The sequence below is a fragment of the Bombina bombina genome, chromosome 6, assembly GCF_027579735.1.
Source record: "Bombina bombina isolate aBomBom1 chromosome 6, aBomBom1.pri, whole genome shotgun sequence".
NCBI lineage: Eukaryota > Metazoa > Chordata > Amphibia > Anura > Bombinatoridae > Bombina > Bombina bombina.
In genome coordinates this window covers 868,276,467-868,348,555 of record NC_069504.1, presented here as the reverse complement: position 1 = coordinate 868,348,555, position 72,089 = coordinate 868,276,467, and the positions used below count along the sequence as shown (strand labels likewise).

The window sequence follows — 72,089 nt, the reverse complement described above, 5'->3', positions numbered from 1 at the left end:
TAGAGCCGAACAAGGCCTCTCCCCTGATATATAGGATAAGTGCTCCCTTATACGGGTACCCACTTCTACCCACATAGCTTTTGGAGCATTGGGTGCATTCAACGAGGCAGATTACGAAAGTAGATTTGAAATTCACACAACCTCTAGTGTCAAATGTTTCTCCTGAATGGGAAGAGGGAAAGATCTTGCAACCTTCACAAAATCACAGGAGGAAGTACTTCTCCCACACTTAAAAGTTATGTTATGTTGCAACCATGAACTTCTTGAATCACCTTCTTTTAACATGCTAGCAGATAACATGTTACCTAGTGTGACATTCGTCTTGGCAACACACATACACCCTTTCTACAGTACCTCTCAGTTTCTTATCTCCCATAAGTATGGGTAGATTCTTATTAATAATTTTACAAATCTGATCGTATTGATTAGAAAATGATGTGACAAATTTAAGCTTTGCCTGTTGTATAGACTTCTTTGATCTCTTATTGTCAGGTGCATAGCTCAACAGGGATCTCCTCTCCATCCTAGTGACCTCCTGTAATGCTCTATCAACAGTGGTCTTGGGATAGCCCCTGTCCCTTAACCTTTTACTGAGATGTCTACTCTCCTCCAGAAACATGCTGTTCGAGGTGCAGTTGTGGCGCACCCTCATAAATTGCCCTTTAGCAATGCCTTTAAATACATGTCTAGGATGACTTCTACTAGCATGTAAAAGGCTATTACCAGCAATTGGTTTCCAGAAGAGAGCAGACACAACTCTATTATCTGATGGTTGACCTTCATACCCACGTCATTAGTATTTAGGTTACTCACAAACTGTTCAGCCGCAGTTAGGTCGGTAGACCATACCATGAGCAAATTGTCTATCTATCGAATATACTTGACTATATGGGTAGACAGAGGGGCGCCTCCATCTCCATAGATGACCTTTTTTTTAAATGTTGTAATAAAGTTTAGAATTTTTTAAAGCTCTAAAGATGAACTCTTTTTTTCTAATATAAATTATGTTTAAGAACAAACTCATCTTGCACAAACAGTAAACCAGACAGCCATAACATTGATTTGGACTGAAAAGGAGTGAGCTTTCAATATGGTTGCCACCTCAGCTACGTTAACCTGAACAGTTTTGAGTTACACATGGTGCATGGTGTGCATGGAGGAACATGCCTTTTGCCCTTGGACAACACAAAGTGCTGCTGGACAACTCTATTCATGTTCCTCCCTGCACACCCTGCACCATGTGTAACTCCTAACTTTCCAGGAAACCATGGCTGAGGTGGCAACCCTAGATTTCTACTTGGTTAGTTATAAATGTGACTGATTTCTTGCTGCAGAGTACAGACAGATTTAGCCACCAAGAACAGACCCATCACTGTGTAATGGATCGACTGCTGAGCATATAACCTGCTTGCTCTGTACACACAGAACAGCAATGCACAGTGTGGAATATGCACAAGCAATACAACAGTCAGACCTGCTCTTTGGGCAGGGCGAGAGGGGCTTGGCCCCAGGAATGAGGTTATTAGAAGGTGCAATGTACATCCTGTATTTAGATGTTGAAGAAGTGTATATGGTATCAGGTGTAATATTTAGTGTTATTCTTTATATTGGTAACAATGAATGTAGAGACAGCAGTGGGCAGGGCATGGGAGGGGAATGAGAGTGCCGGGCTGAGGCGGGCCCCACATATTTGTCTTACCCAGGGCTCCACTAATGCTAAGGGTGGCCCTGGGAGTGGGCTAAACAGGAGGCTAGGTACAGTCGCATGCAAAAGTTTAGGCACCCCTGACAATTTCCATGATTTTCATTTGTAAATTATTGGGTGTTTGGATCAGCAATTTTATTTTGATCTATCAAATAACTGAACTACACAGTAATATTTCACTATTTGGGCACCCCAACAGAAATATTGCATCAATATTTAGTAGAGCCCCCTTTATCAGAAATAACGGCCTCTAGACACTTCCTATAGCCTGTAATGAGTGTCTGAATTCTGGATGAAGGTATTTTGGACCACCCTACAGGTTTTCAATGATATTTAGGTCTGGGGACTGGGATGGCCATTCCAGAACATTGTACTTGTTCCTCTGCATAAATGCCAGAGTAGATTTTGAGCAGTGTTTTGGGTCGTTATCTTGTTGCAATATTCAGCCCCGGCATAACTTCAACTTTGTGACTGATTCCTCAACATTATTCTCAAGTATCTGCTGATATTGAGTGGAATCCATGCGCCCCTTAACATTAACAAGATTCCCAGTACCGGCACTGGCCCCACAGCCCCACAGCATGATGGAACATCCACCAAATTTTACTGTGGGTAGCAAGTGTTTGTCTTGGAACGCTGTGTTCTTTTGCCGCAATGCATAACGCCCCTTGTTATGACCAAATAACTCAATCTTTGTTTCATCAGTCCACAGTAACTTCATCCAAAATGAAGCTGCCTTGTCCAAATGTGCGTTTGCATACCTCAAGCAACTCTGTTTGTGGCGTGGCATCACTCTCCCATACAGCTTCTCCTTGTGCAAAGTGCGCTGAATTGTTAAACGATGCACAGTGACACCATCTGCAGCAAGATGATGTTGTAGGTCTTTGGAGGTGGTATGTGGGCTGTTTTCGACCGTTCTCACCATCTTTTGCCTTTGCCTCTCCGATATTTTACTTGGCCTGCCACTTCTGGCCTTAACAAAAACTTTGCTTGTGGTCTTTCATTTCCTCACTATGTTCCTCTCAGTGGACACTGACAGCTTAAATCTCTGCGATAGCTTTTTGTAGCCTTCTCCTAAACCATAATGTTGAACAATCTTTGTTTTCAGGTCATTTGAGAGTTGTTTTGAGGCCCCCATGTTGCCACTCTTCAAAGGAAAGTCAAAGAGAACAACAACTTGCAGTTGGCCACTTTAAATACCTTTTCTCATGATTGGATGCACCTGTCTATGAAGTTCAAGGCTTAATGGGCTCACCAAACCAGGCTCACCAAACCAATTGTGTGTTCCAATTAATCAGTGCTAGGTAGTTACAGGTATTCAAATCAACAGAATGACAAGGGTGCCCAAATTTATGCACCTGTCTAATTTCGTTTTGATGCATATTGCGCATTTTCTGTTAATCCAATAAACCTAATTTCACTACTGAAATATTACTGTGTCCTTCAGTTATTTGACAGATCAAAATTAAATTGCAGATTCAAACACCCAATTATTTATAAATGAAAATTATGGAAATTGTCAGAGGTGCCTAAACTTTTGCTTACGACTGTATACAGGGAAAATTAGAGACTTTGCTAATGGGCCTCACAAATTTGTCTTATCCAAGGCCCTGACAGCAGTGCAATGTGTGTGAGCAATAAACAGGGCCCTGCTGCTATAAAAATAATCATCACTTTCGGAGAACGGCCAGAATCTGTCACTTAATTCTGGGGGTTTTCCAAGAAATTGGGTCGAGAGGCCCCCCTCTACTCCACACATTTTATTTTACTTGAGGAGTCATTTTTATCCTTAATGTCATTGCTGAACAGAAACCCACATATTTTCTTTCATGATTCAGATGATGCATGTGATTTTAAACAACTTTCCAATGTACTTCTGTTATCTAAATTGTTTGTACTCTTGGTATCCTTTGTTGAAAATGATACCAAGGCTGCACACAGTGGCGGTTCTAGACAAATTTTACTGGGGGGGGCCAAGGTGGATCCAGTGTTTAATCAGAGGGGCACATTAAACAATGGACACAAATGATATTTAAACATGAAATACTTTAATTTTGCTTTAAATTAAAATCATACCCTAGCATCATATTGAGCCTTCAGAACATAGGAACAGCATGGAGGCAAGCACCTTAAATCAGCTCTTCAGTCTTTAGAATGTTTTATGGGCATAAAAAAATTGTCTGTGGGCTTAGCCATCCATGCAGCCTTCAGAATATTTTTTTCTGGGCATACAAGAGAGACCTGGAGGTAATTACGTTATACTAATCCACTTCAGGCTTCACAATAGTGGTATGAGGGTATAAAGGAATAACCTGTTGGAAATCATATTATAACCCTAAAATATCATAAGCATCCCAGGCTCAGTTAACTATTTGACTGCCATAGTGGATCCATGAATCGAATATCAAAGCGTATCAGTTCAGTTTGGTAGCCAAAGGGTTAAATTGGACATATGCACCCCATGCCATATATGACACAAACCCCATTAGAGGCTTTCAGGGGGTGAGAGCAGTAAACTTCAGAAGAGAGAATGAGAGATAATGCAAGTGAAAAAGATGAATGAATGGAGACAAAAGGTTTGGGAAATGATGCAGACATCATTCTATCCAAGAGGTGTTTACATCCCCCTCACCTCTCTTAGCTCTACCGATCTGCCCCAGTTTGGGGGGTCTCTTCTGCTGATTTCCTCCAAAAAAGGAACTGGTATCCTGCAGGCGGCAGCTGAATGATATTTGCCCAACCTCAGCATCAGAGTCGTAATGCCCCATCTTATATCCTCACTGTAGGGCAGAATTTCAGACTTTGCTGCGGTAATAGTATACGATCACTGAGAACCGCTGAATTCAGTGGTGGAACTACCGGGTGCAGCGGTTGCGACTGCGACCGGGCCCCTGGAGGTCCCTCTTATGGGGGGGCCAGCTTCAGCAAGAACAAAAAAAATGTTTACAAAAAATATATATATATATATATATATATATATATATATATATATATATATATATTCTACTTTTAGGCCTGCCTGACTGACAGTCCATCTTTAACAAATAACCGACTGTGCAAGGGGCTCCAGTAATTGCCCCTGGCGATTGACACGCATGCCTGGCCAGGCTGGCCCTAATCCCACTTCCCTCACTGGCTGCTGCGCGCCAGAACTTAATGTAGCTTGAAGGAAGTTTCTCCTGCGCAGCAGCCAGTGAGGGAAGCAGCGCCTGCAATCAGGTTTCTGGGGCAGTGGGAAAGCGCGGGACTCAGAGCCTATATTAGGTAAGGTGTGTGATAAACTCAACCAACACTGTTATGGGAGGAGACGAACTTCCTCAGCCCATCCTAACTACTGAGTAAGTGGGAGGATGATCCCTCAGCAACTTCACACTCAAGCTATTTCCCTAGCAACATATATATCATGTGGTTGCCTAGTAGAAACAGTAACAGCAGTCGCTAGAGCAGGTAAGGCTGCATTGCCTGTATTATATTATCTATAGTTTTGCAATATGTATATGATATGTGTGGTATATATAGGGTTGCCACCCGTCCCTTAAAATACAGAACACTTATAAGTTACAAATGCTGCAGGGTGTGCAGGGAGGAATATGAATAGTGCTGTCCAGAAACACAATACATGTTCCTCCCTGCACACCCTGCAGCATGTGTAACTCATAAGTGTCCAGGAAAACATGGCTGAGGTGGCAACCCTAGGTTTATACCCTAATACACAGTACACTGACTCTGTGGTGCATGTGATTATCATGTTCTACTGTCTCTGCCATTTATTGTGTGTGTTGTTACATACTATTTAGTAACGTGAGTGAACATTCTAAAGAGTTTTTGTCACTTAAGTAAGAGGAGCTCTCTGTAGCTCAGTGAGGCAGCTTCACAGGACCGTATGGGGACTGGGGATTTGTCTCACTCTCTGAAAAGTTGTTGTGAGTTCAGTTCACTTTATTTAGTTCACTTTATTATATTTTAATGGGAAACTGAGTAATTTTATGTTGTTAATATTAAGTACCTAACTTTATTGTACTCTTTATGAGTTGTTATATAGTGTGTATACATGTGTGTAGTGTGTGTGTCTATAGTGAGTAGTGTGTAGTGTGTGTGTGTGTGTGTAGTCTGTGTAGTATATGTGTGTAGTGTGTGTGTGTGTGTAGTGTGTGTGTGTGTGTAGTGTAGCTGTGGATCTGACGTGGGCCCGACAATCTAAAGCTTATCCAAATTATCCAAAAGCTCATAAGATAAAATATAATGCTCAAAAAGAGTGATTTGATTTTTTTCTCCATGCCACTAGTTTTTAATCAGGCACTATGTGTTTGCTACTCCAGTGGCTCATTTATAAATATAGTTGCTTTGAATACACAATTATTTCTAGCATTTATTTTCTCCTTTAAGAACATTATGGTATTGGATGAGGTAGTAATTGAAACGGTTAATATATACTGTATGTGTGTAAACAGCACAGTCAGGTATATATATATATATATATATATATATATAAATATATATATATGTGTGTGTGTGTATACAGCATAGTCAGAGATATATATATATATATATATAAATATATATATATATGTGTGTGTGTGTGTATACAGCACAGTCAGCTATATATATGTGTGTATACAGCACAGTCAGCTATATATATGTGTGTATATACAACAGTCAGCTATATATATATATATATATATATATATATATATATATAGATATAGATATATATATATATATATATATGTGTGTGTGTGTGTGTGTGTGTATATACAGCACAGTCAGCTATATAAATATGTGTGTATACAGCACACATAAAAATGTTTTGTTTTTTTTCCTGTGTTAAATGTTTGGGGGGAAAATTTATTAAATTCACTTTTTTTGGGGGGGGGGGGGCGAGGGGGCCCCCTGATTGGATTCTTGCACCTGGGCTCTGTGGTTTCTAGTTACGTCTCTGGCTGAATTGTGTGAGGAGATCCGCTGAAAGGTAAATTGCTATCCTTTTGGGTGGTGAAGGTGATCCTCCAGGGGGGTTAACGCTGAGTATGGGGGTGGTCCTGGGGGATGGATAATCTGGAGACCTGTAGGGGGTAAATTAGGAGTCCAGCGGCTGGAAGAATGGGGATCTTCAATGGGATAAATCAAAGGTCCTGGGGGAGGGGCATAAGCCAACTTGAGGTCTGGTTTCCCAGCTCCTATTCAAACGATTCTACATCACAGACATCCCAACTCTCCCCGAAGTTCCGGTAGTCTCCCGCATTGAAATAGTGGCTCCCTGACACCTGCAAATTAAACACAAGATCCCGGAAAGAGCAGTGCTTAGAGAAAATCAAATTTGTGCCTGCACTTTTATTTCGACCTGTAGGTGTCACTGTTCCGTTATAGCTCAATGTAAATAGTTACTGCGTTCATCTCTGCTGTATATTGTGCAAAACTCCCATACTTTCTATTGTGCCAGACTCCCATGCTGTATATTGTGCTAGACTCCCATGCTGTATATTGTGCCAGACTGCCATGCTGTATATTGTGCCAGACTACCATGCTGTATATTGTGCAGACTGCCATGCTGTATATTGTGCCAGACTACCATGCTGTATATTGTGCAGACTGCCAAACTGTATATTGTGCCAGACTGCCATGCTGTATATTGTGCCAGACTACCATGCTGTATATTGTGCAGACTGCCAAACTGTATATTGTGCCAGACTCCCATACTTTTTAGCTATAAAATGGTTATATAGATATATATATATATGCACAGTTCATCTTGTCTTTAGATGGGTGTTTTTTCCTCCCACATACTCTTTGTGATAACATTTTCACTGTTGGGGAGGCCAGAGGACAGGTTTGAAAACCAGTGCTTTAACCTCTTAAGGACATATGACGGAATTTTTCCGTCATAAAACAATTGAGCAAACTGAAAGCTTTGTCCTTAAAGGGTTAAAAGGACATTTAACAACTTTTACTCTTTACTCTTGTATAAATATTGTGCTTCTCGCAGCCTGCCTTGAAAGACTAAAAAGCAAATTCTTTGAACTAGGTTTTCTTCAAATGCTGCAAATCAATAGCTGGCTTAGATAATTTGCAGCAGGGAGAAGCATCATTTTTACACTTAAAGAAACCTGAAAGTTAACAATGAAAACTTTCATGTTTCAGATACATCAGATACATCATGGACTTTTTCTGTTTACTTCTATTAGAAAATGTGATTTGTGCTCTTGTTATCCTTTGTTGAAAAGCACACCTAGATAGGCCCAGAAGCAGCAATGCATTATTAAGAGCTAGCTTGTGAATGGTCGCTATACATGTGCCTCTTGTCATTGGCTAACCAGATGTGTTCAGCTAATTCCTAGTAGCACACTGCTGCTCTGTAACTGGCTTTGACTATGTGTTTAACCCATTTACATGGGTTAAACATATAGTTATATGCAAGCAACAGGGCAGTAATAAAATGCTTTTATGCCCATTTATGATGATATTAGACCCTCTAGTGACATTGAGCCATATGGACATAGGTACTACATCAAACAGTACTTTGTCCACCATACTGTGTTGACGTAGAACCTACGTCCAGCACAGAGGAGCATGTTGTGGTCCCCGCTGTCAGCTTTGACAGCGAGAGCCGCAACCAGGTCACAGAAGGCATCTGTTTCATATGGTAAGAGAGCATTGAAATCTTTACAGAGAGTGACACTGTCTGTGTCACTCTCGATAATGATCATCTGTTGGTTCCGAGTGGGAGCGGTGGAAGGGAGGTGGCTGGGCAGCCCAGCGTATGAAGGGAGAGGGAGGGGTGGGGATGAAAATTATTTTGAAGGGAGAGGGAGGGATGGCGCTCTACACTACAAAAAAAATATCAGCTAGAGGGGGGAACCCTACACTACAGAACAAAAAGTAATCTTGTAGGGGGAAGGGTGAGGGGGTCCCTACAATACAGAATATATATATATATATATATATATATATATATATATATATATATATATATTAATTATAAAATAAAAAAAGGAAAATAATTTGCTACTGGCAGACAAGCTGTCAGTAACAAATAAGGATGGGAGCAGTGGTAGGGGGAGGTTTAAAGAACAGTTTATAGAGAAATCAGGAAGGTAGGAGGTTAAGAAAGATCCCTACACTACAGAAATTTTAAAACATAAATATTTCTAAATAAATAAAAGTCCTAAACAGCATACTGGCAGACTGTCTGCCTAAGATGGTGTTGACCAGTGTGGGGGGAGGAGGGAAGAGAGCTGTTTGAGAGGGATCAGGGGGTAGGAGGTGCCAGGAAGGAGGGTAATCCCTACACTACAGCAAATATTAATCATAAAAGCTGATTAACCCTTTCTCTGCCAGGAATTTCAGAAGTGTGGTGCGCATCTGCAATTAGCTTACTTCTGCTGTTTCTGAACAAAGGGGACCCAAGAGAAGCTTATAAAACCATTTGTATCTTTAAGACCATTTGTCTTATGACTGCAGTAATGTGTTTAAATAATTTCAATGAGAAACACAAAGTTTGCGAAAAAGTTATTTTTTTTTATACGATCGCATTTGTGGGCTAATGGTGGCATCAGATATAACAAATGGGCTTAGATCAATACCTTGGGTTGTCTACTTTAACTATACATACATAGTGATTGCAAAATTGCTAAAAAATTATCACTTAGCCAATAGTGCACAAGTAGTAGAGTTCTTTATGTTGTTCTGTGCTATACTTACAGTGGTTTACTTCTGGTCTCAAAGACAGCTAAATTTTACAGAAGTATTTTGGATAGTGCACTGCAGTCTCCTGGGAAAAGTAGAAACCCCCCACAGTGTTGTGTAGGTAAATTACAGTAAAAATAGATAATAAACGTACACAGGGCTTTTTTATTATACACTATTTAAAACTTTTTTTTTATTGCGAATATAATTTATTTTCAAGGAGCATACTAGAGTTTTTTCGTTTGTTCAGCAGCATTGAGGGTCTGATATTAAGAAGCTCGCCGGCATGCAGAGAAATCATACAAAATCATTGGGATTTTTTTTTAGGTCTTATTTTTTAATGTAGGTCTCTCCTTCCCATACAAAACTCTGCTTAGTGAGATACATATCTTTCAAATTAAAATTAATGTTTCTAAAAAAAAATTTAGGGACCATATTGGCGAAATGTCTTAGATCATCTCACCTGAGCGGCGAGCATTTGAATATCAGGTCCTGAAAAAGAACTCTGCACATGACCTTTGTAGATAACACTGACACAATCAGATATGTGAAGATTTGATAGATTTTGACATTTTGGGCTGCATTTATCATTCCGTAGTGTACATATTCGCCCGTCTGCCCGGCTTCTCCTCTGGACATTTAACATTGCAAACGAGTGCTCCTTTGCACTCACGTGCAACCACACCACCTGCCCTTGCACAGCCAATCGCGTGGGCAGGAGCTGTCAATCTCCCCAGTCAAAGGAGACTGGGGAGATTTAAATTCTCCACCTAAGAGGTGGAGAACAGGGTAGGGAAGCAGCCGTCTGTTGACCGCTGGCGCTGCTTGATAAATTCTGACTGCAGGTTCGCTTGTGAAAACCTGCAGCAAAAGGTGGAGAAGGGCTTGATAAATCTAGCCCTATGTGATGTCTTTAAAAAAAATGCATATGAACTGTGTGCTATTAACATATATTCAATTACAGTATAACCATATTCCCATACAGCTTAATGTAGAATAATCTACAGAATTTCCAAGATCTGCGCTAGCGTACTGCACCTCTATGCACATTAATGTGAGATATTTTTCATTACTTTTCTAGTTTAAGACCTATTTTCATCAACCAACAATAAAACTTAAAAGGACAGTAACATCGAAATAAAACTTTCATGATTCAGATAGAGTATGCAATTTGTTAAAAAAAAAAAAAAAACTTGAAAAAACTTTTCAGCTCACTTCTACTACTATTTGTTCTTTTGGTATCCTTTGTTGAAAAGCATACTTAGGTAGGCTAAGAAGCAGCAATGCACCATTGGGAGATAGATGCTGACTGGTGGCTGCACATATATGCCTCCTGTTACTGGATCACCGAATGTGTTCAGCTAGCTCCCTGCTGCACTTTCACAAAAGGATACAAAGAAAATGAAGCAAATGTAGTAATGTAAACAAATTGGAAAAAAAAATGGTATGCTCTAAATAAACCATGATTTTTTTTTTTGTGTTTCACGTCGCTTTAATAAGTTTGACGAGCATAATGTCTCTAAATTTCCAAGATGTGTCCTGATTCTGATAGATCAGTTGGCCAATTGGTCCGGGACAAAAAATATGGAAAGTTGTCAAAATGTTTGAAAAAATCTATGTCCCACACTAAATATAGAATTTCACTGATTTTAACAATAATTGAATGTCATTGTTAGCACGTCTGGACTGTCTGAGTACTCGGGATAACAACGGAACAACATGCATATAAATGCAATGCACAAATATTACAGCTTCCTCACAGAAAGCAATATCTAAATTAACCCACACCACAGCCACTTTACGGGTAATCCCCAATAACTGAATATAACACACAAAAAGGTGGGGATTTCACGTAAATGAGTCTTTACATATCCAGACTGTCAATCATTCTAAATCTAGCCAACTACGATATCGTTCAGCCAATAGGAAACAAGAGAATGTGGAACTACGCCCGAACTCGGCTTCAATGCCTTTTTCTTCCTAACCAATCAATTGCCCCCACGCTATCTCAAAATACAATTCCATTGGATTCCGTCACGAAGTATAGAAAAATAGAGCCTGGAAGAAGCTTTTGGTTGGCAGACGTGTTTTATGGTAACCGGAAGCGGAAGCGAATGTGTGTCAATGTGTATGTAGGATGTACAGTAAGCACTAATATTGAAGCTGCAGGTATGGACTTGTTAAATTGTTATATATAGTATGGTATTCCTCTGGCTTTCCCATTAAATGCATATAATAATAAAATATGATTTTAGTTAATGATAATGGAATAGATAAACTATTTATAGATGTAGCACTGAGAAAATTAGTGTAAATATTTATGTATGAGTATGCACACAACAAATGCTTTACTGATTTTATTAATTCTAAGTACGTTTCCTTCTATTAGTAATAAATATGTTTGTGTGTTAGCAGAGCAGCAGGGTGAGACAGGTGGCATCCTGAAAAAAGAGAGACCCAGGAATGGAGAGAGACAAACGTGGTTTAAGTGGGGTGCTGTCCTCTCTCTCCCTCCTTTGTGTTATTATTGACCTCCAGCTTGATGGTGAGGAGTGAATCTGCTATGTGTTTAATCAATCTCATGGCTAATTGTTATTGACAGTAAATAATGAATATATTTTATTAAAGATATGTGAACTTATTGTTTTGTGTATAGGACTATTAGCTATAAGCCATGCAGAAATTGAAAATCACTTAGAGATGGGTAGAAAACTCCTAGCTGCTGGACAGTTGGCAGAAGCCCTTTCTCATTATCATTCTGCTGTAGGTGAGTTGGCACCATTACTTGGCACAAAGTGAAGACAATATTTTGCTTCTTTCAAGCATTACACGTTTCCTGTTTTCTTGATCTCTTCTTAATTTTTACTTTTTATTTGCAGAGGGAGATCAAACAAATTACCTTACTTTTTATAAGCGGGCAGCCGTATACCTAGCAATGGGAAAATTCAAATCAGCACTTCCTGATCTCAGCAAAGCAATTGAGCTGAAATCTGATTTCATGGCTGTAAGTTTCTGAGAGGATTAAAGGAACATGAAAGTCAAAATGTAACTTTCAAGATTCAGGTAGAACATGCAGTTTTAAGAGGACTTTTCAATGTGCTGTTATCACATTTCCTTTTGTCCTTTAGGTATCTTTTTGTTCAAAAACATATCTAGGAAGGCCCAAGAACAGTGATTCTCCACTGGGTGCTAGCTGGTGATTGATTGCTACATATAAAAGCCTCTTGGCGTTCCAGTAGTGTTTGCTGCTCTAGAGCCTACTTTAACTATGTTTTTAACAAATTTAAAAGGTGTTAAACCACACACAGTTATACACATTCAATAGTGCAATCGTAAATCGCATTAGAATTTTCTTTTTGCATTATTATGTGGTTAAAATACTCTACAGTATGGGCTTAATCGGGTGATGGTGCTTTTTTAATTGCAGCATAATTACTTAAAACAGTTACCTATATTTAGTGGTTTTATCTTCCACAGGCCAGGCTTCAGAGAGGCAATATCCTTCTAAAGCAGGGGGACACTGAAGAGGCCAGCGAGGACTTTCAAGCAGTGGTGAGTGCTTATCCTAGTTTTAATGCCATTAAATACTTTTCAGGCAATTTTGTTGTTGATAATTGTATTAGTTAAAGGGACACTCAAGTTAAAATTAAACTTTCAGGATTCAGATAGAGATAGAAAGAGCATGCAAGAATCCACAGAATTTACGTATATGCATTTGTGATTGGCTGATGGCTGTCACAAGATGCAGGGGGAGTAGAAATAGAAATAACTTTGAAATTTGTCAGAAAAAAATCTACTTCTCATTTGAAGTTCAGACTAAGTGCTATTGAATTGTCTTTTTATCATGCATTTTGTTCATTGTGCAAATCTACTGTATTGACTGGTCATGAGGTTTTATAAGCATTACAGACCAACAGTGGTCAAATCTTCAGATATGATGGTTGCATTTCCATTTGAACATGATGCAGCATACTTCTATAGATAAGCATCTTATAGGTTTGGTATACCAAGTTCGCACACTGAAATACTTTGTTTCAGATGTGTCCATATTATCAGGTTTAAAAAAGTATATGTACTTGTGGTTGTAAGAGGAAAGACTTTTGCTCTTGTGAAAATTAAAGGTACGTAAGCTGTATAAGATGATGACCATAAGTTTAAAGGGGCGGTAATGCTGTATGTGCTATTTATAAAACTGATTAAGGAATCATGTTAACTTTTATTTCCTTGTAAAGTGGTATTCTAGTTTTTAACTAGTATAATGTTTGTAATATCGCTAAAAATACCCAAGTACTATTCAGATCACTCAGATATGCAAAGCAAAACACAGGGAAATGCTAATGCTTTATTAACACACTTTATTTGTGCATACATTAAACTTTTATAAGGTGCAACGTTTATTTTATTTATGTATGAATCTTAAAGGGACATGAAACCTAAAAATTTTCTTTCATGATTCAGATAGAGAATACAATTTTGAACAACTTTACAATTTACTTCTATTATTTAATTTGCTTCCTTCTCTTGTTATCATTTGCTGAACGGTTTATCTAGGCAAGTTCATGAGCAGCAGAGAAACTAGGTTCTAGCTGTTGATTGGTGGCTGCATATATATATTGAATGTGATTGGCTCACCCATGTGTTCAGTTAGAAACTAGTAGTGCATTGCTGCTCCTTCAACAAATGATACCAAGATAATGAAACAGATTAGATAATAGAAGTAAATTAGAAAGTTGTTTAAAATTGTATTCTCTATCTGAATCATGAAATACATTTTTTGGGTTTCATGTACCTTTAAGTTTTATATTGTTAGAATTGTCCTTCTTTTCTTGTGTCAGTTATATATTTTTAAAGGGACATTTCAGAGCATGTCTTTTTAGCAGTAGTGATCCTGCAATGGTATGTGTTTTTAACCACTTAAAAGGTTAAACACATAGTTAAAGTACCACACAAGACCTGCAGAGAACTGTTGATGATAAGTGGATATGATTGTGACCTAGTCTCCTGCACTTCTTGCACAACTACCACTCCTGATTGGCTTACAGACAGTACCTACTTGGTATCAGCAGTGCTCCGCTGCTCCAGAGATAGAGGCACTCATGGGTTAAACATATAGCATTGCAGGGTTGCTAGTGCTAAAATGACATGCTCTAAAAAATGAGATAAAGTGATTTTTGCACAATAATGGTTACTTCAATCCTGTTTTAAACTCAACATTTTGGTATAGATACTTTATTATCCTAGACATGATTAGCAGCCTTAACGTCCAGATCACTGATGTTAGGAAATGTTAATCTCTTGACATGTGCAAAACAAATGTAAATGTGATATCTGTAAAGGCAAAATCCATATTAAGACCACCCCAGCTCAGCTGAGTCTATAGAAATACTACTTTAAATGCATTAGACTTGCTTTGTCCAAAACCACCCTAGATATTTCTGCGGCACTAAAAAGCTTCTGATTCAGACTTATCTCCTGTTCAGATGCTATATCCCTGGATTATAATTATAGGTGGGGGTTTAGGTGCAGATATTATTATTTTTGGGTACTTAGGGCCTGATGATCTAAAGGTCTCTGGGCTAACAATATTCTTTAAGAATGATTGCTGGTACTTCTATTTCCCTGGTGGAATTCTTTAAAGCCCGTTTTTACCATGAAAAAAGGGTGTCTGGATTAATGTGCGTATACTGCATTTCGTAAGGGAAGGAGATACGATTTTCATTGTGCACTTTTGTAATATATGTAATTTAAAAATCATACAAAATAAATAATTGAACCATACACAACCTTTTTTTCTTTTTCTCCAATGATGCACAGCTGAAACGTCACCTTGTTGAAAGAAAAAACAAAAAAAGAGTTTTGTGTATATATATATATATATATATATATACACACACACACACACTTGTATGCAAAAGTTTAGACAATTTCCATAATTTTCATTTATAAATAATTGGGTGTTTGGATCAGCAATTTCATTTTGATCTATCAAATAACTGAAGGACACAGTAATAATTCAGTAGTGAAATGAGGTTTATTGGATTAATAGAAAATGTGCAATATGCATCAAAATGAAATTAGACAGGTGCATAAATTTGGGCAACCCAACAGAAATATTGCATCAATATTTAGTAGAGCCTCCTTTAGCAGAACTAACAGCCTCTAGACGCTTCCTATAGCCTGTAATGAGTGTCTGGATGAAGGTAATTTGGACCATTCCTCCTTGCAAAACATCTCCAGTTCAGTTAGGTTTGATGGTTGCAGAGCATGGACAGCCCTCTTCAAATCACCCCACATATTTTCAATGATATTCAGGTCTGGGGACTGGGATGGCCATTCCAGAACATTGTGCTTGTTCCTCTGCATAAATGCCAGAGTAGATTTTGAGCAGTGTATTGGATCGTTGTCTTGTTGAAATATCCAGCCCCAGTGTAACTTCAACTTTGTGACTGATTCCTCAACATTATTCTCAAGTATCTGCTGATATTGAGGGGAATCCATGCAACCCTCAAGTTTAACAAGATTCCCAGTACTGGCCACACAGCCCCACAGCATGATGGAACATCCAACAAATTTTACTGTGGGTAGCAAGTGTTTGTCTTGGAACACTGTGTTCTTTTGCCGCCATGCATAACGCCCCTTGTTATGACCAAATAACTCAATCTTTGTTTCATCAGTCCACAGCACCGTCTTCCAAAATTAAGCTGTCTTGTCCAAATGTGCGTTTGCATACCTCAAGCGACTCTGTTTGTGGCGTGTGTGCAGAAAAGGCTTCTTCCGCATCACTCTCCCTTACAGCTTCTCCTTGTACAAAGTGTGCTGAATTGTTGAACGATGCACAGTGACACCATCTGCAGCAAGATGATGTTGTAGGTCTTTGGAGGTGGTCTGTGGGCTGTTTGACCGTTCTCACCATCCTTTGCCTCTCTGATGTTTTACTTGGCCTGCCACTTCTGTCCTTAACAAGAACTGTGCCTGTGGTCTTCCATTTCCTCACTATGTTCCTCACAGTGGACACTGACAGCTTAAATCTCTGCAATGGCTTTTTGTAGCCTTCCCCTAAACCATAATGTTGAACAATCTTTGTTTTCAGGTCATTTGAGAGTTGTTTTGAGGCCCCCATGTTGCCACTCTTCAGAGGAAAGGCAAAGAGAACAACAACTTGCAATTGGCCACCTTAAATACCTTTTCTCATGATTGGATGCACCTGTCTATGAAGTTCAAGGCTTAATGGGCTCACCAAACCAGGCTCACCAAACCAATTGTGTGTTCCAATTAATCAGTGCTAGGTAGTTACAGGTGTTCAAATCCACAAAATGACAAGGGTGCCCAAATTTATGCACCTGACTAATTTCGTTTTGATGCACATTGCACATTTTCTGTTAATCTAATAAACCTCATGTCACTACTGAAATATTACTGTGTCCTTCAGTTATTTGATAGCTCAAAATGAAATTGCTGATCCAAACACCCAATTATTTATAAATGAAAATCATGGAAATTGTCAGGGGTGTAAACTTTTGCATAGAAGTGTATGTATGTATATATATATATATATATATATATATATATATATATATATATATATATATATATATATATATACACACACACACACAATAAAGTTGGTTAGGTGTCACTAGAAGTTGCCTCAATCGATATGCGGTAAGTATGTGGACTCTTCCCGTGATTGCTAGTCTTTCCTGATCTTTTGGAGTATGGCAGAGTCCGTAATCCACTCGCATATTCCCCAATCGCCAAAATATAATGTGAGGGAAAGAGAGCACAAAGAAAAATATAGCGCAATAACGTTTTTATTACAAACAAATTAAAAAAACAAACAAATACCACTCACATTTCCACACCTCAAACGTATGAGGTGTGTATATAGTGATAGAAGGAACAGAATTCTCTCTTGGTATCCATATCAGAGTATATGTCCAAATGTGTAATACCCTGATAACCAGTACAGTGTATATAGTAAAATTAGCGTAATATACCACTGTATAACCACTAAAAACTTTAAAACATAAGTCAATAAAGCTGAAATGTCTGACTGGCTAGCGTATCCCTTACGCATTTCAAAGGATCACTTCCTTCTACTACAGAGGGTCACTCGTAATCTAGGCCTAAAGGTTAATTTGATGTCACATACAAAAATTGTTGAAGCTGATTAAATTTGCCAAGTCTTATGTAGCAGCATTTAAAGTTACTTACGGCTAGGAAAGTCAGGCTGGAGAACATAGAGTAAACATTTAATAAAGGTGTGTACTGAGCAGGAGTTTGGAATCTACTGTAGATTTCACATTTGAAATCATTGTGAACTTAAAGGGACAGTCTAGTTCAACATAAACTTTCATGATTCAGATAGGGCATGTAATTTTAAACAACTTTCCAATTTACTTTTATCTCTAATTTTGCTTTGTTCTTTTGGTATTCTTAGTTGAAAGCTAAACCTAGGAAGTGCATATGCTAATTTCTTAGACCTTGAAGACCGCCTCTAAGCTGAATGAATTTTGACCGTTTTTCACCACTAGAGGGTGCTAGTTCATGTGTGTCATATAGATAAAACTGTGCTCACGCACGTGGAGTTACCTAGTAGTAAGCACTGATTGTCTAAAATGCTAGTCTGTAAAAAGAACTGAAATAAGGGGTCAGTCTGTAGAGGCTTAGATACAAGATAATCACAGAGGTAAAAAGTGTAGTAATATAACTGTGTTGGTTATGAAAAACTAGGGAATGGTAATAAAGGGATAAGCTATCTTTTAAAACAATAGCATTTCTGGTATAGAATGTCCCTTTAAAGGGACGGTCTACACCTTTCACATTCGGGGCTGCATAATGGGTTCACTAGTTACAAAAAACTCACTAATTGGATTGGCAATGCTATTAAAGTGAATGTAAATTTTGATGATAAAGTGCCTGGTTTTTAAAAATTCAATTAAAAACAGGGGCACTTTAATTAATCAAAATTTACATTTCACTCGTGTTGTGAAAATACTTACCTTTTAATCTTGACAGCCGTTCCATCTTTCCCCAGTCGTCGCAAGACTCTTCCTACGTCAGAAATGAAAGATCGGCCATCCTCCAATCACGGCTTCCCCCTCAGGGGAATCAGTGTCTGATTCAACGCTGTGATTGGAGGAAGCCGGAGTCTTCATTTTAGACCCAGGAAGAGGCTTTGCGACGGGCGGAGGAAGCGATGCAGTGGCTGTCAAGATTAAAAGATAAGTATTTTCACAACACAAGTGAAATGTAAATTTTGATGAATTAAAGTGCCCCTGTTTTTAATGGGATTTTTAAAAAACAGGCATTTTATCATCAAAATGCACATTCACTTTAAGCAGAGTGTCTAGATGCAGCCCAGATCACGATGTCATCAGTGGGCGGAGCTTGACAGCCATTTCAAAGTGGCCAGGAACAATATTCATTTTAAAATAACTTTTTTACTGTTCTAGCTGCATGATATAGAAAGGGTGCAGGAGGCTATTTGCAGCTTAATCTAAGGTAAGACTTTAAGATGAATAAGGTGTAGACTGTCCCTTTTAAAGGGACATTGTACTGTGTTGACTTTGATCCATTTTATATGCTGGAGTTTATTAATTTGTTTAGCAAATAGCTCATTTACTTTTTATGTTGTAATTTGAAATAGCTGATATTTCTTTCTGTTGAGCCACCACCTATACTGAAGATATTAATGCTGTATAATTCTCTATAGAAAAGCTATCTATGCAAGATACATCAGCAGAAATGAAATCTTGTTAGTTACTTGCTCTGATAATGTTTTCCTAAGCTGCATCACCTGAATTGTATTGGAAATTGGCACCTTTATGTTTATTCTAGCAATTAAAATGAAACGTACAGTACCTAAGTATAGGGTTTTTGCGTATATTGAGAGAGATAAACATAGAGAAGCAGTTTTCTATACATTAAAGGGACAGTCTAGTCACTTGTAATTTTAATCAACTTTCCAATTTACTTCTATCATGAAATTAGCTTTTATCTCTTGGTATTCTTAGTTTAAACTAAACCTAGGCAGACTCATGTGCTAATTTCTAAGCCCTTGAGGGCTGCCTCTTATCACATGCTTTTTTAAATTGCTTTTCATCACAAAGAGACTGAAAGTACACGTGGGCTATATAGACAACACTGTGTTCAGGCACAGAAAGTTATTTAAGATTTAGCACAAGACAATAGATAATAACCAGTCACATCATTTAAAGTGTGTCTCACAGTGCTTGACGTGTGTATGTTCCTTATAGCTCCTTGGAAATTAGGGTCCCTAGCTAAACCCTAAAGGTAAAATGCTAAAACAACTAAGATTACAAACACATAGGCGCTCTTTGTAATCTTAGTTGTTTTAATAAACAGTCACAGTCATGTGATCAGGGGGCTATCAGAAGATGCTTAGATACAAGGTAATCACAGAGGTAAAAAATATATTAATATAACTGTGTTGGTTATGCAAAACTGGGGAATGGGTAATAAAGGGATTATCTATCTTTTAAAACAATAACAATTCTATTGTAGACTGTCCATTTAAATACTCTTCAGCTTGTATAACAATCCATCTGAAACCAATTTTACAGTACCATGCCCCTTTAATTCATCTTTTGACAAGAAACTGACAGTTGCTTACAAACAAGCCCTTCATGTTCTTAAGCGTTAACGGCTGGGTATGTTGTCTGTCTGTCATGCTTCTAGGTTTGTAATAGAACAGTGGTGAGACCTGAGCACAATGTTATCCGTACGGCACACATGAATTAGCAGTCTTTTGTTGTGAGGAGCTAATAAAAAAAAAAGCACGCGATAAGCGGCTGTGTATAGTGACTTAGAAACAGGCAGAACTTTAGAGGATTAAATGTTATAAAGTATATTCATATAACAATGTTGGTTGTGCAAAGCTGGGGAATGGGTAGTAAAGTTGTTATCTATCTTTTTAAACAATAACAATTTTGATGTAGACTGTCCCTTTAACACTGTGACTGACAATCAGTTATTTGTAACATGCTCTCAACAGTGATTTAACCCTGTATTGCCCATATGCAGCAGTGATTGAACCCCTTGATGTGCCCTACACGTTTTTCCTGGTTTCTGTGTGCATTGCCATCTCCAGTAACTGGAGGAGGAGGTAGAAGGTCAAGACCTTGCAGCTGTGTAACCAAGCTACAGGCAAACAGAGATGAAAAGTATCTGGGCTGTCATTTAGATCTGGACATTGCTAGAACACAGCAGCTCTTCGCATTTAGTAGCTGTCTATCATGTTTCTAGACCCCTTACACCAGGGCTGCCCAACGTTTTTGTGTGGCCCTCAGCAGAAAACAGAAATGATTCATTTGTTGACGAAAAATCAGTTCTACGCCTCTCATAAAGTATTTAAAGGGATATAAAGCACAAAATGTTTCTTTAAAGGGACACTGAACCCAATCTTTTTCTTTCGTGATTCAGATAGAGCATGCAACCTTTTTCTAATTTACTCCTATTATCAAATTTTCTTCATTCTCTTGGTATCTTTATTTGAAATGCATGAATGTAAGTTTAGATGCCGGACCATTTTTGCTGAACAACCTGGGTTGTTCTTGCTGATTGGTTGATAAATTCACCCAACAATAAACAAGTGCTGTCCAGTGTCTGAACCAAAAAATAGCTTAGATGCTTTCATTTTCAAATAAAGATAGCAAGAGAACGAAGAAAAATTGATAATAGGAGTAAATGAGAAAGTTACTTAAAATTGCATCTGAATCACGAAATAAAAAATGTGGGTTCAGTGTCCCTTTAATTATTCAGAGCATGACATTTTAAACAACTTTCTAATTTACTTATATTATCAATATTTGTTTGTTCTCTTGGTATCTTTTGTTGAAAAGCAGTGACGAATGCTTAGGCGCCAACCTATTTCTGGAGCACTATATGGCAGCAGTTTTGCAAGAGCCCTAGATGGCAGCACTATTTCCTGCCATGTATTATTCCAGATGCCTACCAAGTTATTTTTTCAACACAGAATATCATCATGGGGATTAAGCAAATTTTATAGTAGAAGTATATTGGAACATTTTAAAATGGTTTTTCTCTTTCTGAATCACAAAATAAATTTTTTGGGTTTCATATCCCTTTAAAGGGCCATAATACCCAAATGTTTAAACACTTGAAAGTGATGCAGCATAGCTGTAAAAAGCTGATTAGAAAATATCACCTGAACATCTCTATGTAAAAAAGAAAGATATTTTACCTCAAAAGTTCCTCAGTAGCCACCTCCCATTGTAAAGGATTTCTAAGCAGCATTTTAGTGTGTTTGTCCTGGGACATCTGAAGGGACTAGCATCGTGCACTCTCATATTATTTCACCAATCAGGTAAAGGAAGCTTACTATGAAATCTCATGAGAGTTAAGTCAAATCTCATGAGATCACAGTAAGAGTTCATGACCTCAGCACTGCTGATGCTGATTGGCTGCTGTTCATTTCTTCATTTTTTTAAAATTTGTTTACCTGCAGCTGGGAGCAGCTGAGTATAACTTTTTACACAGAACTTACTCTGCTGAGCTGAGGAAATTGTGAGGTAAAATACCTTTTTTACATAGAGATGCTCAGGTGATATTTTCCTGTCAGCTTTTTACAGTTATACTGCATCAGTTTCAAGTGATTTAGCATATGAGTATTATGTCCCTTTAAGCATGTGTATTTGTAAGATCCAATGTACCTTTTTTTTTTTTTTTTTTTTTTTTTTTTATTGCACTCTCCTTTCATATAGAAAGATAAGCTTTCCAGAATGTATTTTAGCACTAAAGGTCTGAAGCAATGCCGATCAATATGAAGAAATTAACAAATCATGAAGTAAACGTGTTCAAAAGTTTAAACGGCACAAAATGATAGAGGTAGAAAACCCTTTATCCAAACTGCTTGGGACCGGAGAAAGTTTGGATTTCGGAATATTTGAATCTTTAAAATAGGACCGTTTGGAGAGGGGATGGGACTAAGTGTAAACAATAATATCTTATGTAATGTAGGCAATATTTACATGTCATAATACAGCTTATAGATGTAACTTAAAGGGACACTGTACCCAAAAATTTTCTTTTGTGATTCAGATTGAGCATGAAATTTTAAGCAACTTTCTAATTTACTCCTATTATCAAAATTTCTTCATTCTCTTGGTATCTTTATTTCAAATGCAAGAATGTAAGTTTAGATGCCGGCCCATTTTTGGTTAACAACCTGGGTTGTCCTTGCTGATTGGTGGATAAATTCATCCACCAATAAAAAAGTGCTGTCCGGAGTACTGAAATAAAAAAAAAGCTTTGATGCCTTCTTTTTCAAATAATGATAGCAAGAGAACGAAGAAAAATTGATAATAGCAGTAAATTAGAACGTTTCTTAAAATTGCAGGCTCTTTCTGAATTACAAAAGAAAAAATTTGGGTACAGTGTCCCTTTAAAGGTTTTTTAAATATAATTTTTACTACTTTAGTATGCACAGTACCACCAGACAGATAGCACTATACTGTAATCAGAAAGGTAATATTTGTTGTTTTAAATAAATAGTAACTGGTGTTTTTTTTGTTTTGTTTGTATTTTATTTGCATTTTAAAACAAAAGACTAAGAAGATTGTGACTTACAGGCAGGGATAAATAGTAAATTGTGATCATTTTCTTTAAAAAAAAAAAATAATAATTAAAAGTTTGGATTCTGGATTTGAGAATTTGTATACAGATGTGAGCACATAGAGTAGGAATAGTTTTGTGAAATTGTGGATGGCTCTGAGAAAAAATAAGTGTAGGGGATCCAATAACATCCAGAAGAGACTAAACACACCTAATGCAGAAGATTACATATATAAAGATACATTTATCAAGCTGTTGCTAGACAAGTTCTCAGGCAGAGAACCTGTCCGTCAGTAATTGCCACTTGTGATTTAACATTGTGTGGCGGAATTTAAGATTGCACAAGAGCTCTCTTGTACAATTTTGTTCCTTGCTCTTCTGCAGCAGCAGATCCTGTTAATCACCCTGAACGAGCGAGGTTGCGGGGAGGCTAAGCTAGAACTGCTTCTTAAATGTGTAGTTGCAGGATCGCCACAAGGTCCCAGAAGCTACAGGTGCAGCTTGAAAAAAATAGTTCCCCATAATATCCATAGCCCAAAGCTTACAAATATAAATGTCCTCACTATGCATATGTGCATGTTTATAAAGTTATGTTTGTCATTCATACTTTTTTGTTTGTTTGTGCAAATGGATATTATCAAGATATGTCTATATGTAAACTTCTGCCTTGAGTGTCTCTTCTGTTGTCTATTTTCTAAAACGGTGTATAACTGAATTAGTTTCATTCTTAAAGGAACTCTAAACACATTTCATGCACCTCCCTCTAATCATGGGTGTCGCCATTTTGGAACTTTGACTACCCTGCAGGTATAGCTTGTGTGCAAACAAGTCAGCACTCAAATGTAGTGAAAGATAGATTTCACAGGGCAGCACCAGTGACTAGGGGGAGGCGGGGAATATCCTCAGTACTATGTTTTATAAAATGTATTTAGTGTTTAAAGTCCTTTTTAAACCCATCTACAATTTTATAGCACCCCCTCTTTCAAGCTCCAGTCATTAAAGGGACATTAAACCAAACATTCCAATTTACTTCTATTATCTAATTTGCTTCATTCTTTAGATATCCTTTGTTGAAAAAATAGCAATGCACATGGGTCAACCAATCACATGAGGCATCCATATGCGGCCACCAATCAGCAGCTACTGAGCCTATCTAGATATGGTTTTCAGGAAAGAGTATCAAGAGAATTAAGTAAATTAAATGATAGAAGTAAATTAGAAAGTTGTTTAAAATTATATTCGCTAGCTGAATCATGAAAGAAAATTTTGGGGTTTATGTCCCTTTAACTGGTGTCTTTAAAGGGACAGTCAACACCAGAATTGTTGTTCTTTAAAAAGATAGATAATCCCTTTATTACCCATTTCCCAGTTTTGCCTAACCAACACAGTTATAATAATACACGCTTTACCTCTGTAATTACCTTGTATCTAAGCCTCTGCAAACTGCCCCCTTATTTCAGTTCTTTTGACATAATTGCATTTTAGCCAATCAGTGCTCATTCCTAGGTAACATCACATGCATGAGCTCAATGTTATCTATAGGAATCACATGAACTAAGGCCCTTTAGTGGTGAAAAACTGTCAAAATGCTTTTAGATTAGAGGCGGCCTTCGAGGTCTAAGAAATTAGCATATGAACCTCCTAGGTTTAGCTTTCAACTAAGAATACCAAGAGAACAAAGTAAAATTGGTGATAAAAATAAATTGGAAAGTTGTTTAAAATTACATGCTCTATCTGAATCATGAAAGTTTTTTTTTTTTGTACTTGACTGTCCCTTTTAATTGTCCATGGATATTTTATCATTTTACATAATTTGTTTTGTCTTTTATTTTTTATTGCTAAGAATATATGCTTAATATAGATGTAGGCTGTTTTGGTTTTGCTACGTTATTTTAAAGGCACATTGTAATCAACGTTTTTCATTGTTCTAAGGGGACATATGCACTTGCAGAGTTGTGGCCTTCTCAAACAATAAAACCGAGGCAATTGTCCCTGTCAGCCAGTGAGGGTTAGCAGGAAGTACAAAAACAATACTTCAGTATTTGTCTCAATTTTTATTTAAATCACTTTTATTTAACATTTTACTTTTGACAAGTGTGAAGGTTACTCTTTTTCATTATAGAACATTGAGTCCCCTTTTAACACTGTTTAATAAAAACAATAATTGGAATTTCCATGATCCTTTTTACATAAAATAATATTGGTATTTCCATTAGATAGTTTTGTTGGTGAACCATATTATTTCTGCATGCAGAATTTTTTTTAGCAATGTTTTTGTTGCTGTTTGGCAAGAGAATGAAAAATAAACTAAAATAAGTGACTGACGTTTTGGGTGTGTTGTGGTGCAGTGCATTTATTGCATCTTTTAGTCTAAGAGTGTGGCTGCCAGTGAGAACAGGTAAAAGGTATTTTATTTCTTTACTAGTTGCTAAGTAACCCAACAAATGAGGAAGCACAAACCATGATGCAGCGAGTGAAGGAAGTAGAGGAAAATCTAGACACAGCGTGGGCAGCCTATGACACAGAGGATTACAGTGGAACTATTGCTCTTCTGGAGAGAGTGATTGAGGTAACAACTAAAGCTGATCACTGTGTCCCCCTGTGATAAGGGACATGCTGCTGGCTCTCATTATTCTGTCAGTTATTGCCAGCAGAGCACACTGTGTGTCTTCCAGAGAGGATATCTGTCACACTTAAAGGGACAGTGCATTAAAAAAATAAAAAATGCCCTATTTTAATAAAGAATTATGTTTATATTATATGTGCCATTGACACTCTTAACAAGTTTGCCGCTAAAGGAGTTAAAAATAAGAATAAACTTCCCTGTTTTAGCAGTGCTGATATTGGCTTGCAGTTCAGATTGTAATTTACTCTCCCCACACATCTTGCTCCCAAGTCAGTGACTGATAACATGGGGATCTTTAGTAACGATAAAAACCAAAACAAAAAAACATGCATGTGCTGGTCCACCCTGCCCTATTAGTGCCACACATGCTATTTAAATTTGCTGCACGGGTTATGTAACTAACATATTGGGTGCTGCAGGGACACTGTCCGCTGAAATGTACATTCAGTGCTCCATGGATTTAGCCCTACAAGCTCTGTTTATCTGTGAAGTTCAGAGTGAGTGTAATTTTTAGCTTCTGGTGTCTGCAGCTTCTAATTTATTATTTAGATAACCCGTGCAGTAAATTTAAATAATGTCTCCTGAGCTAGGAGGGCAGCGGGACCGCCATATATTATAGAGCAAACTGTGTGGGGGATGTAAATTACGCCCATTCTGCATGTTGATAGCACTGTTAAAACAGGGAATTGTCAATGGCACATATATATTTCTAGCTGCTAAAATTGCAGTATTTACCAGTTTATATTCTACCCCTTGATTGTATTTATCAACTTAAAATACTATCTGTTCTTAAGAAAGTTTAATTGGTTAGTTTTTGGACATTGCCATATTAGATGGAGTAGATTTGCCGCTAAAAGTTGACATTTCGGGCACCTATTAAAACTGGAATTTTTCCATAAAAAAAAACTTTTTCTGGTGTATAATAAGTCTTATAGATAAGTTTTTAACATGTGCTTCCCTCCAGGTAGCGGAGAGTGTATTCGTTTCCACCGTAGTTATCGACTTTAATTTTTCCAGGGTTAACTTCTGTATCTCCTAAGCTTATATTCCATTTATTAGCTAGATAAACCAAGTTAATATCCCCTTTTTTTATATCTTTTTATTGTTGAGCAAGACATCACATACACAAGTTTAAACACACAAAAAGAGGCACATGGTATAATACCATCCCTGTAAATGAGTATTTGTATACATTTAGCATATTAAGTAAACATTTCCTGAACACTTTGACGTCATGCTATGTTATTTATATATCTCATTTTCTAGGTTTATTCAGTATATCTCAACTCTTAGATGTTATTGCTTACATGTGTGTGAGCTCACTCCCCCAACACGTATGTTTACCATTTTCTCCTCAACTCTCTAGTCTAAGTAGACTAGATCTAACTTATCTGTCTCAAATCAAAAAATCCTAACTAACTAAAAAAACTGGGATTTGATAAACGTTGCTTATCGTGAGGCCCAGCAGTGGAAAAAAAAGGGGGGAAAAGAAAAGAGGGCAGGGAAGAAAGAGGGAAAGCTAGAGGGAGCAAGAGGAGATCAATCAACCCAGGACCTAACAGTCACGTCTCAAAATAAATGTTCCCATTCTCCCCTCAGTCCACCCTCCATAAGGATGACGGAGTCTTTAAACGGCATCAGAATCATCCTTTGCATCTCTAGCTCAAAAGTTAGTATGAGTCTGCGCCACTTACGCAAGAATAAGCTCAGTATATTCTGAACATCTATTCTAACATCCACCTGCTCCGTGAATATTTGTAATTTCAGTAAGCTCTTAAAACCCTTAAAAGAGGGGCCCCCTCTCACCGTCCAGTTTTTCAGTATACACTTTCTAGCTACCAAGATCACTAAACTCAACACTGCATCCTGTTGTTTGTGTTGTGATTCCCAGTGTAGGAATAAAATAGTTTCCGAGTGTAAAGTGAACTGTATCTGTAAGGCCTGATTGATCCAATATTGTACTTTACCCCAATATTGCCTAACTGGCGGGCATTCCCAAACATAGTGTAAAAGGTTAGGAGCCTCCATTGCGCATTTGACACATTTGTTGGACCAAGTGGGCACCCACTTCGCTAACGCTCTTGGCGTAAGATAAGCTTTATGGAGGAAGTGTATCTGGGATTCCCTGAACATAGCGGACAAAGTGGCTGTTTTTTTTTTTTCCAAACCGTTCCGAATCTCCTCCCACGTAATTTCCCCAAGTCCTTCCTGAACCCAACCAGTCTGCAAAGATTTCTGTAGACCCTGTAAGCGTTGATGTAAGAGTGTCTGGTATATCCCTGATAGAGAGAACTTGCCCATTTGATATAATGCTTGAGTGATACGAAAGGGGGATCCCTCCCAAAACTCTGGTTTGTCTCTGATCAAGGTACCGACGTAGTGACGCACCTGTAAGAATGCATAAAAGTGGGTCCTAGGCAGCCCATATTCCCTTTGTAGGGTACCAAAAATTGTAACCGTTCTTGTGAGGGGGTCTAATAAATGTTTGAGCGAGTTTAGCCCTCTCCGTTCCCAAACTAAGAAAGGCTGGGTCTCCGAACCCGCTGGGAAATCTGGATTTTTAACAATGGGCAGGTAACTTGATATATGACATGATTTTTTTCAGAAATTTGTGGGCTTGGTGCCAAGACTTCAGTGGGTCTCTGAACAACATATTAAGACCCAGAGCTTTCAAGGAGCTCAAATTTGTGATATGTGGCAAATATGCTAAGTATATGTCCCCCAAAACTGCCTGCTCCAAAGCGGGCCGGCAGAAGTGGTGAGTACCCACCTGCCAATCCAGCACCAAGCGTATCAATGCTGCCCAATTATATAGTCTGAAATCTGGTAATGCCAAGCCCTCATTTAGGAAACACATACTCAGCTTCTCCCTTGAGATACACGGTTTTCCTCCTCTCCATTCAAAGCTGGTTGCTGCTGAATTTAGCATGTTAACGTCCGATTTATTTAAGAGTAGAGGTAGCATGAGTAGCGGGTATAGTAACCGAGGTAGTATTACCATTTTGAGGAGACTGATTCTCCCCGAAAGCGAGAGAGGAAGAGATTTCCAACTATTCATCTGCGCCTGCAGTTTAACGCACATGGGCGCTAAGTTATTAGCATATAGTTTATTAGGGTTAGCTGAGATTCTGATGCCAAGATATGTAATATTATGCTTGGCTACAGTGAATTGGTATCCTTCATCAGAGCCTGATTGCCTGTGAAACCACAAGATCTCAGACTTTTGCATATTTACCTTGTAGCCCGAAAAAAGGCTGAAATTATTAAGAGTCTCCAGAATACGCGGTATATGTGTCTGAGGATCTTGTACAAACAAAAGCATGTCGTCCCCGTATAGTGCTAGGTGTTGCGGAATTCCTGCTATGTAAATGCCGGAAAAGACTTTCCTAAGCTTGATAGCAACCGGTTCAAGGGCTATATTAAAAAGAAGGGGCGATAAAGGGCAACCCTGTCTAGTTCCCCTATGTAAATGTATGTTTGCAGAGAACAAATTGTTGATCAGTATATTAGCCAGGGGGGAGTAATACAGGTTTTTTTATAAATGCCAGGAAAGGGCCAGAAAAATTGGCTTTAGTCATGGTAGTAAAGAGATGATCCCATTCCACCCGATCGAAGGCCTTCTCTGCGTCAAGAGACAGCAGGAAGGCCCCCGGCCTGCCTCTCAATGAGCCATCTTGCGTTCTATTCCAAAAATGCTGGGTAATCTGTAGGACCCTGCGAACATTAACCACCAACGAACTCGCATACATGAATCCAGTTTGGTCTTCATGTATGATGCTGGGTAATATAAATTTTAGCCTCTCAGCCAACAGTTTGGTCAGAATCTTGTAGTCCGAGTTAAGTAAGGAAATTGGCCGATAAGATTCCGGTAAGAGACTATCCTTCCACGATTTCGGTATCAAAGTGATATATGCTGCCGAGAACTCAGGTGTAGGTGCCCTCTCCCCTTCAAAGTAGCTAGTGTATAATCCCGTAAGTGTTGGGGTCACCTGTGGTTTAAGCAGTCGATAAAATTCAATCGGCAGCCCATCTGGGCCTGGAGCCTTGCCCAACGACATGGACATAATGACTCTCTGAATCTCCTCTCCTCTTATAGGGGCATTTAATTTCTCCAGCTGAGCTTCTGAAATTTGCGGGATGTCAATGTTTTCCCAAAACCTGTCTCTCAGCTCGTTCTCAGGGGAACCTTCACTGGTATATAGGGAAGAATAATACAATGTGAATGCTTCAGCTATTGATTTAGAGTCCCTAAGAATTTTTCCCTGTGATCTCAACGCAGCAATATGTTTAGAGGTGGTATTTATATTCACTAACGTTGCTAAGAGTTTCCCCGATTTATCCCTGTATCTGTAATATTTACCTCTGGTCCTTAGAAGGGCCTGTGAGGCTTGGTTAGCTAGCAACGCATCATATTCTGTTTTTATGTCTATGTATTTGTGATAGTTTTGACTAGAGGGAGTGGTACAATATACACGATAGGCCTCCCCCAGATCCTCTCAGTCTCACAACTTTTTCTGTGTATTGTTTTTTCCTACGAGCTAGATAAGCAATATTACCCGACAGGACAACCTTAGCCGTTGTCCAAAATAATTCTGGCGAGTTTGTATGCTGGGTGTTATTTGCCCGGTAATCATCCCAGCAGTGTATCAAATAGTTCTGGAATTCCTGAGAGAACATTAAATATTTCGGAAATCTTAAAGTCCGTCTATTACACACTGATGGGGCCCCATCCAAGAAAAGGGCTATGGGTGCGTGGTCCGAGATGGCGACCTCCCCAATTATATTGTCGATTACATGAGTGATTAAAGAGTTTGAGATCAGGAAAAGATCAATACGCGACATTGAGGGCGAAGCCCGTGAAACGCATGTGTAATCCCTCCCATCCGGGTTTAGTTGCCGCTAAATGTCTGCCACATCCAGGGAGCTCCCTAGCAGTGCAAAAATTTCCCTCTCAAATCTGTCTGAAACCTTAGGTGCCCTCCCATCTTTCCGACTATGTACATCTCTAAGTCTGTCGCAATGGGGGTTGGGGGTGAGGTTAAAATCTCCTCCCAGTATGATATGGGTGCCCAAGTACGGGGTGAGAGCCGCCACAATGGAGTTCCAAAACCCTCTATCCTTTTGATTGGGGGCATATATGTTGCACAAAGTGTAAATTTTCTCTTTGATACAGACTTGCACTATTATGTATCTGCCCTCTGGATCTTTGAGCACATCCCTAACCTCATACTCCAACCTCTTTCCTAGGAGCACAGCCACCCCCCTGCTAGCAGAGTTGTACGATGTATATTCAACCCTCCCAACCCAGTTAGAGCTCAATTTGTTGTGCTCTAGATCTGAAAGATGCGTTTCTTGAAGAAACGCAATCTCTGCTCGTTTAATTGTTTTTCTTTTCATGGGGGAGTGGATACCCCCTACATTCCACGAGTATAGATTAAATCTTACATTTTAGACTGGATCCTGTACATATGGCGCAACTTCTTATGTAAAAAGGGTGCATGTGATACCCAAATGTAAAAGTGGAAAGGAAAAAGAGGTAGGCTGGGGGAAAGAGGAGAAGGGGGGGGGGGAGAGAAAAAACAAACAAACAAAAAAAAACATATATATTCCTCACCGCAATGTACAGGCTCCCAGTTCAGCCTCCCATTACGTCAAGCCACTGCCAGGCCCCAACACACAACTTGAATCACATGCTGCGCTAAAGAGAAAAAAAGAAAACTTGTTATCTTGGCACACATAATTACAATTTCAATATCGTAGATATCAGACATTAACATGTAGAGACAAGCGATTCTGCATTGAATTTTGCATTTCTGTTCAAACACATTCCCAGATGTGAACCAACACATAACCTGCAAACAATATGTAAAAAACTTTGCTAACTTCCCGTAGGAATTACCTGGCCCCCTAGTGGCCTTACCCTGGGCATCATCTAAGGTCACATTGATACCCCAATTTTTGTGGATTTCCATTGCTCTTCTCGTTTGAACTGTATAGTGCCTTTCCTGCACTGAAAGCAAAGTCCCACAAAAAATAATAATGGATATTAAAACATAACCTGCTAAGTATACATTTAGCTGACGCTCACTAACTTTTATCTGAGCCATCATATGTAGTGCTACTAGTTATGCTACTAATATGCTTATTCAGCAGCAATTCAACAGACTACCCCTTCAGCCTAGTTCCCCTCCATCTTGTCCCCGAGCAGGGCTATGTGCAGGGGACACCCTTTTTTCCACAAATTCCTGGGCCTCCGAGGGAGAATCAAAAGATCTTGGCCCACGTGGGGTAACAATTTTCAGTCTCGCAGGGTATAAGAGAAAGGCATGCCTGCCCTCTCTATGTAGCTTAGAGCGGAGTGGTGAGAATTCCCTACGCCGTTTCATGAGGTCTGTGGAAAAATCTTGGAATAGAAGCAAGCGCGCATTTTCAAAGGTCAGCTTTTCTAGCTTTCTGTATGCTCTCATGATAGCTGTTTTGGTTTGAAAATGCAAGAATTTAATCATAATGGGGCGAGATTGTGACATGTTTGCCCCAAATCTCTCTGGGCCTACCCTATGCGCCCTCTCAACACCTCCAACAAAATCTCTGGCTGGAATATTTAGCAAAGTATTTTCCACAAATTGTAGTATGTCAGACTGTTTAACCGTTTCGGGCAGGCCAAGAAGACGCATGTTATTGCGTCTCAATCTGTTTTCCAGATCATCTAGTTTTAATTGTAAGGACATAGCTTGTCTTTCAAGGTTCTCAATTTTACCAACATTAGCTACATTACTGTCCTCTAGATCAGATATTCTACCTTCCGCTTCAGCTACCCTAGTCAAAAATTGTTTAACATCATCAGTGAGTGTATCTACCCCTCTCTGCAAATTGTCTATTTTGGGCATGAATGGCATGGAAATCTGTTTCACAATAGGGTGGGTGTCTATCAAGCTGTTCTCTGGGAAAGGCTCATTGCTTGTACCCTGGTTGGCTTGGTCAATCCCAGTCCTGTTTCTACTCTCATTGGTTTTATTGCGGCCTGCCATGTATGATTGGTTAAGTATTTCTCCATGTACCCATAAAGCGATAGAAGCAAGGCCGGTATTATGAGAGTATATGTACTGGGCCACAATAGTGAAAGACAATGTTTACCTTATACAGTATCAGCATTACAATACACCAAAAAGCTAGGGCATTATATGTGGTTAAATCTACTAACTTACAGTTGTGTGAACCTGCAAGAGCAAAATATAGGTTAGCAGATGTGTGAGGCGAAGGGCAAGAAGCCTGTCAGTGTCAAACTCTATGAGCAAACTCAGACATACAAATGTCTCCCAACACACTCCCTCTGGAAATATAGTGGATTTTGTCCCCACTCAATAGGCCCCAATCACCACTCTGCACTGTTATTGTTGTTGTTATTCACATTCGCCCAAATCATGCACTCCAGGTAGGGTATCCCCCAACATGAGTTAAAACAAGCAAAATCTTAACTCCTATGTTATTGTGAATCTGTAAGGAGAACACAAGTTAAACCATAGACAGCATGGGCAAATAGATACGTAATATATCGTCCTGTTATAAGGCATAACAGTTTAAGTTCACGTGGTGAATTGGTAGAAAGTTCTTAAGTGCAAAGTTCTTCCGCAGATCTTTTAAAGAGGCAAATGGCTATGTCCCCTATGTAGGAAGCAAACCAAGGGTCATGTCGAGATCTGTGCCCCCGTTTAGTCCTGGTACGGGCAGATGTCTTCACCAGGATGTGACAGCCGCTGTACTAAGTCTCCTTTATATAGGTGAAGGCAAGGGCCACTTAGAAAAAGTGACGGGATTGATCCGGGGAATGAGTTGTTTGTGCACCTGAACTGCTCAGATGTAAACCGGAATGTCAAAGTAGCAACTGCTGCATAAAAAAAGATTCTCTGGCCAGCAGTAAAAGGCCCCGTAATAATAAAGGCCTTATTACAGAGTAATGTTCCGGGCCCAGAGAGATGTTGTGGGTGCTAACTGCGTATCCCTCTATGTCTGTAGGGTCTACTCCCCTTGATTCAAACTCCTGTGGCTAGGTGACAAGAGAGATCCCCACCGTGTTTATCCTCAACTCACCACGATATGTCGGCTCTCCAAAATGGCGCTGATTTTCACGCCAAAAGCTTTTCCCACTATGTGGGAGACAAACTGCAGGTTCGGCAATGGTGCCTCTATCCTGGCCGAAAATCTGGCACGGCTGTGATCCCTGTTATATTGGAGCCCACCTCTTTACAGGTGGTCCGGGAGGCCGGAGTCGTCTGTAAGGGAGAGTTGTTGGGGCTTATGCCGTTCCGGGCTCCCTCTTCTCCCTGTCACTATTGCCTCGCTGCGGTGTCCTTCTCTCCCCGACAGATAGCAATCGGCTCCTCTCTGTTAAGGGATCCTACTGTGTCTGGATCCAGTGTGTCCTTCCGGTAGGGGAGCGATGGTGTGCTCTTACAAACAATATGGAGGGTAATTAAAACCAAGTTCCTCCACTCCGGGCAGCAGTCTCTGCCAAGGAAAGTTTGTTGGGCATAGGGTTTTTCCCAGAATAGCGGTTACAATTCTGTATTTAATGCAGGTCCCGGGTCCAGGTAGCACGGAGCTCCGTTCTTCTGCTGCTTACCCATAAGCCCGCCCACCGGAAGTTCAGTTAATATCCCCTTTTAATGCAACTAATAGTTTTTTACAAGGGGAGATTGTAAAAATTTAATTTCTTACCAAAAAATTGATCTACCTTACTCCAATTCCATTCTGCTCCACAATTTTTAAGTAAACTATAGATAAAATGTCTAACTTGAAAGTACGCAAAAAATTGTTTATTGTCCAGATTGAATTCAGATTTTAGATCTGCAAAGGATTTAATCTCTGTCCTCTCTTGGTTGATATTTTGAGATATCAATGAAAGATCTTTTCGTTTCCAATTTTTAATTATGTTACTATTCAGGCCTTCTGTAAATTCTGAGTTGCCTTCTATTGTCAAATATTTAGAGATTTCAAATTTGACATCTAAAATTGTACAAACCTTCTGCCAAGCGCAAATTTGTACGGCAATAGTTTTTAATTTTTTAACCTCTGTGGACAGTTTACTAAATGTAACATGTGCAAGGCAAGAAGGGTTTAATTATCTCTTTTTCTAAGTCTGGTACTGGGCAATAAGAAGTGTCCCCAAACCACCCCACTACTATTTTAGCTAGGTTGATTAAGTTGTAAATTTCTAAGTTAGGTAAGCCCATTCCCCCATACTGTTTGGGTAAATATAGTTTTTTGGATTTCTTATACTTCTGTCCCACTCTACCTGTTGCTATGTTGAGATTATGTTTTGTAACTTCCCCCATATAGCACTGCAGAATCTTTTTTGGGAGGATTACAAATAAAGTTATGAATTATAATATTATATCCTTAGCTGTCCCCTTGGGACCCCGCTGTACGTGAACTGAGATCTGAATGCTACCTCCATATTGGGGATCTGAGCAAAGCCATCCAGGACTTAAAACCCACAACCAAGCTGCGAAATGACAATAGAGCCGCATTCCTAAAACTCAGCAAGCTCTACTACACCATAGGGGATCATGAGGAAAGCTTAAGGTGAGTCTGAAATAATATATCTTTTTTTTATATCCTTACAACACTCACCCATAAACTTGAATTGACAGCCACTAATAATCTTCAAAACCTGAAGTAAAGTTGTTAAAGGGATAGGAAAGTTAAAATTAAACTTGCATGATTCGGATAGAGCATGTCATTTTAAGACACTTTTAAATTCACTTCTATTTTCAAATGTGCTTCGTTCTCTTGGTATCCCTTGTTAAAAAATGAATACGCACATATCTTACACTAGTGGGAGCTGCTGCTAATTGGTGCCTGCACACATTTGTCTCTTGTGATTGGCTAAATAGATATGTTCAGCTTCCTGTCAGTAGTGCAATGCTGTCCCTTCAGCAATGGATAACAAGAGAATGCAGAAAATGTGATAATAGAATTAAATTGGAAAGTTGTTTAAAATTGTATGTTGTATCTGAATCATAAAAGAAAATGTTGGGGTTTACTATCCCTTTATCTCGTTATTTAGATAGCCATTGTAATCAAAACCATTATGTCATCCTTTAAATTGCTGTGTATTTCTGACAAATAATTATAGTCTTTGTGTTCTTGAGCAATAGAAAGTAAATGCAGCACATCCACCACCATCAGTTTTCATATATGATCCTAACAATGAAAGTTATGTTTAGGAAGAACCTTTTCTCCTTCTCTCCTAAGCTTAAACACAATTCAATGCAAGATCACTCTCAAATAGAGTGTGTAGGATAAAGCTGCAGAATTATTTATGGAGATGTTTTAAGGGACAGTCTACACCTTAGTCTTACTTTAGATTAGGCTGCAAATAGCCTCCTGCACCTTTTCTATATCATGCAGCAGTAAGAGTAAAAAGTTATATTAAAATGACTATTGTTTTTGGTCACTTTGAAATGGCAGCCAAGCTCCTCCCACTGACATCACTATCTAGGCTGCATCTTTGAGTACATCATATAACAAGGTATACACAAAGCATACTAAAATAGTTTTGTTTATTGTGTAACAAATAATAAGTTAAAGAAAATATATATGAACAAGAAATACAATCGTGACTTGAACATCAGGGTAGATCATGGGATTATTTTGCTCTAACTAGTGCTAATCCCGATATCGGGCTAGAACTTTCACCACTCTTCCCCTTGACGTCATTTTACATGAACTGTCCTCTGATACAGAAGAAGGTGATCCCCGCTGTGATCTTGCTGAGGGGATGGCACCCCTCTTAAAACAGGGGATCCCACCAGGGGTGGCTCTGAGGCATCCAGTCCCAAACTCTCAGGTACTGGCTGAAGATGTCTTCTATTTCGACGTGTGACTGCCCCTCCATCAGTAAGGACTACATAAGACCTTAGTTCTGGAGAGCGTCCAATTACCGTAGCAGGCGTCTTCCATTTCTTCTCATCATACAGTTTAACTGACACTTTGCCTCACATTCAGCTCCTGCAAGGGCCTCGCAGACACCTATATTACAAGTTTTGCGCTATAGAGGGTGCGACACGAACGCAACAAAAGTTGCATTATTTCACCCTCCATAGCACTGCCATTACCAGTTTTGAAAAAGCAGCCTTGTGCGTGTCATATGGTTGCAATGAGCTCCATACCGCATAAAATCCAAGTGCTGCTTTGACGTGCTCGTGCACACTTTCCCCATAGACATCAATGGGGAGAAAGTGTTAGGTTTTTTTCTAACACCTGCGATCGTGGAATGAAACGGCTCCGTAACGCAACCACATTGATGTCTATGGGGAAAAAAAAGTTAGGTTTTAACATAAAATAAACCCCAAGTCTAAACACCCCTAATCTGCTGCCCAAGACATCGCCGACACCTACATAAATTTATTAACCCCTAATCTGCCGCCCCCGACATCACCACAGCAATAGAGAGGGGGGAAAGAGAGCAAGAGAGGGGGGAAAGAGAGCAAGAGAGGGGGGAAAGAGAGCAAGAGAGGGGGGAAAGAGAGCAAGAGAGGGGGGAAAGAGAGCAAGAGAGGGGGGAAAGGAGAGCAAAAGAGGGGGGAAAGAGAGCAAAAGAGGGGGGAGAGAACAAAAGAGAGGGGGAGAGAACAAAAGAGAGGGGGAGAGAACAAAAGAGAGGGGGAGAGAACAAAAGAGAGGGGGAGAGAACAAAAGAGAGGGGGAGAGAACAAAAGAGAGGGGGGGAGAACAAAAGAGAGGGGGGGAATAGAGAGAACAAAAGAGAGGGGGGGAATAGAGAGAACAAAAGAGAGGGGGGGAATAGAGAGAACAAAAGAGAGGGGGGGAATAGAGAGAACAAAAGAGAGGGGGGGAATAGAGAGAACAAAAGAGAGGGGGGGAATAGAGAGAACAAAAGAGAGGGGGGGAATAGAGAGAACAAAAGAGAGGGGGGGAATAGAGAGAACAAAAGAGAGGGGGGGAATAGAGAGAACAAAAGAGAGGGGGGGAATAGAGAGAACAAAAGAGAGGGGGGGAATAGAGAGAACAAAAGAGAGGGGGGGAATAGAGAGAACAAAAGAGAGGGGGGGAATAGAGAGAACAAAAGAGAGGGGGGGAATAGAGAGAACAAAAGAGAGGGGGGGAATAGAGAGAACAAAAGAGAGGGGGGGAATAGAGAGAACAAAAGAGAGGGGGGGAATAGAGAGAACAAAAGAGAGGGGGGAATAGAGAGAACAAAAGAGAGGGGGGAATAGAGAGAACAAAAGAGAGGGGGGATAGAGAGAACAAAAGAGAGGGGTGGAGAGCAAAAAAAGGTGGGGGAGAGTAAAAAGAGGGGGGGAAAGAGATCAAAAGAAAGGCGAAAGAGAGTGAGAGCAAAAGACGGGGGAGAGAGAGAGCAATAGAGGGGGGGGGGAGAGAGCAATAGAGGGGGGGGAGAGAGACGGCAAAAGAGGGGGGAGAGAGAGAGCAAAAGAGAGGGAGACAGACAGCAAAAGAGAGGGGGGGGGAGAGAGCAAAAGATAGGGGGGGGGAGAGAGCAAAAGATAGGGGGGGGGAGAGAGCAAAAGATAGGGGGGGGGAGAGAGCAAAAGAGAGGGGGGGGGGGGAGAGAGCAAAAGAGAGGGGGGGAGAGAGCAAAAGAGAGGGGGGGGAGAGAGCAAAAGAGAGGGGGGGGAGAGAGCAAAAGAGAGGGGGGGGGAGAGAGCAAAAGAGAGGGGGGAGAGAGCAAAAGAGAGGGGGGGGGAGAGCAAAAGAGAGGGGGGGGGAGAGAGAGCAAAAGAGAGGGGGGAGAGAGCAAAACAGAGGGGAGAAGAGAGAAAGCAAAAGAGATGGGGGGAGCGCAAGAGAGAGGGGGAGAGAGAGAGCAAAAGAGAGGAGGAGAGAGAGCAAAACAGAGGAGGGGGAGAGAGAGCAAAAGAGATGGGGGGGAGCGCAAGTGAGGGGGAGAGAGAGCAAAAGAGAGGGGGGGGAGAGAGAGAGATCAAAAGAGAGGGGGAGAGAGAGATCAAAAGAGAGGGGGAGAGAGAGATCAAAAGAGAGAGGGGGAGAGAGATCAAAAGAGAGGGGGAGAGAGAGAGATCAAAAGAGAGGGGGAGAGAGAGAGATCAAAAGAGAGGGGGGGGGAGAGAGAGAGCAAAATAGAGAGAGATCAAAATAGAGGGGGGATAGAGAGAGAGCAAGGGGTGGAACCGCTGTACTGCAAAAAATGGCCCGTGTACAGGGGTTTTAGGACTAGTTGGTCATAAAGGGATTATCTATCTTTTTAAACTATAAAAATTCTGGTGTAGATTGTCCCTTTAATGTAGCCCAGATTGTGATGTCATCAGTGGGCGGAGCTTGGCAGCCATTTCAAAGTGACCAGAAACAATAGTCATTTTAAAATATTTTTTTTACTGCTGCATGGTATAGAAAAGGGTGCAGGAGGATATTTGCAGCTTAATCTAATGTAAGACTTAAAGATGACTACGATGTGACCGTCCCTTTAATAAATATTAAGTTCTAGGAAAACTTTCCAGTGAGAGAGAGAGAACAAAAGAGAGGGGGAAGAGAGAGAACAAAAGAGAGGGGGGGGATAGAGAGAACAAAAGAGAGGGGGGGATAGAGAGAACAAAAGAGAGGGGGGGATAGAGAGAACAAAAGAGAGGGGGGGATAGAGAGAACAAAAGAGAGGGGGGGATAGAGAGAACAAAAGAGAGGGGGGGATAGAGAGAACAAAAGAGAGGGGGGGGGGATAGAGAGAACAAAAGAGAGGGGGGGGGATAGAGAGAACAAAAAGAGGGGGGGGATAGAGAGAACAAAAAGAGGGGGGGGATAGAGAGAACAAAAGAGAGGGGGGGGGATAGAGAGAACAAAAGAGAGGGGGGGGGATAGAGAGAACAAGAGAGGGGGGGGATAGAGAGAACAAAAGAGAGGGGGGGATAGAGAGAACAAAAGAGAGGGGGGATAGAGAGAACAAAAGAGAGGGGGGATAGAGAGAACAAAAAAGGGGGAAGAGAGAGAGCAAAAGAGGGGTGGAGAGCAAAAAGGGGGTTAGAGACGGCAAAAGAGAGGGGGAGAGAGACGGCAAAAGAGAGGGGGAGAGAGACGGCAAAAGAGAGGGGGGGAAGAGATCAAAAGAAAGGAGAGAGAGAGAGAGCGAGCGAGATCAAAAGAGAGGGGGGAGAGAGACGACAAAAGAGAGGAGGAGAGAGCGCAAAACAGAGGGGAGAGAGAGCAAAAGAGAGGGGGAGAGAGACAGCAAAAGAGAGGGGGGAAAGAGATCAAAAGAAAGCAGAGCGAGATCAAAAGAGGGGGGAGAGAGACAGCAGAGGGGGGAGAGAGAGAGAGAGAGAGATCAAAAGAGAGGGGGAGAGAGAGAGCAAAATAGAGAGAGGGGAGAGATAGAGCAAAATAGAGGGGGGATAGAGAGAGAGCAAGGGATGGAACCGCTGTACTGCAAAAAATGGCCCGTGTACACAGGCTTTAGGACTAGTTGGTAATAAAGGGATTATCTATCTTTTTAAACTATAAAAATTCTGGTGTAGACTGTCCCTTTAATGCAGCTAAGATTGTGATGTCATCAGTGGGCGGAGCTTGGCAGCCATTTCAAAGTGACCAGAAACAATAATCATTTTAAAATATTTTTTTTTACTGCTGCATGGTATAGAAAAGGGTGCAGAAGGATATTTGCAGCTTAATCTAATGTAAGACTTAAAGATGACTACGGTGTGACGTCCCTTTAATAAATATTAAGTTTTTTATATATATATATATTAGTATGTGTGTGTGTATATAATATATATATATATATATATATATATATATATATATATTTTATTATTGATTTTTCTTGTTCTTTTTTTAGTCACATACGTGAATGTTTGAAGTTGGATCAAGATGATAAAGACTGTTTTTCACATTATAAACAAGTTAAAAAACTCTCCAGACAGTTGGAATCAGCAGAAGAATTAGTCCGTGAGCAGAGGTAAATATTTAATACTTTAGAATAGTTAGACAGCAGAGAAATAAATAAGAGTGACATTTTTATATATTTATTTTATTTGCATTTCGAATGATGCAGGTTTGCCGATGCAATTGAGAAATATGAAGCCTCCATTAAAACAGAACCAAATGTACAAGTATACAGCAAGAGAGCAAAAGAGAGGATATGCCACTGTTTGTCAAAGGTAAGTTGACTATACTGTAAAAACCTAATCGCTGAAGGGGGCGCTCAAGATGCAGTATAATCAATAATCTAGAACAAAAGTATTTATGATGGGGCAATGTTAAGCTATCATAGATGAGTATATACACAATAAAGGCAGAAAACAGTAAATTCTTAGATACTGTAGTGAAAATACACTTGCAATTGTGAAAAATTAGACAGTCCTTTATACGTTCTTCAAAGGATAACAATTGCTGTAGCGGCTGCCTCCTCCTCACTGGATGGTCCAGGTGGTACTATATAAGATAAAACAGAATGGAGGGGCGCCTCATGTGTGGTATCACCTATTAATTAACAATGAGTCACAGAACTATTGCCAAATGGGTACTCACAAATTTGGAGAGCACACTTATGTGCTGGTAGGGGCGGGCTGCAGAATTAGAAAGGTGTGACAGCTCACCCACTTGAAGGCGCTCTTGGCGTAAGATGGTGGTGCTATAAGGGAGACAAGAAATACGGGCACCACATGTGCAGACTATTAATGGTACAACCACAACAGATTCCTTAATGTGGAGGGTACTCGCATATTCCCAGAGCACACCAATGTGCTTGTAGAAGCAGGCTGCAGATTGGTAGAGGTGTGGCAGCTCACCCAAACTCTAGGTATCTTGATATTTGTATGATAATGTGTTCCCTCAGGTGCTGGGCTGGTCTCTCATAGGTGAACAATGGCAGATGGTGGGTAGAAATGAATCCACTCAAAGGATAAAAGATATATCCAAATTTATTTAAAAAAGCATACAAGTTTAAAAACAACAGCACAATGATTGCTGATGAGAGTGGATAACAGGGTGTCCAATAATCACCCAATCATGCAATGCGTTTCACGGTTCACAGACCGTTTCATCAGGCATAAAAAATCATAATAAATCATGCTACCCTTCACTGCCTTATATACCTCACTAATGAACAGAACAAAACACCTCTTTTTGCTAGAGAATGATTGATGTGGTACACCTGTGTGGGTTAGTCCAAATCACTGGCCTAGAGGTGAAAAATCCCTCTTGACTCTGTAAACACTCACCTATGTTTGCATTTATTAATCTATTCTCTGCAGTACAATTATCTGGTGGAATAAACTTCATAACTAATCATTGTTATTAAAAAGCTCCAAACTGGTGAACATGTAAATAGGTTCCTTTACTGGGATAGATGATCCCTCCCACCCCTTTTATTTTACACATTTGAGGTGGTATAACCCTTCCAAAGATGTTTTGGGAGTCTGTATTTGACAGCACTATGATTGATGTGGTACACCTTTGTGGGTTAGTCCAAATCACTGGTCTAGAGGTGAAAAAAGGTAAGTTGTCAATTTAAAGGGACAGTCAAGTATAAATTAAACTTTCATTATTCAGATAGGACTTTTAATTTTAATCAACTTTCCAATTTACTTTTATCATCAAATTTGCTTTTTTTCTCTTGGTATTCTTAGTTTAAACTAAACATAGGTAGGCTCATATGCTAATTTCTAAGCCTTTGAGGGCTGCCTCTTATCACATGCTTTTTAAATCTCTTTTCAACACAAAGAGACAGAAAGTACACGTGGGCTATATAGATAACACTGTGTTCAGGCACAGAAAGTTATTTAACATCTAGCACAATACAATGCTACATTTAAGACAATAGATAATAAACAGTCACAGTCATGTGATCAGGGGGCTGGAAGAAGGTTCCTAGATACAAGGTAATCACAGAGGTAAAAAGTATATTACTATAACTGTGTTGGTTATGCAAAACTGGGGAATGGGTAATAAAGGGATTATCTATCTTTTAAAACAATAGCAATTCTATGGTTGACTGTCCCTTTAAATACTGCTTATACACTTCAGTAGCCACTGTAGTACTCAAGACATCCCTGCAGAAACACTAATATATATTTATGTCTTATCTTATGGCACAATGTAAATGTAATCCCACCCCCTTGTTTACCTGGGCATTAATGGACGTGTTATATGTATCCTTCTTGGTCTATGGATACAGAAGGTTGATGTGCTCAGAATGGGCATATGCTTTTTTTTACCCTTTATACTTTTTATTTTTATTTTAAAGGGGCGTGAAAATCAAAACTAAACTTTCATGATTTAGACAGAGCATGCAGTTTAACAGACGTATCAGTTTACTTCTATTATGAAACCCCATTTTTTTTCTTTTATGATTTAGATAGAGCAGGCAATTTTAAGCAACTTTCTAATTTACTTCTATTATAAATCTTTTTTTCGTCCTCTTGGTGTCTTGTTGAAAAGCAGGAGCATTAGCTCAGCAGTATGCACATGTTTGGAGTACTATATGGCAGCAATTTTGCAAGAATGTTATCCATTTCCACAAGCACTAGATGACGGGTCTATTGCCTTCCATCTAGCTAAACTTTTTTTATATATATATATTTTTTCAATGTTCAATTACATAAACATTAACAAAAGAGAAAATTGGTACAACAAAAAGTAGAAAATGTCTGCCTTGTCATATATATATATATATATATATATATATATATATATATATATATATATATATATATATATATATATATATATATATATATATATATATATATCTATCAGGGACGTGCAGTCATAGGAGGCAGGGCCTCCCCTGCCATATTGGGCAAACTTTAATTAAATTTTAATAAATAAATACAATTAAAAAAATCACCATTTTTTCCCCTCCCATGTAATGCTATAGAGAGGCAGGTACAGGCACCGCTTCTCTCCATAGCACTACATGGGTCATAGGAAATATGTGCTGGAGCGCCACCTGTGTGCTGTCAAGATATCAGCACACAAAATTGAGTCCAATAGGAGGCATCCCTCTTAATGCCTCCTAGCAAGGGAGCCAATCAGAGATGGTCATGTTCTCCTGGTGATTGACAGCACCAGGAGAACGTGACCAGCGATGTTTGACTCCCTGCGCATGGGCAAAGCAAGGACCACTGGCGGGAAGAGTAGAGAGACTGCTGTGCATCCACTCCTGTTGTCCTGAGCAGCCTTCAACTTCTCAGCTAGAGTAAATATCAACAGCTGCTGCCTTGGCCCCTGCCTGAGGAACCGTACTACAGGGAACACTCCTGGCAGTCAGTGGAGTACTCTGGGATGGGGGAGAACCGGGACTCTGTGCAAGACTACAGCTATTGAGGCGAGGAGGTAATGGATAAGAGTTGCTGACTTGAGTAAGGGGTTAATAAAGATCATCCACCGTTCCGTCTTCTGAAGCTGGCACACTAGAAATAATTTTTATAAAAAAACTGTGCTCCTACAAATAACCAATGTCCCTGTGCTATTAGTACAACTGCTGAACTACAACAGTAGTCTAGCAGCAGTGCTAATAGTGCAGCTGCATTAGGGGATGCCGGTTGTGCTACATCTGTTTTAATTTAAATGTTATTACTAGTGCTGAGCACTGCTGGGGGGTTTTTGTCCCCAGATAGTAGCTTTTAGGGGTATAATGTTCCCAGCCACTGCTTCCTCTTAAACTACTGGGCTGATTCTGAGCAAGCTGCAGCTTCTCTCACTAAAGCCAGTCCCCTCCCCTTCCTCCCGGAGCACAGTGCAGTCAGCCTCTAACATAAGGCAGAAAACGGACAGCAGCTTAATTTATAGCCTTAAATCTGACAGTGAACCTAGGTAAGAGGGCAATAAGGGTGCTGCACAAAGTATGGTCTGCTCATAACATTAAGAGTTTATTTCATGTGCACTGCGATGGGGGCTGAGCAGGATTGTAACCAGGCTCTTTACAGTTCCCCAGCACAGCACAACACTGCTTTGTTTTAACCCCTAGTGTGTTAATATGCTATGCTTGCCAGCTTTGATATTTCTCATTTTCACCATGCTCTAATTGTGCATGGTTTATCTCTAAAATGTGTAATAAGCCTCTTTCAGCTCTGTGTGCATTATAAAACTGATATTTCCTTGTGTACCACTACCCTTCCTTAAAGAGACAATAAACAACATATATTTTATTTATTGCACTGTAATAATATAGATATATTGCTTATTGTCCCTTTTAAATATGAGTACACAAGGAAATTGTTTTAGAATCTACACAGAGCAGAAAGAGGCTTATTACACATTTTAGAGCTTAAACCATGCATTTAAAATCAGAGCATGGTGAAAATGAGAAATATCAAAGCTGGCCAGATATATTAAACTGTCTTAATCAGATTTATTAATCATGGTTCATGTAGATATTTTGGATGTTTATAGGAATCATGCAGAATATATATCACTCAGATGTGCCAATTGCCAAGATAGCATATTGCCTGAACAAATGACATGGAATTTACTATATTATAAGTGTTAGTAGATTTACAAACCAAGTACAATTACATATACATTATTTACTGCATAGTTGCATACTGTATTTCCAGTGAGTTAGAAATCCTGGCTTCAATAATGCATTTTTCCCAACAGTGACTTGCTTTTAATGCTTATGCTATTGAAGGAACATTGCTACTTTTGTCAGAGTTTGTCTTTCCTATGCAAGTATGCAGGTCTTACTGGCAACTCCCTGGCTGAGGGGAGCTCAGTTTGTGGAGGTTTAGCATGTACTATTTTCATTATAAATTTGCTGCCTTTTTGACAGCAGGTTAGTTTCTCAAAGCTTTTGATGGTTATTAGCTGGTAATAGCCTTTCCTCTCATAGTTTGAAGGAGATATTATACAACCATGGCCTGCTTCTGACTTAGTGGGGGGAAGGTGAAGGGAAATATTGCCTTATTTCCTTTTCTCCTTCTTTCTTTCTCTTTCTCTCTTTCTCTTTCTCTTTTTCTCTCTCTCTTTCCTTCTTTCTTTCTCAGATTCCTATGCATTGTGTGTCATATAGTTATGATAAGGTACTACATTTATGTTTTAGGAAACAAAAAAAAAGAAAAACATGTTTTTTTAAATAAATTATTTTTCAAAGGAATTATTGCAAAGAATAATGCTGAACTTAAGCTCAGTGAATTGGTTGGTAAACAAGTCCTGTGTTTTCTAGGGGAATTCAGTATCAGTTCAAAGTAATCTATGAGCAAAGTGGAGCTTCTAAAACAAGTTATATGGCATTTCATGCCCTCAGACTGGTCAGCTTTAAGTGTAATATACTGTATATTAGGTTTATGGTGGAAATTAATGCACCCCTAAAGCAGAGCCCTGGTTAAATACAGGAAACTAAAACCTCTGGGATATTCTGTCCACTTCCTATTGTTTGTTGTGGAATGATGATATAACCAGTTTTTAAATAATTCCAAATGTACTTGCATTTGGGCTTTGCTTAATGCAAAGAAAGTCTCCCCACTAACCAAAGCAGATAGAAAAATATCAAATTTGATCAGAAAAACTTCTCCTTCCATTTTAACAGTTCTACAAATAAGATCAATCCTCAATACATAGGTTAAGGGGAAAATCACTATAAATTTCCATTTAGAAATATGATTGATAAAAAAAATCCCTGATAAGAACTAACTCCTATGTCTATAATGAAAATATGGCTGGAGTGTATCCTGCAATTATGACCCTGCAATATATAGCACTGTGTGTGTATGTTTATATACTGTAAATATATATATTGCTGCATATCCTTCAACAACATATACCAAAAGAATGAAGCAAATTTAATATTAGCAGTTAATTCGACCTGCAAACTGCCAATTTAACCGTAAATTTAAGCTGCCTCTGTTGGGTTCATATATGTGCCTCACTAGCCTCTGACGTCACTGCACGTCACTGATATATATATATATATACACACAGAGTGGTAAAGACAAATGATTTGCTCTGTCATATTGTAGGAGGGGGGAACAGGAATGAAGAAGGGATCCAACACAGGGGAAACATTTTTTTTTTTTAATTGTGTGCTGTCTCTGAGCCACAAAAGAAAATTTTGAGTTTCATTCTCCTTTAAGGCATCTCAAACCACAAGATGTTTTTTTTTTTACCTACTTAAAGGGACAGTAAAGTCATAATTAGACATTTATTATTCAGATAGAGCATACAATTTTAAACAACTATCCAATTTACTTTTATTATTTAATTTGCTTCCTTCTCTTATTATCCTTTGCTGGAAGGTTTATACTGGTAAGCTCAGGAGCAGCAATCAACCTAGGTTCTAGCTGCTGCTGATAGTCTGCATTTATATACAAATTGTCATTGGCTCACCCATGTTTTCAGTTAGAAACCAGTAGTACATTGCTGCTCATTGAACAAATGATGCCAAGAAAATGAAACAAATTTGATAATAGAAGTAAACTGGAAAGTTGTTTAAAATTGTATCTTCTACCTAAATCACGAAAGAAAAATTTGGGGTTTCATGTCCCTTTTTAAATAAGAAATGTATACCAGAGCACTGAAATAACGATATAAACATACCTTATAGGGAATTCAGGGTCTTAACATACTCATGCATGATACGTTGGTCTTGAGGAAATAAATAGATTTACCCCTATTATTGGTAGTTTTTGGCCAGTACATCTGATCCTCTTCATGAGCTTTCCAAAATAAGTATAAAGCAGGAAACCATTTATCTTTATAGCCAAAAAGTTAAGTGAAAATTTTCATGCATTAATGGGGCACCATACTGTAGCAATTAATTTCCCTTTTAATGTGTCTTTAGGGGTTTATTTACAGCTGCAGAGTATTAAATTATAAGAAATCAATCCTTTAGGTATAGTTTTGTATTTCAAATATTTATTAAACCACCATTTATTGTCCTCCAGATCAAATCCATTAAAATGGGCTCAGTAGAAAAATAATTAGATAATAAAATGTTCATTATAGGTGGTGGGGATTTCTATTTTTCTACAAAGTTCTGGTTTATAGAAACTGGCACACAATTATAATATACATATACATATATATATATATATATATATATATATATATATATATATATATATATATATATATATATATATATATATATATATATATATATATATATACATGTGGCTTTCTGTGTATTAGCTGTCTAATTTGCTGAGATTTATGGACTGATGCTCTCAGGAAGGTGGAATTGTTAGCCTGTTCCTATGGGCTGGTGTAGAAACTAACCAGGATGTAATGAAAAATGCAGTACCTTAATTGATTACTTTTTTTCAAAAAAAAATATTTACTAGTGAACCATGCATGCATCATGTTATGATAAGTATATTTGTAAATTTTCACAAAATGTGATGATTCACAGAAGATATACACAGTAGCACACATTAATTATTTAGCTCTGGATAATCTTATGAGCAAGTCAGCACTAAATGATGTACCTAAGCGGTTGACTTTTTTTTTTTTTTTTTTTTAAAGAGTCAGCAAACGGAAGCAGCTGTCAAAGTTTGCACTGAAGCATTTGAAAGAGATCCACAAAATCCATTTATTCTTCGTGACCGTGCAGAAGCATATATCCTGAATGAAGAGTACGAGAAAGGTCAGCCCACAAAGAACACTATATATTTTATAATGGAAGTATGTGTATATTGCAAAAATACAGTTTTTGGTGTTTTTGTTTGTTTATGGGGTTCACAAACAGAACCATAAATGCCAACAGAAACCACTGAATATAAGTATGTGTGTGTGTTTGTGCGTGTATGTATATGTGTGTGTGTGTGTGTGTATATATATATATATATATATATATATATATACACACATACACACACACACACACACACACACACACAACAAGGGGGTTTGGTTAAGCACACCTGAAGAAAAAAACATTTTATATATTAGCGCACACATTGTGGGAGTGCTGCCAAAAGACAAAAACAGGTATTGGCGCACATCCAAACACATAAGTTCACATATTTTTAACATATTTATATATGCTGCAAAAAATTGCCTGCTTAATACTTTTTTACATTTTTAAATAAAGTTGGGATCTTAGTCTCACATAATATGGCCCTATTCTGCTCAGCCAGTCACCATTTACAAGGTGTCCCAAAATAGACTGGTCCTAACACTATACAGTTTAGCTTTGCTGGGATGAATCATTCGATTCGAATATTCCAATACAGAATTCCAACATTGCAGTACTATGCCTCAAATCATGGAATCAAGACTGTTTTAGTGAATACTTCATAGCCCTGACCATGTCTAAGTTCTGTAAGAGATACCCCCCCCCGAGGAATAAGTTAACATTTTTCAAGTTCTTAGTAGTGGATGACGCCTGCTTAGGTTTAAACCTGAGACTGCACAAATTTGGCTATCAGGGCTAAAAAAATCGCTTGGGGCAAAGGAAAGGATCCAGATGAAGGGAAGGTATAAATAATAAGCCAAGTCCTTTGTGTCCAGAATGGTGTTTGTTTATCTTGTGTGCCTTTGGGTGTCATGGCTAAAAAAAAAATATTCACAAAGCAAAATATCAGACTATAATATAGTGTGTGCAACAATGAGTATGAATGTCATCTAGAGAGTACTTTAAACAAGCAATATTCTAAAGATAAGTCAAATTAAAATATGGAGGGAACCAATTCATGCAATAAAGACTTTCATTTTTTATTTTTTTTATTTTATTCTTCTCCCAGCTGTGGAAGATTTTCAGCAAGCAAAGGAATTAGATGGAGAAAATGAGGAAATAAATCAGGGACTCGAGAGAGCACAAAAACTTCTCAAACAATCAAGAAAACGAGACTACTACAAAATACTTGGTGTTAAAAGGTAATATTGTGAGTCATTTAATCATATGTCTATCTATCCATATATTAAAGGGGCACTAAACCCAGTTTTTTTCTTTAATGTTTCAGATAGAACATGCAATTTTAAGCAACTTTCTAATTTACTCCTATTATAAATTTTATTTGTTCTCTTGCTATCTTTATTTAAAAAGCAGGAATGTAAAGCTTAGGAGCCGACCCATTTTTGGTTCAGAACCTGGGTTATGCTAGCTTATTGGTCTGCTAAATGTAGCCACCAATAAGCAAGCACTATCCATGGTGCTGAACCTAAAATGGGCCGGCTCCTAAGCTTTAAATTCCTGCTTTTAAAACAAAGATAGCAAAAGAATGAAGACAAATTGATAGGAGTAAATTTAGAAAGTTGCTTAAAATTGCTTGCTCTATCTGAATCATGAAGAAAAAATGTGGGTTTAGTATTCCTTAATATTGCAAAGTTTTACAATAGGAGTGATTGTTACAACCTTTTCTACTTCGACAGGCTTCACCCCTTTAAAATCCATCTTCACTTGTTAATAATTAAATGATGCATAATTGTTTATGAAATGGTCTATTCTCTCCATTATAAATTGATAATATATGGGGGGGTTCGTTCATTCAGATAAGTCAGTCAAATGAAAACTCAAGGAAGGTCTGTTTCTTCACAATGAATACATTGAATATATATGCAAGAAAATCAGATTTCTTTTTCAAGATACGATGAGTTCACGGGTTTCATCCCGCCTCCTGGGTTTCATTACGCCTCCTGGTCAGCAGGAGGAGGCAAAGAGCACCACAGCAGAGCTGTATATATAGCTCCACCCTTCCCTCCCACTCCAGTCATTCTCTTTGCCTGTGTTAGTGATAGGAAGAGGCAGAGTGAGGTGTTAGTTATAGTTTCTTCAATCAAGAGTTTATTATTTTTAAAGTAGTGCCACAGTGTGCTACTTTGTTCTGGGGTTTAGCCTAGACCAGATCAGTCTCTTCAGTGCAAAAAGAGAAGCATTTGGTGGCTTCAAAGCAATGGGAACTTGTGGGACATAATTCTCACTGCGCCTCCCATAGATGTATGCTGCCCTGCTTGTAAAAGTCTGAGGGAGTATAGCTCAGTACTTTTTGTTTCCACAGGCCAATGTGAAGAGGAGAAAAGAACTTCACCAGCTGTGCGCGCTATTTGCCTCCTCATTGATCTTCAGACGGATCCATCACTAATTGAGGCATGAGCTCAATACACCCATGATGGGCGGAGCTTTGGTGCGTACCATGGGGTGCGCACTATTTGGTTCATTTCCTCTGACAGATCACAGGGTGCCTCCTCGGCTGTGTTTCACAACATACAGCTGAGAGGTCTTTGCGCCGTCTAGAGAGGTTTTTTGAGTGACGGTGACATCTTCTCTGTCACGTTAGGCCAAGAGGCGTCACAAGTATCACAAGTTTAAAATTAAGTTAGACATGCTGGTCCTTCCTGAGTGAACTAATTGGAGGTGCAGCTGTTAAGTTGATACTGTGACAGGTTGCTTTGTATTATCAATTGCATGAAACACTGCATGTGTCATTGGCTACTGTCCCATACATTTTGGCCCTTATATGTAAGGAACATTCTCAGATAGTGCTGTTCACCATGTGCTATGAGAAATCTTTTTCAGAATTGGTTGCTATATGCAGCATTCTGAGTCTTGGTAATAATTTATCTAATACCTTAAACATACTGTTGCAAACTTTCTTTACATACTGCTCAGGGAATTTACTGGTTCCTGTTTCAGTTCAGGGTGACGGTAACAGTTTATATTCCGTGCCCCATGATGGATGCCTTTTTCCCTGAGGGGTTGCTTATCGCCTTGCCTATATTTTGATTAGCAGGCGTTAAAGTTTGCATGTTACTTTCTGAAGGGTCACTTTGTTATGCAATATTGCACACGAATATAAGCACAGTTTTACAGTTATGAGAGACTCTGAGGATTCGCTTTTATTACAATATTATTGTTGTTTACTTGTGTGACTTCATCCTTTGTGACTTAGATTGGCAAGAAAGCACACGACAATACTGTTTCCTTTAAGATTTAAAGAGAGACAGGACTGAATTTGAGCTTTTAATTGGCTACTTCATTTATTACAGATGCTCCTTTGTAGACTACCTCCCAAGGAAGGTAGCTTTGTGGTTAGCTTTGTGGCTTTGCAACTCAAGTGGTTCGAATCCAGGTGCTGGATCACCATTTACATTTGCGGCTAAGGGTCTGGGTTTTCCATCTTAGCACGCAGAGCTCTGTGGTTGAGAGCCTAGTCTGCGTATGTGTTCTCCAATTCTGCGCTTTTGGGTTTTCCCTACAAGGGGACAGTCCTGTTTGGGGGTAAAAAGTCCAAACAGATCAAGGGATCCCCCCCTTTCTCTCCCTTTATCACAGGATAGGAACTATTCACAATCCAGGTCCGCCAGGAGACCCAACCAATCTTGGATCAAGGGTAAACAATCCAAGAAGCCTGCTGCGGCTCCCAAATCGACATGTAGGGTTGGCCCTTGATCCGGTACCGGATCTAGTAAGGGACAGACTGTCCTCCTTCATCCAAGCTTGGATACGAGATGTTCAGGATCCCTGGGCATTGGAGATAGTGTTTCAGGGATACAGGCTGGATTTCAGCAATTCTTCCCCAGTGGAAGTTTTCTTCTTTCTCGATTGTCTGTAGACCAGATAAGAGAGAGGCGTTCTTACGCTGTGTAAGAGACCTATCCTCCAGTATTTTGTCCCGTTCCAATTCAGGGACAGGGGTTTTATTCCAATCTGTTTGTAGTTCCCACACAAGAGGGAACTTTCAGGCCTATCTTAGATTTCAAGACTCTAAACAAGTTTCTTAGAGTTCAATCTTTCAAGATGGAGACTATTCGTACCATTCTTCCATTGATCCAGGAGGGTCAATTTATGACGACAGTGGATCTAAAGGATGCATATCTTCATGCTTCTATCCACAGAGGTCATCACAAATTCCTGAGGTTTGTCTTTCTGGACAAACATTTTCAGTTCATGGCTCTTCCTTTCGGTCTGACCACGGCACTCAGAAATTTCACAGAGGTTCTGGGGTCTCTGTTGGCAGTTCTAAGACCGCGGGGCATTGGGGTGGTGCCTTATCTGGACGATATTCTGATCCAGGCGTCGTTTGCTCAACTGGTAAAGTCTCATGCCGACATTATTCTATCCTTCCTGTAGACTCATGGGTGGAAGGTAGATCTGGAAAAGAGTTCTCTAGTTCCGCATCCATGGGTTCCCTTCTTGGGTACTTTAATCGGCTCTTTCTGTATGAAAATCTTCTTGACGGAGGTCAGAAGATTAAAGTTTCTGTACACATGCCGTGCACTTCAGTCCAATTCTCGGCCATCAATGGCTCAGTGCATGGAGCCAGCATTGGTAGCATAATGACTAGCTACCTTTCTAGGGACCATAATAGATTCCCTGTCGATTAAACTTTTTCTGACAGAGGTCAGGAAAACAAAGTTGTTACATACCTGTCGTGCCCTTCAGTCCACTCTCCGGCCTTCGGTGGCTCAATGTATGGAGGTAATTGGGCTGATGGTGGCGACAATGGATAGCATCCCTTTTGCTCGGTTCCATCTCAGACCTCTACAGCTAAGCATGCTCAGGCAATGGAATGGGGATTATACAGATCTGTCTCCTCTGATAACTCTAGATCAGGAGACAAGCGATTCTCTTCAGTGGTGGTTGTCTCTGGATCGTCTATCCCAGGGAACCTGCTTTTGCAGGCCGGCTTGGGAAATTGTGACAACAGATGCCATCCTTCTGGGGTGGGGAGCTGTCTGGAACTCCCTGAAGGTTCAGGGACTTTGGACTCAGTCAGAGTCAGTTCTCCCTATGAACATTCTACAACTGAGAGCGATTCTCAATGCGCTTTTGGCCTGGCCTCGGTTAGCCGCGGCCAAATTTATCGGGTTCCAGTCGGACATTATAACTTCTGGGCGGAACAAGAAGTTCCCTAGCGATGACAGAAGTATCCAAAATATTTCAATGGGCGGAGACCCATTCTTGTTGCCTGTCAGCGATCCACATCCCGGGAGTAGACAATTGGGAGGCGGATTTCTTGAGCAGACAGACGTTCCAACTGGGGAGTGGGAACTCCATCCCGAGGTGTTTTCCAAACTGATCCTCGAGTGGGGACAGCCGGAGTTGGATCTGATGGCGTCTCAAAGGCATGCCAAACTTCCGAGATACGTGTCAAGATCCAGGGACCCCCAGGCGGAATTAATAGACGCTCTGGCGGGTTCCTTGGAATTTCAATCTAGCATACCTGTTTCCTCCATTTGCACTTCTTCCTCGGGTACTTGCCCGACTCAAACAGGAGAGGGCATCAGTGATACTCATAGCACCGTCATGGCCTCAAAGAATTGGTATGCGGACCTGATAGAGATGGCATCTCTACCACCTTGGAGTCAGAGGAAGGACCTTCTCATTCAGGGTCCCTTCCTTCATCCAAATCTAGCTTCTCTGAAGCTGTCTGCGTGGAGATTGAACGCTTAATTTTATCCAAGAGTGGGTTCTCTGTTCTGGTCATAGAGACCTTGATTCAGGCTTGTAAGCCTGTAACTAGAAAAATCTACCATAAGATTTGGCATAGATACTTTTATTGGTGTGAATCCAAGGACTACTCTTGGACTAGAGTTAGGATTCCTAGAGTTTTGTCTTGTCTCCAGGAAGGTCTGGAGACGGGTTTATCTGCTAGTTCCCTAAAGGGTCAAATTTCGGCTCTATCCATTTTTTTCACAAACGTCTAGCAGGTGTACCAGATGTTCAATGTTTTTGTCAGGCCTTGGTAAGAATCAGGCCTGTGTTCAAACCAGTTACTCCTCCATGGAGTCTTATTCTAGTTCTCAAAGTTCTTCAAGGGGTTCCGTTTGAGCCTATGCATTCCTTCGATATCAAGTTGCTATCTTGGAAAGTTCTTTTTCTGGTTGCTATTTCTTCTGCGCGAAGAGTCTCAGAACTCTCGGCGCTACAATGCGAATCTCTATACCTTATTTTCCACTCAGATAAAGTAGTGTTTAGAACAAAATTAGGTTTTCTTCCTAAAGTCGTTTTGGATAGGAACATTAACCAAGAAATTGTTGTTCTTTCCTTGTGTTCTAATCCTTCTTCCCAGAAGGAGAGACTTCTTCACAATTTAGATGTGGTTCGGACCCTGAAGTTTTACCTTCAGGCGACTATGGACTTTAGTCAGTCCTCTTCTTTGTTTGTAGTTTTTTCTGGCAGACGTAAGGGTCAGAAAGCTACGGCTTCTTCTCTTTCTTTGTGGATGAAGAGTATCATACGTCTTGCATATGAGACTGCTAGGCAAGCACCCTCCGGAGAGGGTTACGGCTGATTCCACTAGGGCTGTGGCTTCCTCGTGGGCATTCAAAAATGATGCTTTTGTTGAACAGATTTGCAAGGCTGCAACTTGGTCCTCTCTTCACACTTTTTTCAAATTTTCCAAATTTTATACTTTTGCCTCTGCTGAGGCTGTTTTTGGGAGGAAAGTTCTTCAAGCAGTGGTGCCTTCCATTTAGGTTCCCTGTCTTGTCCCTACCCTTTCATCCGTGTACTATAGCTTTGGTATTGTATCCCACAAGTAAGGATGAAATCCGTAGACTCATCGTATCTTGAAAAAGAAAAGGAAATTTATGCTTGCCTGATAAATTTGTTTCTTTTTCGATATGATGAGTCCACGGCCCGCCCTGTTCTGAGACAGGTTATTCAATTTTTGTTAAACTTCAGACACCTCTGCACCTTGGCTTTTCCTTTCTCTTCCTAACTTTGGTCGAATGACTGGAGTGGGAGGGAAAGGAGGAGCTATATATACAGCTCTGCTGTGGTGCTCTTTGCCTCCTCCTGCTGACCAGGAGGCGTAATCCCACAAGTAAGGATGAAATTCGTGGACTCATCATATCGAAAAAGAAACAAATTTATCAGGCAAGCATAAATTTCATTTTTCCTCTTATTTCCCATTTGTAATTCCAGTTGCTTAATTCACTCAGAATGCAAGGCTTCCAAAGTACTGCAATGCCCTAAAAAAGGAAGTGAGAAAAATAACCCAAGTTGAAGACAGCATTTTTCTATTGCAAACCCTAATAAATTGGATTGTTAACCGTTATCAGAAGTATCGCTCACAAGCTAAGCGGAACTGTATATCGCTGTAGAGTTTACAAATACTATGCCAGTACATGCTTAAATAAGCCAGTCAGCTAAAAGTTGAAGGAATAATTTTATAGTTTGTCAACGTATCACAAATACTTTGGGTGGTGGGATCTGTAAGTTAAATGGATGGTATTAAAGGGACAGAAAATACCTTGTAATTACAAGACATTTCTGTTTTGCTAAAGAATTGCATGCTAGCCAGATTTTAACTTTTTTAAAACACAATGGGCTAGATAGCAAGTGGAGCGCTAAAACGTAATGTGTGCGCACACGATAATAAACCAACCATTACAAGTGGCTGGTTATTGCTACCGAAAACTTGCGGTAGCAATTAACGCATATAAAATTAACCAGAGATAGCATCTTTATTTTTTAATAAAATAACTACACTAGGCAGTATGTTGGGGCTAAAGTTGGTGGGAGTGGGATGTTGGAAAACAAACGGCACTGAAAAGTTCCTTTACATTGCGGTCTATGGGAACTGTGTGTGTATATGTATGTATGTATGTATGTATATATATATAATTTTTTTATGTGTATATACATACATATTTAAATACCCTCTTCGCTGCGCTGAAGTTCTGATGCCATCTCTGACGGCATCAGAACGACCCTCACATAGGAGTCTATGGAAGCGCAACGTTTCCCAGCAATTTGCGTTGCTGTGAACTTGTAATACCAGCGCACATTAGCACATTTAAAAGTGATATTAGTGCTCCACTTGTAATCTGGCCCAATATCAGTAGCCAAGCTCCACCCACCATTTGCCTTATTTGGAGAAGCCAATATGGGCATTAGTCAGCTAAAAGTTAGTATAGAATGTATTGTTTAGCAGTTGTTATCTCATAAAGCAAATTAGGGATATATATATATATATATATATATATATATATATATATATATATATATATATATATATATATATATATATATATATATATATATATATAAAGGTGCAATTTAAGTTCTGCAAATTAGATGCTAAATTACATAAAAAGAGGGCAAAATAAACAATGAAAGAATTTTGCAAAGCTGTTTCATAGCATAACTAAACCTATTTTACTGTCCCTTTAAAGCAGTGGTTTTCAAAGTGTGAGATGAGCCTCCTCAGGTGGCCCTAGAGCATATAAGGGGAGGTGCAGGAGCAATAATAATGCAGATTGGCTAGCACGGCTATTGGCTAACAGGTGGAAACATCAACCTAATTGGGCGGCCGAAAGCGCTCAGCATTAACTTGCGGGCAAATAAAGCTACTTTCAGAAGTTTTTTTTATACTTCATAACAGAAATTTCCCATTATTTACAGCACTGGTAAATCCTAGCGTTTCAGAAACGTTAGGATTTACCATCACTTTAAGCGAATAATATGGTATGGTATTAAGCAAATTTATACAAATGATTATGTCCATTTGTACACTGATGAGAAAATAGGTTGTACAGTTAACTTTCATCACATATGACTTTCACAAAAAATGACACAGTTTTAATGTTGGATATATTCATAAGAATCTTGTATTGATTACATACACTTTTTTTATTAATTGAAATATTATCTGTTTGAATTAGAGAAATTAGGAAACTATATTGTGGCAACATCTAATTAAACGTTTAATTTGTTTGATTTTTCTTTTCAATGAACCATAAATATCAATTCATAACATGCGTGTGCAAGAAGGAATTTCACATTTATTTTACAGTCATTTTTATAATTAACAAATGTAACTGTCCAAGTGTGCACGTTTTATAGTTAAAAAAGATGATCACATCTTTAATAAACCATTTATTATTTAAACTATTAAACAAAAAAATCCTGTTTAATGTGTTAACTGAACATGCACAATAATTTTGACAGTGAAAAAAGCCACAGAAGCTGCCAAGAATTGACAGTGGAAAAAAATAAGTCATTATAAAGCTGCTGTGTTTTTCTTATTAAATGGGTGGGGTTTTGAAATGAGTTGGAATAATTTCAAATTTGAAAATCCTGCAAAAAGCCTTGGGCGGTCCTTACTTGTAATAAATATCAAGAGCTTGAGTTAGTTCTATTTACTCTTCAGTGAATTCATTGCCTTCGGGTAACAAAAAAATGTAATTATGTCCATTTTGTAGGAGTGCAAATAAACAGGAAGTGATCAAAGCATATAGGAAATTAGCTCAACAGTGGCACCCAGACAACTTCCAATCTGAAGATGAAAAAAGAGAGGCAGAAAAGAAATTTATTGATATTGCAGCAGCCAAAGAAGTGTTAACAGACCCAGGTATTTTCATTCTCTAATTCATAATAGTGCCGTGTTTGCATTAACCCCTGCTATGTAAGCCTTTCATTTCTCTCCTCTATGTAAGCCTTATAATTCATTTATATTAATTACTGTAGTAAATAAATCATTAAAGGGATACTAAACCCCAATTTTTTTTCTTTTATGATTCTGATAGAGCTTGCCATTTTAATCAACTTTCTAATTTACTCCTATTCATTTTTCTTCATGCTTTTTGTGTCTTAAATCAGTAATCGCTACCCAGGGGGCTGAACCAAAATTGGATCGGCTCCTAAGCTTATATTCCTGCTTTTCAAATAAAGATACCAAAAGAACAAAGAAATATTGATAATAGTAGTAAATGAGAAAGTTGCTTAAAATTGCAAGCTCTATCTGAATCATGGAAAAAAAAATTGGGGTTTAGTATCTATCTATCTATCTATCTATCTATCTATCTATCTATCTATCTATATATATATATATATATATATATATATATATATATATATATATATATATATATATATATATATATATATATATATATATATATATATATATATATATATGTGTATATGTGTGTATATATATATATATATATATATATATATATATATATATATATATATATATATATATATATATACTTCTCAAAATGACACAATATTGCTTTTATTGTTTTAGAAATGCGTCAAAAGGTGGATGCCGGAGAAGACCCATTGGACCCTGAAAATCAGCAAGGCACTGGACAGCACCAGCATTGGCCTTTTGAGTTTAACCCATTTGGCTCTGGCAATTTCCACTTTAAATTTAACTTTAACTGACTTCCCTTATCCCATATGATCAGAGATGGACTGGACTTTGTTACATTTTCAGGGTTGCATATTTTTGAACAACCACTCTAATATTTATGGATATTTTATGCTGAAGGAGATTTTGAGACATTTTAACCATCATCTGCCTCCTTGCCTACATTAAATTAGCAGTTATATCTAAAATTATTTTGAACCGGTTACTGGGACTCTTCTTTATCCTGATCATCTTATTTTTAAAAAGAGAAATCTGGTTTGGATCTTTTTTCTTTTCTTTTTTTTTTTTTTAGCCCATTTTGTTGTTTTATAATATATATTTTTTCCTTTGGAAATTAATATAGATTGCAAGGAGATTACAGTAAATGGCGCAACACTTGAACATTTTATGGACTTTTAATGTAAAATAACTTAAAAAAAATAAATAAAAATAATATTAAAATGTGAATTTGATAATTTAATCCTATAAAGCAGAAATATCTATTCTCTAACAGTATTCCTGTATATACACGGATGCATAAAATATTATAATTAGAAAAAATGAGAGGAAAATGCCTTTTAAAATGCCTGTTTGTCTTTAGGCAACTACATTTTGCCGGTAAATGATAAAAATGTCCTTTTTATGGTTTGCTAACCATTACCGCTATTTGTGTTTATATCTTAAACATACTGTGTCTTTTAACGTTTTCACCTTGGAACAGCAAGTCTGTCTGTAAATCTTAAATGCCTAATTATGACAGCCTCCTATTTTATGTGCTTGAAGGCTTTGGGATAAGAGAACAATGACTCTAAACAGACATCTAAAAAAAAAGGAAATAGAGAGAAGAGAGTAAGAAAACCATTCTTAGAAGGGACAGCGTAGAAGAAAATAGAATAGAATATTGGTTACCAAATATAGTTGCACACTGGAAATGATCTGTAGGCTGAATCTGAATGCTGGTACTGCAGGTCATCTGTAGCAAGCACAATTGTAAAGTACATACGCAGAGCAGTGCATTGTGCATTTATTCAGTGTTAAAATAAAATGTTCCATGTCTTTTTAAAGTATTTTATTCTTAATTTAAAAAGCAGGAATGTGATGCATAGGAGCCGGCCCAATATTGGTTGAGAACCTGGGCTATGCTTGCTTATTGGTGGGTAAATATAAGCCTCCAATAAGCAAGCGCTTTCCATGGTGCTTAACCTAAAATGGGCGTGCTGCTAAGATTTACATTCCTGCTTTTAAAATAAAGATAGCAAGAGAACGAAGAAAAATTTATAATAGGAGTAAATTAGAAAGTTGCTTAAAATTTCATGCTCTATCTGAATCATGAAAGAAAAAAAATGTGGGTTCAGTGTCCCTTTTAAGCAAAATTACATTTACTATGTGTTTAACCCAAGCAAAAAAGTTAAATGGATACTAAACCCAATTTTTTTTTCTTTCTGTTTTACTCCACTTATCAATATGTATTTGTTCTCTTGGTATCTTTAGTTGATAAAGCAGGAATGTAAGCTTAGGAGCTGGCCCATTTTTGGTTCAGAACCTGGGTGCTGATTGGTGACTAAAATGTAGCCACCAATCAGCAAGTGCTACCCACTGTGCTAAACCAAAAATAGGCTGGCTCCAAAACTTACATCCCTCCTTTTTTCAAATAAAGATACCAAGAGAACGGAAAATTGATAATAGGAGAAAAATAGAAAGTTGCTTAAAATTGCACGCTCTATCTGAATCATGAAAGAAAAAATGTGGGTTCAGCATCCCTTTAAACATACAGTATAAGTTGCATATCGAGCTGGCTTCTGTGATAAACAAACATGCCTATGGCCAGTAGATTCAGCATTTGTTATTCTTTGTGCAAACAAATGCCAAAAAATAGCAGCGGTTTCTGCCGTTCAGATAGTTCTGGCACCTGAAAATTACAGCAAAAGTACAAGTCACAGTACCTGTTTTGTTGACAAATATTGTAAGTTGCACTAAATATTCAGTGTTGGAACTATCTGAATGCCAGAAGCCACTACTAATTTTATTTCTTTGCACAACAAATAATGAATTCCGAAAATTATGCTCCAATCACCAGCTGTGTTTTCATTTGGAGCAAAAAGAGACATTAAAATCAAAATTTAAACTTTCATGGATCAGTTAGAGCATAGAATTTTAAACAACTTTCCAATGTTCTTCTATTATCAGCTTTGCTTCATTCTTATACTATCATTTGTTGAAGAGTAAACCTAGCTAGGCTCATCATAGTTCAAGAGCATAAAAATTAGGCGTGGGCATTCGGTTGCAGAAGAAGGCAGCTGCCTGCTGTGTTTGGCTCTTCGGTGGCGGATTCCTTCTTGTAAAATTGCAACACACCAAGATCTGTGGGAATCCAAATCTTAGTGTATTGCACGTTAAGAAGAAATCCAGATCCAGAAAGAGCTGGACACCACAAGCAGTCACCTTCTAGCGAAGCATCTGAATTCCCATGCCTAATACAAATGTCTTTAAACATTATTGCTAACACTGCAGACAGAGTGCTAAAGGGACAGTCTACACCAGAATTTGTATTGTTTAAAAAGATAGATAATCCCTTTATTACCAATTCCTCTGGTTTATCTCTGTGATTACCTTGTATCTAAGCCTCTACAGACTGCCCTCTTATCTCCCGTCTGCTTTGACGGACATGCAGGTTAGCCAATCAGTGAAGACTCCTAAATAACTCCACGGGACTGAGCACAATGTTATCTATATGACATAATGAACTAGTACTGTCTAACTGTGAAAAACTTTCAAAATGCTGAGCTAAGAGGGGGTTTTCAATGGTTTTAGAAATCAGTTTGAGCCTACCTAGGTTTAGCTTTTCAAAGGGAACAAAGCAAATTTAATGATAAAAGTCAATTGGAAAGTTGTTTAAAATTGCATGCATGCCCTATCTGAATCATGAAAGTTTAATTTTGACTAGACTGTCCCTTTAAAGGGACAGTCAACTCAAAAATGTTTATTGTTTAAAAAGATAGATAATCCCTTTATTACCCATTCCCCAATTTTGCATAACCAACATGGTTATATTATTATACTTTTAACCTCTGATTACCTTGTATCTAAGCCTCTTTTTGACAGCCCCCTGATCACATGACTTTTTATTTATTATCTATTGACTTGCATTTTAGCTGTGTTGTGCAGAACCCACGGCCGTGAGCATAATGTTATCTATATGGCCCACATGAACTAGCAGTATCCTGTTGTGAAATGCAAACAAAAAAGCATGTGATTAAGTGGCTGTCTATAGTGGCTTAGAAACAGGCAGAATTAGAGGTTTAAATGTTATAAAGTATATTAATATAACAATGATGGTTGTGCAAAGCTGGGGAATGGGTACTAAAGGCGTTATCTAACTGTTTAAACAATAACACTTTTAGTGTTGACTGTCCCTTTAACACTGCTACAAACAATGTTACAGTGTTGCAAAACTGCTGCCATACAGTGCTAGAGACTCGCACACGCGCCGGAGAGCTTATGAGCCTATGTAGGTTTACTCTTCAACCAAGAGAACATAGAAATGTCATATTAGAAGGAAATTGGATTTTTTAAAATTACATGCACTATCTGAATCATATAAGTTTTATTTTTACGTTTTTAGGTTTATTGTTTTGTAACGTTCTTGATGCTTATCATTTCTTTGTATTTATTTTATGTTTTCCTCTTCAGCAATGGCAAATAATCCCCTGTACCAAAGCAAAATGTGCTGTCAAATTGTGTTACTGGTTGTGTGTACATTTACGTGCCCAGATAATGGATGCATTCAGGTCTATTGTAGGGCATAATAAAGAATGAGAGTTGCAGTTGAGTCCTGGATATAGTTGAATGTTTGTATCACATTGTACTATATAATGTTAATTTAGCTCTGTTTCTTTTGTAAGGTTTGCTCTTTACTGTCTGGTATAGGATTTAAACCCCAAATTTTAGGGCAACTTTGTACTCCAGTAAAATTGCGTATAGAATTTTTTAGTGAAATGCACTAAAATAGAGAAAATAACCTTTTAATTTCATACTATCAAAATATCTTAATGGATTAAAAAATATATAAACATCTCAGTGAGACACCATACTTATTGCTAATTCTGTCATATGAATAGATAAAAGGGGTTTCTTTGTGTTCCTACTTTATACACCTCCATTCTATACAAAATATTTTAATCCCAACGTCAGTTCCTCAAAGTAGCAATAACAATTGATTATTGAACTGCTGCATCTATTCTGTTAGCTTTCAGGGTTTCAAGTGTTCTGTAAAGAAAAACCTATCTAGGGCTGAATACAACATACTTTTACCCCTTTTTTATGATTTCACACCTCCATCTCATGCACGTTCTTCATTTAAGATCACAAGCCCCATATTAAAAAGTTGACTTCCAGCTTGTAGCATTGCAGAGTGTCTGAGATTTATAAATAAATAATGTACATTTTGCATGAGCATAGTCTTCACCACAACTATGGTCTCATGTGGATACAAACAGTCTTGTCCACAGCACTATTATTCCAAATTCTCTTTATTTGCTGTTAAGTTACAGACATAAAAAAGCGACGTTTCAAGTGTTGCCACTCTTACTCGTGCATGAGCATCAGTAAGAGTGGCAACACTCGAAACGTCGCTTTTTTATGTCTGTAACTTAACAGCAAATAAAGAGAATTTGGAATAATAGTGCTGTGGACAAGACTGTTTGTATCATTGATGTTAAGGGACCCTGGCAGAGCCCCTGTCTTCACGAGCATTATTCTCCGGTTGGTTGCTGTACTACATAACTTGTATTGAAATGGTCTCATGTGGGGAGATATACTGTGTGTGTGTATATATATATATATATATATATATATATATAATTTTTTTTTTTTTTTTTTTTACCTTATCTGACAACATTCTTCCCACACCAAAGACATAGGCAAACCTCATAAGAAGCAGATTACAACTCACTCACTGAACATTGTTCACCCTTAGCAAGAAATTTTATATTATTTACCTGTGCCCAAGTCGGGCAAACTTACATATACAAACATATGTTGAATCACATAGTAAAAGACAGTGTAAAAAAAGAGGAATACGCTAAAATGCCACCTGCATGACTAATGAGCTCTTGATCCGTGTAAATGTCCCACTAAATGTCTCCATGTTTCAGACCAAAGCATTATGCAATCTGAGAGCATAAGATCCCAGTCATAAAGCGCTGAATGGCTGCCTTGTGACACATATATAGGGAGGAATAATCATATGCAACACATTTAAAAGGGGTCCAGACAGAAAATAAATGGTTCCTGGGAAAGATAAAAAAAAAAATAACCTGGAAAAATATTTTGTTAAAGGTACATAAGAGGCAAAATTAAAATGCTATGATTTAGAGAGAGCATGTAACTTTTGGACACTTTTAAATTCACTTTCATTATTAAATTACCTTTATTCTCTTGGTATAAAAAGAATATGTACATATCTCCAGGGCAGCAATGCACTGCTTGGAGCTAGCTGGTTGACTGGTACCTAGACATGTATTTTTCCTGTCATTGGCTCACCAGATTTGTTTCGCTATCTTCATTAGTGCATTACTGCTCTGATGCTGTCCTTTTTTTTACCTACGCGTTAAATCCCTTTGCATGGGTTAAATGCAGAAAGATTTAAGTCCTTTAGAAAAATGTATCAAATGATTTATCTACAAAAATCCCCATATTCTTTTAATTGTGAATTTTGTAGATAAATCATTTGATAAACTAAAAAATCTAAAGGATTTGGAATCAACCCCATAATTATGTGCAAGCAACAGTGCAACAATAAATGCTCTGACATATTAGAGTATTTTATTTCTCTTGTAAGGTGTATCCAGTCCACGGATCATCCATTACTTGTGGGATATTCTCATTCCCAACAGGAAGTTGCAAGAGGACACCCACAGCAGAGCTGTTATATAGCTCCTCCCCTAACTGCCATATCCAGTCATTCTCTTGCAACTCTCAACAAGCATGGAGGTAGTAAGAGAGAGTGGTGAAATATAGTTAGTTTTTTTTTTTCTTCAATCAAAAGTTTATTTTTAAATGTTACCGGAGTTGTACTATTTTATCCCAGGCAGTAAACAGAAGAAGAATCTGCCTGTGTTTTCTATGATCTTAGCAGGTTGTAACTAAGATCCATTGCTGTTCTCACATATGACTGAGGAGAGAGGTAACTTCAGCGGGAGAATGGCGTGCAGGTTATCCTGCTATGAGGTATGTGCAGTTACAATTTTTTCTAGAGGTGTAAATGCTAGAAAATGCTGCTGATACTGGATTAATGTAAGGTAAGCCTGGATACAGTGATTTAATAGCGACTGGTATCATGCTTACTCTCAGAGGTAATACTCTTATAAATTTGTAATATAAAACGTTTGCTGGTATGTTTAAGCGTTTTTTTTTTATATATGCTTTGGTGATAAAACTTTATTGGGGCCTAGTTTTTCCACATGGCTGGCTTAAATTTTGCCTAGAAACAGTTTCCTGGGGCTTTCCACTGTTGTAGCATAAGTGGGAGGGGCCTAATTTAGCGCTTTTTTGTGTAGTTAAAATTATAGACAGAGACATCCAGCTTCCCTCAGGAGTCCCCTGAATGCTATAGGACATCTCTAAAGGGCTCAAAGGCTTTCCAAAGTCGTTTATTGGGGAAGGTAGGGCCACAGCAGAGCTGTGGCAGTTTGTTGTGACTGTTAAAAAAAGTCTATATCGTTTTTTTGATCCGTTTTTTGAACTAAGGGGTTAATCATCCATTTGCAAGTGGGTGCAATGCTCTGTTAGCTTATTACATACACTGTAAACAATTTGTTTGATTCACTGCCTTTTTTCACTGTTTTTCAAATTCTGACAAAATTTGTTTCTCTTAAAGGCACAGTACCATTTTTATATTTGCTTGTTAACTTGACTTAAAGTGTTTTCCAAGCTTGCTAGTCTCATTGCTAGTCTGTACAAACATGTCTGACATAGAGGAAACTCCTTGTTCATTATGTTTAAAAGCCATGGTGGAACCCCCTCTTAGAATGTGTACTAAATGTACTGATTCACTTTAAGCAATAAAGATCATATTATGTCTTTAAAAAATTTATCACCAGAGGAATCTGACGAGGGGGAAGTTATGCCGACTAACTCTCCCCACGTGTCGGATCCTTTGACTCACGCTCAAGGGACTCACGCTCAAATGGCGCCAAGTACATCTAGGGCGCCCATAGCGTTTACTTTACAAGACATGGCGGCAGTCATGGATAATACACTGTCAGCGGAATTAGCCAGACTGCCTGAATTTAGAGGAAAGTGAGATAGCTCTGGGGTTAGACAAAATACAGAGCATACTGACGCTTTAAGAACCATGTCTGATACTGCCTCACAATATGCAGAAGCTGAGGAAGGAGAGCTTCAGTCTGTGGGTAATGTTTCTGACTCAGGGAAGATGATGCAACCTGATTCTGATATTTCTACATTTAAATTTAAGCTTGAACACCTCCGCGTGTTGCTCAGGGAGGTTTTAGCTGCTCTGAATGACTGTGATACAATTGCAGTGCCAGAGAAATTGTGTAGACTGGATAAATACTATGCAGTGCCGGTGTGTACTGATGTTTTTCCAATACCTAAAAGGTTTACAGAAATTATTAATAAGGAATGGGATAGACCAGGTGTGCTGTTCTCTCCCCCTCCTATTTTTAGAAAAATGTTTCCAATAGACGCCACCACACGGGACTTATGGCAGACAGTCCCTAAGGTGGAGGGAGCAGTTTCTACTTTAGCAAAGCGTACTACTATCCCTGTCGAGGACAGTTGTGCTTTCTTTCATGTAATTAGCAAGAGTCCATGAGCTAGTGACGTATGGGATATACATTCCTACCAGGAGGGACAAAGTTTCCCAAACCTCAAAATGCCTATAAATACACCCCTCAACACACCCACAAATCAGTTTTTACAAACTTTGCCTCCCATGGAGGTGGTGAAGTAAGTTTGTGCTAGATTCTTCGTTGATATGCGCTTCGCAGCAGGCTGGAGCCCGGTTTTCCTCTCAGTGTGCAGTGAATGTTAGAGGGATGTGAAGAGAGTATTGCCTATTTGAATTCAATGATCTCCTTCTACGGGGTCTATTTCATAGGTTCTCTGTTATCGGTCGTAGAGATTCATCTCTTACCTCCCTTTTCAGATCGACGATATACTCTTATATATACCATTACCTCTACTGATTCTCGTTTCAGTACTGGTTTGGCTTTCTACTACATGTAGATGAGTGTCCTGGGGTAAGTAAGTCTTATTTTTGTGACACTCTAAGCTATGGTTGGGCACTTTTATATAAAGTTATAAATATATGTGTTTAAACATTTATTTGCCTTAATTCAGGATGTTCAACATTCCTTATTTCAGACAGTCAGTTTCATTATTTGGGATAATGCATATGAATATTCAATTTTTCTTACCTTAAAATTTGACTTTTTTTCCTGTGGGCTGTTAGGCTCGCGGGGGCTGAAAATGCTTCATTTTATTGCGTCATTTTTGGCGCGGACTTTTTTGGCGCAAAAATTTTCTTTGTCATTTCCGGCGTCATACTTGTCGCCGGAAGTTGCGTCATTTTTTGACGTTTTTGCGCCAAAAATGTCGGCGTCACGGGATGTGGCGTCATTTTTGGAGCTTAAAGCATTTAGGCGCCAAATAATGTGGGCGTCTTTTTTGGCGCTAAAAAATGTGGGCGTCATTATTGTCTCCACATTATTTGTCTCATTGTTTATTTGCTTCTGGTTGCTAGAAGCTTGTTCATTGGCATTTTTTCCCATTCCTGAAACTGTCATTTAAGGAATTTGATCAATTTTGCTTTATATGTTGTTTTTTCTATTACATATTGCAAGAAGTCTCAGATTGACCCTGAATCAGAAGATACTTCTGGAAAATTGCTGCCTGATGCTGGATCTACCAAAGTTAAGTGTATTTGTTGTAAACTTGTGGTAACTGTTCCTCCGGCTGTTGTTTGTAATGAATGTCATGACAAACTTGTTAATGCAGATAATATTTCCTTTAGTAATGTTCCATTACCTGTTGCTGTTCCATCAACATCTAATATTCAGGGTGTTCCTTTTAACATAAGAGATTTTGTTTCTAAATCTATTAAGAAGGCTATGTCTGTTATTCCTCCTTCCAGTAAACGTAAAAGGTCTTTTAAAACTTCTCATTTTTCAGATGAATTTTTAAATGAACATCATCATTCTGATTCTGTTTCTGATAATGATTTTTCTGGTTCAGAGGATTCTGTTTCAGAGATTGATACTGATAAATCTTCATATTTATTTAAAATGGAATTTATTCGTTCTTTAAGAAGACTTAAAGAAGTCTTAATTGCATTAGAAATAGAGGAATCTGGTCCTCTTGATACTAAATCTAAACGTTTGAATACGGTTTTTAAACCTCCTGTAGTTATTCCGGAAGTTTTTCCCGTCCCTGATGCTATTTCTGAAGTAATTTCCAGGGAATGGAATAATTTGGGTAATTCATTTACTCCTTCTAAACGGTTTAAGCAATTATATCCTGTGCCATCTGACAGATTAGAGTTTTGGGACAAAATCCCTAAGGTTGATGGGGCTATCTCTACTCTTGCTAAACGTACTACTATTCCTACGGCAGATAGTACTTCCTTTAAGGATCCTTTAGATAGGAAAATTGAATCCTTTCTAAGAAAAGCTTACTTATGTTCAGGTAATCTTCTTAGACCTGCTATATCTTTGGCGGATGTTGCTGCAGCTTCAACTTTCTGGTTGGAAGCCTTAGCACAAGTAACAGATCATAATACTCATAGCATTGTTAATCTTCTTCAACATGCTAATAACTTTATTTGTGATGCCATCTTTGATATCATTAGGGTTGATGTCAGGTATATGTCTTTAGCTATTTTAGCTAGAAGAGCTTTATGGCTTAAAACTTGGAATGCTGATATGTCTTCTAAGTCAACTTTGCTTTCCCTTTCTTTCCAGGGTAATAAATTGTTTGGTTCACAGTTGGATTCTATTATTTCAACTGTTACTGGGGGGAAAGGAACTTTTTTACCTCAGGATAAAAAATCTAAAGGTAAATTTAGGTCTGCTAATCGTTTTCGTTCCTTTCGTCACTAAGGAACAAAAGCCTGATCCTTCCCCTACAGGAGCGGTATCAGTTTGGAAACCCCAGCTCCCAAGTCCACATTAAGGTGCGGCCCTCATTCCAGCCCAGCTGGTAGGGGGCAGATTACGGTTTTTCAAAGAAATTTGGATCAATTCGATTCACAATCTTTGGATTCAGAATATTGTTTCACAAGGGTACAGAATAGGCTTCAAGATAAGGCCTCCTGCAAGAAGATTTTTTCTTTCCCGTGTCCCAATAAATCCAGTGAAGGCTCAAGCATTTCTGAAATGTGTTTCAGATCTAGAGTTGGCTGCAGTAATTGTGCCAGTTCCAGTTTTGGAACAGGTGCTGGGGTTTTACTCAAATCTCTTCATTGTACCAAAGAAGGAGAAATCCTTCAGACCAGTTCTGGATTTAAAAATATTGAATCGTTATGTAAGGATACCAACATTCAAAATGGTAACTATAAGGACTATTCAGCAAGGGCATTATATGTCCACAATAGATTTACAAGATGCATATCTGCATATTCCGATTCATCCAGATCACTATCAGTTTCTGAGATTCTCTTTTCTAGACAAGCATTACCAGTTTGTGGCTCTGCCGTTTGGCCTAGCAACAGCTCCAAGGATTTTTACAAAGGTTCTCGGTGCCCTTCTATCTGTAATCAGAGAACAGGGTATTGTGGTATTTCCTTATTTGGACGATATCTTGGTACTTGCTCAGTCTTCACATTTAGCAGAATCTCATACGAATCGACTTGTATCGTTTCTTCGAGAACATGGTTGGAGGATCAATCTACCAAAGAGTTTGTTGATTCCTCAGACAAGGGTAACCTTTTTAGGTTTCCAGATAGATTCAGTGTCCATGACTCTGTCGCTGACGGACAAGAGACATCTGAAATTGGTTTCAGCTTGTCGAAACCTTCAGTCTCAATCATTCCCTTCGGTAGCCTTATGCATGGAAATTCTAGGTCTTATGACTGCTGCATCGGACGCGATCCCCTTTGCTCGTTTTCACATGCGACCTCTTCAGCTCTGTATGCTGAACCAGTGGTGCAGGGATTATACAAAGATATCTCAATTAATATCTTTAAAACCAATTGTACGACACTCTCTGACGTGGTGGACAGATCACCATTGTTTAGTTCAGGGGGCTTCTTTTGTTCTTCCGACCTGGACTGTGATCTCAACAGATGCAAGTCTGACAGGTTGGGGAGTTGTATGGAGGTCTCTGACAGCACAAGGGGTTTGGGAATCTCAGGAGGCGAGATTACCAATCAACATTTTGGAACTCCGTGCGATTTTCAGAGCTCTTCAGTCGTGGCCTCTTCTAAAGAGAGAGTCGTTCATTTGTTTTCAGACGGACAATGTCACAACCGTGGAATATGTCAATCATCAAGGAGGGACTCACAGTCCTCTGGCTATGAAAGAAGTATCTCAAATACTTGTATGGGCGGAATCCAGCTCCTGTCTAATTTCTGCGGTTCATATCCCAGGTATAGACAATTGGGATTATCTCAGTCGCCAAACATTACATCCGGGCGAATGGTCTCTTCACCCAGAGGTATTTCATCAGATTGTTCAAATGTGGGGACTTCCAGAAATAGATCTGATGGCTTCTCATCTAAACAAGAAGCTTCCCAGGTATCTGTCCAGATCCAGGGATCCTCAGGCGGAAGCAGTGGATCCATTGTCACTTCCTTGGAAGTATCATCCTGCCTATATCTTTCCGCCTCTAGTTCTTCTTCCAATAGTGATTTCCAAGATTCTAAAGGAGCGTTCGTTTGTTCTGCTGGTGGCTCCAGCATGGCCTCACAGGTTTTGGTATGCGAATCTTGTCCGGATGGCTATTTGCCAACCGTGGACTCTTCCGTTAAGACCAGACCTTCTATCGCAAGGTCCTTTTTTCCATCAGGATCTCAAATCCTTAAAATTTGAAGGTATGGAGATTGAACGCTTGATTCTCAGTCATAGAGGTTTCTCTGACTCCGTAATTAATACTATGTTACAGGCTCGTAAATCTGTATCTAGGAAGATATATTATCGAGTCTGGAAGACTTCTTGGTGTTCTTCTCATCATTTTTCTTGGCATTCTTTTAGAATTCCTAGAATTTTACAGTTTCTTCAGGATGGTTTGGATAAAGGTTTGTCTGCAAGTTCCTTGAAAGGACAAATCTCTGCTCTTTCTGTTCTTTTTCACAGAAAGATTGCTAATCTTCCTGATATTCATTGTTTTGTACAGGCTTTGGTTCGTATAAAACCTGTCATTAAGTCAATTTCTCCTCCTTGGAGTTTGAATTTGGTTCTGGGGGCTCTTCAAGCTCCTCAGTTTGAACCTATGCATTCGCTGGATATTAAATTGCTTTCTTGGAAAGTTTTGTTTCTTTTGGCCATCTCTTCTGCTAGAAGAGTTTCTGAATTATCTGCTCTTTCTTGTGAGTCTCCTTTTCTGATTTTTCATCAGGATAAGGCGGTGTTGCGAATTTCATTTAAATTTTTACCTAAGGTTGTGAATTCTAACAACATTAGTAGAGAAATTGTGGTTCCTTCATTGTGTCCTAATCCTAAGAACTCTAAGGAAAGATCGTTGCATTCTTTGGATGTAGTTATAGCTTTGAAATATGTTGAAGCTATTAAAGATTTCCGAAAGACTTCTAGTCTATTTGTTATCTTTTCTGGTTCTAGGAAAGGTCAGAAGGCATTTGCCATTTCTTTGGCATCTTGGTTAAAGTCTTTGATTCATCATGCTTATGTTGAGTCGGGTAGAACTCTGCCTCAAAGGATTACAGCTCATTCGACTAGGTCAGTCTCTACTTCCTGGGCATTTAGGAATGAAGCTTCGGTTGATCAGATTTGCAAAGCAGCAACTTGGTCTTCTTTGCATTCTTTTACTAAATTCTACCATTTTGATGTGTTTTCTTCCTCAGAAGCAGTCTTTGGTAGAAAAGTACTTCAGGCAGCTGTTTCAGTTTGATTCTTCTGCTTATGATTTCAGTTTTTTTCATTATAAGATTTAAACTTTGTTTTGGGGTGTGGATTATTTTTCAGCGGAATTGGCTGTCTTTATTTTATCCCTCCCTCTCTAGTGACTCTTGCGTGGAGATCCACATCCTGGGTATTCATTATCCCATACGTCACTAGCTCATGGACTCTTGCTAATTACATGAAAGAAAACATAATTTATGTAAGAACTTACCTGATAAATTCATTTCTTTCATATTAGCAAGAGTCCATGAGACCCACCCTTTTTGAGGTGGTTATGATTTTTTTGTATAAAGCAGAATTATTCAAATTCCTTATTTTTTATGCTTTCACACTTTTTTCTTATCACCCCACTTCTTGGCTAT

General features: G+C 38.7%; 1 protein-coding gene across 2 annotated transcripts; it reads left to right on the top strand.

Moving 5' to 3' along the window:
* The first annotated feature begins 11,448 nt into the window (after positions 1 to 11,448).
* On the top strand, positions 11,449 to 62,459 carry LOC128663816 (dnaJ homolog subfamily C member 3). 2 transcript variants are annotated; one of them, XM_053718338.1, is made up of 13 exons: positions 11,449 to 11,557; positions 11,804 to 11,933; positions 12,045 to 12,155; positions 12,268 to 12,392; positions 12,866 to 12,940; positions 25,410 to 25,553; positions 35,011 to 35,192; positions 40,441 to 40,560; positions 40,657 to 40,762; positions 48,069 to 48,189; positions 49,289 to 49,421; positions 57,696 to 57,844; positions 58,526 to 62,459. In XM_053718338.1, exons 2-13 carry the CDS (start codon positions 11,852 to 11,854, stop codon positions 58,663 to 58,665), a joined length of 1,488 nt encoding a protein of 495 aa, XP_053574313.1. In that variant the 5' UTR covers positions 11,449 to 11,557; positions 11,804 to 11,851; the 3' UTR covers positions 58,666 to 62,459. The 2 variants fall into 2 exon arrangements, with proteins under 2 accessions (XP_053574313.1, XP_053574312.1); XM_053718337.1 differs by having other exon boundaries at positions 11,466 to 11,557; positions 11,801 to 11,933.
* Positions 62,460 to 72,089: the final 9,630 nt, after the last annotated feature.

What these genes read in the sequence shown, in the direction of transcription:
- LOC128663816 (XM_053718338.1), top strand. Translation starts at nt 11,852, where the DNA reads ATGGAGAGAGACAAACGTGGTTTAAGTGGGGTGCTGTCCTCTCTCTCC. An exon ending in TGAAATCTGATTTCATGGCT is followed by an intron (nt 12,393 to 12,865) that starts GTAAGTTTCTGA and finishes TATCTTCCACAG; the next exon opens with GCCAGGCTTCAGAGAGGCAA. An exon ending in GCGAGGACTTTCAAGCAGTG is followed by an intron (nt 12,941 to 25,409) that starts GTGAGTGCTTAT and finishes TTTCTTTACTAG; the next exon opens with TTGCTAAGTAACCCAACAAA.